At 42.7% G+C, this 72,089-nt stretch overlaps 3 protein-coding genes across 4 annotated transcripts in view; all 3 read right to left on the reverse strand.

Moving 5' to 3' along the window:
* Positions 1-6,601: 6,601 nt before the first annotated feature.
* Positions 6,602-44,261, reverse strand: LOC308287278 (BOS complex subunit ncln; the record flags this gene model as incomplete). Its single annotated transcript, XM_080728394.1, has 15 exons — positions 6,602-6,714; positions 7,973-8,051; positions 9,044-9,097; positions 10,987-11,159; positions 11,900-11,938; positions 19,307-19,394; positions 22,609-22,787; positions 25,604-25,743; positions 26,370-26,458; positions 27,960-28,063; positions 28,535-28,612; positions 30,330-30,427; positions 33,220-33,364; positions 34,499-34,689; positions 44,105-44,261. 15 exons carry the CDS (start codon positions 44,259-44,261, stop codon positions 6,658-6,660), a joined length of 1,671 nt encoding a protein of 556 aa, XP_080584520.1. The 3' UTR covers positions 6,602-6,657.
* Positions 36,348-36,689, reverse strand: LOC308286764 (dolichyl-diphosphooligosaccharide--protein glycosyltransferase subunit DAD1-like; the record flags this gene model as incomplete). Its single annotated transcript, XM_080727889.1, has 1 exon — positions 36,348-36,689. The coding sequence occupies one exon, from the start codon at positions 36,687-36,689 to the stop codon at positions 36,348-36,350; it is 342 nt and encodes a 113-aa protein (XP_080584015.1).
* A 13,115-nt stretch (positions 44,262-57,376) lies between the features above and the next one.
* Positions 57,377-72,089, reverse strand: part of fam219aa (family with sequence similarity 219 member Aa) — a 143,428-nt gene continuing 128,715 nt past the window's right edge. For both annotated transcript variants that reach the window (XM_080727782.1, XM_080727783.1), the window contains 3 exons: positions 70,084-70,164; positions 63,968-64,022; positions 57,377-58,052 (listed from right to left, as the gene is read on the reverse strand). In XM_080727782.1, coding sequence (XP_080583908.1) covers positions 57,894-58,052; positions 63,968-64,022; positions 70,084-70,164 — 295 coding nt within the window. In that variant the 3' untranslated portion in view covers positions 57,377-57,893. The remainder of the gene's footprint in view (positions 58,053-63,967; positions 64,023-70,083; positions 70,165-72,089) is intronic.

The following is a 72,089-nucleotide window of genomic DNA, read 5'->3' on the forward strand; positions in this document are numbered from 1 at the left end:
TATATTGTATAGATATTCATTCACTATGTGCAGCACATCCTCTATATTGTATAGATATTCATTCACTATGTGCAGCACCCTCTATATTGTATAGATATTCATTCACTATGTGCAGCACATCCTCTATATTGTATAGATATACATTCACTGTGTGCAGCACCCTCTATATTGTATAGATATTCATTCACTATGTGCAGCACATCCTCTATATTGTATAGATATTCATTCACTATGTGCAGCACACCCTCTATATTGTATAGATATTCATTCACTATGTGCAGCACACATCCTCTATATTGTATAGATATTCATTCACTATGTGCAGCACATCCTCTATATTGTATAGATATTCATTCACTATGTGCAGCACATCCTCTATATTGTATAGATATACATTCACTGTGTGCAGCACCCTCTATATTGTATAGATATTCATTCACTATGTGCAGCACATCCTCTATATTGTATAGATATTCATTCACTATGTGCAGCACACCCTCTATATTGTATAGATATTCATTCACTATGTGCAGCACACACCCTCTATATTGTATAGATATTCATTCACTATGTGCAGCACCCTCTATATTGTATAGATATTCATTCACTATGTGCAGCACACCCTCTATATTGTATAGATATTCATTCACTATGTGCAGCACCCTCTATATTGTATAGATATTAATTCACTATGTGCAGCACCCTCTATATTGTATAGATATTCATTCACTATGTACAGCACACCCTCTATATTGTATAGATATTCATTCACTATGTGCAGCACATCCTCTATATTGTATAGATATTCATTCACTATGTGCAGCACACAGGGCTCCAGGGTGCGACCTATTAACTCGCATATGCGACTTAATTTCATAAAGTGCGAGTTAAAATGTAACCAGGTCGCGCTGGTGCGAGTTGGAAAAAAAGAGGGGACAAAAAGAAAATCCTCAATCGAAGATCACCTGACGCCTCTCTCTCTCTCTCTCGCTCCGTCTCTCTCTCTCCCTGGCTGCCTGCCTGCAGAGGCTATGCTCGGCCCCTCCCCTTCTCTTTCTCTTTCACTCAATACAGTACACACTTTATCGTTGGTGGTGGCTGGTGGGTCACACACGCAGACAGACAGACAGACAGACAGACAGACAGACAGACAGACAGACAGACAGACAGACAGACTCTCTCTCTCTCTCTCTCTCGCTCACATTGGATAGATATCACATATATACTAACCTTTCTTTGTATAACCGTGCTTTTTTCTGTTGTCATCTCGAACTGGATAATCTATAATCCACAGGTTGTTTGTTTGCTATTAGATTAGCTATTGATTAGCCATCGCTCGTGGATGTTTCCACCGTTGGTTACATTAACCTACTGTTACGTTAAAACAGCTGTGTGACTCGTTAAGTTCCTCAGTGCCCAAAATGCGCTTCTCACTTCATAGCCAATTAGCTCAAATGAACGGCAGCTGTAAACTTTTCTGCCTTTGGTGTCTCGTGTGTGTGTGTGTGTGTGTGTGTGTGTGTGTGTGTGTGTGTGTCTTTGGTGTGTGTGTGTGTGTGTGTGTGTGTGTGTGTGTGTGTGTGTGTGTGTTTGTGTGTGTGTGTGTGTGTGTGTGCGCGTGCGTGTGTGTGTGTGTGTGTGTGTGTCCAAGTGAACGTTTTCTGTTGATATCAAGCAGCTTACTTCCCAGTATCTCACTCTAAAACCATAAGGACAATTTTATTTTTCCATCCTGCATGAAAGCAGGCCTATTGCATTTAGTCTACGTTGTGCAAGTTTAAAGTCATAGTTCTATATTGCGTTTGTTAGCCGAGATATTCGTAAATCTTTCTTGAATTAATGTCTTTAGTTTGCAAATATTAACTTGAAGCAAAAATCCATAAAAACTAGGCTACAGCTTTTTTTTTATTTTTACTTAGCATGAGACATATTGTTATCGGTGTATTCAACAACATTATATCAAATATCAAAGGCTTTCCTAATATCACACAGCCTTAGTGCTGACCTATTTTTACTGCTGCTCATGCAGAGAAACCTAAAGTTCAGATTAAAATATTTAGCAAATATCAAGTTAGGGTCATTGTCAATCTTTACATCAAGGCAAATTGAAATGGCTTATGGTATGGAAATGAACACAACTGTCATCAGTATAATAAGGCTATGTATTAATACCACGCTAATACGCTATACAAAGAAAAATTTGGTGCTACCTAATTTCTGATTGTGCTACTTAATTAAAACGTAGGTGGCACCAGTGCTACCTGTGAAAAAGTTAGTCTGGAGCCCTGGCAGCACACCCTCTATATTGTATAGATATTCATTCACTATGTGCAGCACACATCCTCTATATTGTATAGATATTCATTCACTATGTGCAGCACACCCTCTATATTGTATAGATATTCATTCACTATGTGCAGCGCAGCACACACCCTCTATATTGTATAGATATTCATTCACTATGTGCAGCACATCCTCTATATTGTATAGATATTCATTCACTATGTGCAGCAAACACCCTCTATATTGTATAGATATTCATTCACTATGTGCAGCACACACCCTCTATATTGTATAGATATTCATTCACTATGTGCAGCACACATCCTCTATATTGTATAGATATTCATTCACTATGTGCAGCACACACCCTCTATATTGTATAGATATTCATTCACTATGTGCAGCACATCCTCTATATTGTATAGATATTCATTCACTATGTGCAGCACCCTCTATATTGTATAGATATTCATTCACTATGTGCAGCACACCCTCTATATTGTATAGATCTTCATTCACTATGTGCAGCACACACCCTCTATATTGTATAGATATTCATTCACTATGTGCAGCACACCCTCTATATTGTATAGATATTCATTCACTATGTGCAGCACCCTCTATATTGTGTTGAGATATTCTACCATACAGATTGGATAAAATTACATTGTAATCATTAAGAAAAGTTACATTGTGCCGCTTTAAAAGTATTAAAGGAGTAGTTCACCCCGAAAATGACTTTCTATTGATTACTCATGCCATGGAGACTTGAGTTCAATAATACTTTATGGTTTTTGTCGCATTCAAGACAAGACATTATAGTAAACTTACCATGACCCTTTCCCCATCCAGTGCCATACCATACATTTGGGTCCCCATCCGGAATGAATGGGGGTAAATTTACTATAATCCCATTTTTCTCTTGAGGAATGGGACAAATACAAAATTTTATTTTATTTTATTGAACTCAAGTCTCTATGGTGTGAGTAATCAATAGAGAAAAGGTCATTTTGGGGGTGAACTACTCCTTTAAGAAGAGCTTGCGATTAACTTATTGAAACCATTGGAACTACTCCTTTAAGAAGAGCTTGTGATTAACTTATTGAAACCATTGGAACGCAGCTTCTTTCATTCTTTCCTTTTTTGGAAAAAGTAACAGTTTTGGAAATACAAGGTTTCCACCAGACAGCGATGGAACGCCCTGCACACAGATGTTCAGATCAACATCCAATCCCAGGCCCCCGTGCTGAGACGTGCGTTCAGATTGATTGCGAGGCGTATCCTGTTTCCTATCCCTCATTCCGTTAGTTAAGTGTGCCTGCTATGCAATAGCAAAACACTTATTGTAATCCGCCACACTTAAGTCAGTAAGTAAGTAAGTAAGTAATGTTCTTGCAAATTTCGGCACGTAATAACTGCCGCACGATTTACACCACCGCCGCAATATATACATCAAAACGTGCGGCTCGGCCGGGAATGGGGTGCTATTACTTTTCTTTCCGATCCGCGTTACCATTGCGACGTAATTCGCAAAAAACGACGCCAAAAAACCCCATTCACTTAGAATGGGGGAAATTTCGGCACGTAATAACTGCCGCACGATTTACGCCACCCCCGCAATATATACATCAAAATGTGCGGCTCGGCCGGGAATGGTGTGCTATTACTTTTCTTTCCGATCCGCAATACGATTGCGATGTAATTCGCAAAAAACGACGCCCAAAAACCCCATTGACTTAGAATGGGGGAAAAAACCAGAAACTTTGGCGCCACAAAACTCAGCCATACTTTTGCCTAGCAACGTGATTTAAACTTTAAAATGCACACACAACTTTGGTCTTTTTCCGGTACAGACTCGCGGCTGGTGTCATATTTTTTTTTTCTCAAAACATTTTTTTTTCTCAATTTTTTTTCCCAAATTTTTTTTCCCCAAATTTTTTTTTCCCAAAAAATTTTTTTTTCTCAAAAATTTTTTTTCTCACATTTTTTTTCTCAAAAATTTTTTTTTCTCAAAAATGTTTTTTTCCTAAAATTTTTTTTTTCCCAAAAAATTTTTTTTCTCAAAAATTTTTTTTTTCCTAATTTTTTTTTCTCAAAAATCTTTTTTTTTCTTAAAAATCTTTTTTTTTCTCAAAAATCTTTTTTTCTCATTAAAAAATGTAACGCTAACACCAACCGCTACACAAGGTTGCACAGACTTAGTGAGCTGCAGGCACACTTAAAATTTCTTGGAAATTTTCTTTTCTAGTTTACTTTTCATTTCACCCCTGATGAGACATTTGCTACAGTCTGTTTGTGTGTGTGTGTGTGTGTGTGTGTGTGTGTGTGTGTGTGTGTGTGTGTGTGTGTGTGCACACGCACGTGCGGAAGCAATATGCAATTCATTCGATTTCTGTTTAATGAAAAGTAGGAAGGAAGTTCACATTATGCAACACGGACCTTACAAAACAGGATTCCATTACAGACTACAAAAGTGACACCTTACAAAACACCTTACAAAGTTCAGATTGAATCATTATAAACACCTTACAAAACACCTTACAAAGTTCAGATTGAATCATTATATTTGTCGGCTCAACGGTAACTGCAACAGTAGGCACCCGAGAAGTCTTTCCAAAATGGAAAGAATTTAAATAAATACAAATGAATACATTTATTGATACATGGTCTGAAATAAGGTCAAGTATACATGATTTTGAACATGCTTGAACATTTGACATTTATGGCCAAATATTAGATAAATTGCTACAAGTTGCTACAAAACATGTGGATGTCCACAGTCATTATGGGCTAGAACAAGGTGATGATGTGTGCATTTAGTTCTGATAAGATGTTTGAATGATTGAATCTCATTTAGTTCTGATAAGATGTTTGAATGATTGAATCTCATTTAGTTCTGATAAGATGTTTGAATGATTGAATCTCATTTAGTTCTGATAAGATGTTTGAATGATTGAATCTCATTTAGTTCTGATAAGATGTTTGAATGATTGAATCTCATTTAGTTCTGATAAGATGTTTGAATGATTGAATCTCATTTAGTTCTGATAAGATGTTTGAATGATTGAATCTCTTTTAGTTCTGATAAGATGTTTGAATGATTGAATCTCATTTAGTTCTGATAAGATGTTTGAATGATTGAATCTCTTTTAGTTCTGATAAGATGTTTGAATGATTGAATCTCTTTTAGTTCTGATAAGATGTTTGAATGATTGAATCTCATGTCAGAACTCTGGTCTTAACTCAGTGTTCAGTGAAATCCTCCGTGTTCAACAATGGTGGAAAAAGTACTCACAGTTTTTTACTTGAATAAAAGTATCAATACCGCAATGTAGAAATACTCTGTTACAAGTCTGGAATTCACTTTACTTGCGCAGAAGTACAAAAGTAGTGGTATCAAAATGTACTTGAACCAAAAGAACCAAAAGTACTCATTGTGCAGAATTTTCAAAACGTATAGAGGGCTGAAGTGGGTAATGTGTAATTGCAAGAATAATCAAAATCTACAAGTAACTAGTAACTAAAGTTTTCAAATACGTGTAGTGGTGTAAAAGTACAATATTTGCCCTTGAGATGTATTGGAGTAGAAGTAAAGTACTGAAAATTTGAAAAGATCCAGTAAAGTAAAAATAAAAAAGAATACCTCAAAAGTACCCAAGTACAGTACTTTCACCACTGGTGTTCATTTATCCATTTGTAATCCTTTACAGTCTACTGGTAAATCCATTCACTGGTTTTACAGTGTACTGGTACATCCATTCACTGGTTTTACAGTGTACTGGTAAATCAATTCACTGGTTTTACAGTGTACTGGTAAATCCATTCACTGGTTTTACAGTAAATCCATTCACTGTTTTACAGTCTACTGGTAAATCCATTCACTGGTTTTTACAGTGTACTGGTAAATCCATTGACTGGTTTTACAGTGTACTGGTAAATCCATTAACTGGTTTTAACAGTGTACTGGTACACCCATTGACTGTTTTTTACAGTGTACTGGTAAATCCATTGACTGGTTTTACAGTGTACTGGTAAATCCATTAACTGTTTTTTACAGTGTAATGGTACATCCATTCCCTGTTTTTACAGTGTACTGGTAAATTCATTGACTGGTTTTACAGTGTACTGGTAAATCCATTAACTGGTTTTAACAGTGTACTGGTACATCCATTGACTGTTTTTTACAGTGTACTGGTAAATCCATTGACTGGTTTTACAGTGTACTGGTAAATCCATTAACTGTTTTTTACAGTGTACTGGTAAATCCATTAACTGGTTTTAACAGTGTACTGGTACATCCATTCACTGTTTTTACAGTGTACTGGTAGTCTGGTAAATCCATTCACTGGTTTTACAGTGTACTGGTAAATCCATTCACTGGTGCTTGGCCTTCACTGCTGCTTTGAGTTTAGTGTACAGAAAGCCAAAATTCTGTGAAAGAAAAAGGAAAACACAAGCAAAATGAATATCGACAGGATGGTTCATGCATTGTGATGTAATCTTGTGGTATTTGTGCTTCATACACAAATGAATCCTTCTGTACAACAAGACGTGCATCGTGTTTGGAACCAACCTGGATGGCATAATAAATGATGTGTTTGGAACCAACCTGGATGTTATAATAAATGATGTGTTTGGAACCAACCTGGATGTTATAATAAATGATGTGTTTGGAACCAACCTGGATGGCATAATAAATGATGTGTTTCGAACCAACCTGGATGGTATAATAAATGATGTGTTTGGAACCAACCTGGATGTTATAATAAATGATGTGTTTGGAACCAACCTGGATGGTATAATAAATGATGTGTTTGGAACCAACCTGGATGGTATAATAAATGATGTGTTTGGAACCAACTTGGATGTTATAATAAATGATGTGTTTGGAACCAACCTGGATGTTATAATAAATGATGTGTTTGGAACCAACCTGGATGGTATAATAAATGATGTGTTTGGAACCAACCTGGATGTTATAATAAATGATGTGTTTGGAACCAACCTGGATGGTATAATAAATGATGTGTTTGGAACCAACCTGGATGTTATAATAAATGATGTGTTTGGAACCAACCTGGATGGCATAATAAATGATGTGTTTGGAACCAACCTGGATGTTATAATAAATGATGTGTTTGGAACCAACCTGGATGGCATAATAAATGATGTGTTTGGAACCAACCTGGATGGTATAATAAATGATGTGTTTGGAACCAACCTGGATGTTATAATAAATGATGTGTTTGGAACCAACCTGGATGTTATAATAAATGATGTGTTTGGAACCAACCTGGATGGTATAATAAATGATGTGTTTGGAACCAACCTGGATGGCATAATAAATGATGTGTTTGGAACCAACCTGGATGTTATAATAAATGATGTGTTTGGAACCAACCTGGATGTTATAATAAATGATGTGTTTGGAACCAACCTGGATGTTATAATAAATGATGTGTTTGGAACCAACCTGGATGTTATAATAAATGATGTGTTTGGAACCAACCTGGATGTTATAATAAATGATGTGTTTGGAACCAACCTGGATGTTATAATAAATGATGTGTTTGGAACCAACCTGGATGGTATAATAAATGATGTGTTTGGAACCAACCTGGATGGCATAATAAATGATGTGTTTGGAACCAACCTGGATGGTATAATAAATGATGTGTTTGGAACCAACCTGGATGGCATAATAAATGATGCCCAAGTAAGCTGCGATGCAACCTCCCAGGAACAAATCAAAGGCTGCAGGCTTCACTCTGATGAGAAAGAGAAAAACTACTTTCAACAAATAATCCTATTTACATAAAAGCCTTTATCTAAGTATCAAAATCCCTCCATGCCGTTAAGTAACTAAAATAAGGCGTGCTGAGATAACTATAGAACAGTGAAGTCATGACTCGCTCATCCCCTGGTTCCACGGAAGTAATTTCTCTATGGAGAATAACTTTGAGTCATCTTAAATCGTCTCATATAAGCATTGCGGTACAAAAATAAACAAACTGTCTCTGTGGTATTGTCGGGGAGGTGGCTCTGTATGGTTCATGATAGTCAGTCACTCATATTTGATAGTCTGTTTCTGGTGAAAATGTAACTAATTCAACAACAGTAACATTAGCGTTTTCTCACCATCAGTTGATTCTTCACATCCATATGAGTCAAACCGCTGAGATCATTTGATTATAATTGGAACACAGTTCTTATATGACGCCATATGAAAAATGTCTATGGGAATTCAGAATGGGGGAAGAAAACCACGAACCAGTTAGGATGTGTAAATTACGTCACACTTCACTACTCTATTACTACCAGTAAGACTCCCTAATCGGGAGATAAGCGACCGTCAGGTCACATGTATACAAAAATAGGTCCATTGATGTTGTTGTCTTGTGACTGTGAACAATTGCACAATTTTGAAATTTACTATTTAGCGTTCTGGTCTGTTGAAATGGCATTGGCATTAACCCATTTAGGCCTAAATTAGAAATTAGCCTACAAAAACAAATATGTTGCTACATACTGTACATGTACTGTAAGCCCCTCCCATACACTAAAATGTGTTCCCGGCCTGATAATCTCCTGGACTTGAACTCCAAGCCATCCTTATATTATTACCTGTACATCATCATTACCTGTACATCATCATTACCTGTACATCATCATTACCTGTACATCATCATTACCTGTACATCATCCTTACCTGTACATCATCATTACCTGTACATCATCATTACCTGTACATCATCATTACCTGTACATCATCATTGGTTGGTTCATTTGATCAAAGAAGGTCATATCAGGATCCCTGTGAGGGAAAACACTCAGGATCAGTAAGCAGCTTGGAGCCATGTGACCTCTGGCCCATACAGGGGTCATCAATGACCGTACATGGACATACAGTATGTGTCCTCTGGCCAGGCAGGGGTCATCAATGACCATACATGGACATACAGTATGTGACCACTGGTCCATACAGGGGTCATCAATGACCATACATGGACATACAGTATGTGACCTCTGGCCCATACAGGGGTCATCAATGACCATACATGGACATACAGTATGTGACCTCTGGCCAGGCAGGGGTCATCAATGACCATACATGGACATACAGTATGTGACCACTGGCCCATACAGGGGTCATCAATGACCATACATGGACATACAGTATGTGACCTCTGGCCAGGCAGGGGTCATCAATGACCATACATGGACATACAGTATGTGACCACTGGTCCATACAGGGGTCATCAATGACCATACATGGACATACAGTATGTGACCTCTGGCCAGGCAGGGGTCATCAATGACCATACATGGACATACAGTATGTTACCTCTGGCCCATACAGGGGTCATCAATGACCGTACATGGACATACAGTATGTGACCTCTGGCCAGGCAGGGGTCATCAATGACCATACATGGACATACAGTATGTCACCTCTGGCCAGGCAGGGGTCATCAATGACCGTACAAGGACATACAGTATGTGACCACTGGTCCATACAGGGGTCATCAATGACCATACATGGACATACAGTATGTGACCTCTGGTCCATACAGGGGTCATCAATGACCATACATGGACATACAGTATGTGACCACTGGTCCATACAGGGGTCATCAATGACCATACATGGACATACAGTATGTGACCACTGGCCCATACAGGGGTCATCAATGACCATACATGGACATACAGTATGTGACCTCTGGCCAGGCAGGGGTCATCAATGACCATACATGGACATACAGTATGTGACCACTGGTCCATACAGGGGTCATCAATGACCGTACATGGACATACAGTATGTGACCTCTGGCCAGGCAGGGGTCATCAATGACCATACATGGACATACAGTATGTGACCTCTGGCCAGGCAGGGGTCATCAATGACCGTACAAGGACATACAGTATGTGACCACTGGTCCATACAGGGGTCATCAATGACCATACATGGACATACAGTATGTGACCTCTGGTCCATACAGGGGTCATCAATGACCGTACATGGACATACAGTATGTGTCCCTGGATAAGGCTTGGCTGGTCAGTGGCATGTTTTAGATGTTCTGTTTTACACACCATTACAATGTTCTTATTATTTTTATATCATAAGACCCAATTACTGAAAGTCAAGTCTCCAGGATGTCTTTAGAATATGTATGACACTGATTTACTGTGACACTATGGCACATTATGAGTCCAAATTGTTTCATTTTACACTCTTGCGAGTTAAATTAAACACTTGCATTACTTAAGTTACAAGAAGTGTACACCAGGCCAAGGACCCCTTAGTTGAGAGAGAGATGAAGCAGGGACCCCCACAACCTGTTCATAGATTCCATATAGCTTTGTTGTTTGACGGCACAATCATCAGTGTATGTTGGATTCATGTCAATTTTTGTTTTCAGATATTTAACCACTTGAACCATCAATACTTAATAAACTTGACCTTTCACTCTGTACTTAGTCTGCTCTTTTTCCCCTCTACACCAAACCTCTTGCCAAAAATAGCCGATCTAAAAATAGTAGATCTGCTATTTTTGGCTAATGTTCTCACAAAGATTTGAAGGACCCCCTGCAGTAACTCTGAGGACCCCCTAGGGGTCCCGGACCCCCTGCAGTAACCCTGAGGACCCCCTAGGGGTCCCGGACCCCCTGTTAAAGACCCTTGGTTTAGACCAGTACCTCCTGTCCTGTTTGAAGGTGTGTCTGTGGACCTGTCTGAGGTAGCGTCTGAACTCCTGCTCCAGAGAGTTGACCAGCAGGACCTGCTGAGGCTCCTTGTCCAGCAGCTGAGCGGCGCGGGGGAGCGAGGTCAGGACGGACATCAGGCTGGACACACGACTGTCCTGGAAGTCCTGAAACATACAGTAACCCAACGTTAACCCTAACCCTGAAACATACAGTAACCCAACGTTAACCCTAACCCAACGTTAACCCTAACCCTAACCCTAACCCTAACCCAACGTTAGGTCAGGACGGACATCAGGCTGGACACACGGCTGTCCTGGAAGTCCTGAAACATACAGTCAACAACAGTCCTCCAATGTTAACACAAAACAACAGTCCTCCAACGTTAACACAAAACAACAGTCCCCCAACGTTAACACAAAACAACAGTCCTACAACAACAGTCCTACAACAACAGTCCCCCAACGTTAACACAAAACAACAGTCCTACAACAACAGTCCCCCAACGTTAACACAAAACAACAGTCCTACAACAACAGTCCTCCAACGTTAACACAAAACAAGGCCTAAAGACACTGGACACTGAGGCGTTGCGAGGCATTGTGAGCATGTAGGTCGGCTTCACAATTTCTGCCTCTAATATTTGAACAATTTGGCCAAACACATCTAAAATATATAATTAAGAAGTAGTGAAAATAACCGATCTACAAACTCACAACATGGTGTGTTGAGGGCTTTGTAGCTCTCCTTTTTTCAAACTAGTTTGGGTCCCTATTCACAGCAAATGAGGGACCTTTACTGCATTATAAGGTTGAAATGGTTATGGAACACACATGAACTGCAATGCCTTCAAAGTAACACCAGAGGTCAGCACACCCCCTCCCAAACGGACTAGTGAGAATCTTACCATGTGGCCTTTGAAAATCTGAAGGTCTTTGGGTGAACCCTGGAAAACAAGCAAGGTTAGTCAGTGTTCTGATGATATGATTAATTTATTGATATGATTAATTAACTTATAGCAAGCTTAGTCAGTGTTCTGATGATATGATTAATTTATTGATATGATTAATTAACTTATAGCAAGCTTAGTCAGTGTTCTGTTGGTATGATTAATTTATTGATACGATTAATTAACTTATAGCAAGCGTTAGTCAGTGTTCTGTTGGTATGATTCATTTATTGATATGATTAATTAACTTATAGCAAGCTTAGTCAGTGTTCTGATGGTATGATTAATTTATTGATATGATTAATTAACTTATAGCAAGCTTAGTCAGTGTTCTGATGGTATGATTAATTTATTGATATGATTAATTAACTTATAGCAAGCTTAGTCAGTGTTCTGTTGGTATGATTAATTTATTGATATGATTAATAGTGCGACGATTCGTAAGGATCAAAGCGAGTTCAGGGGGCGGTCCCAAGGGAGCGCGCGCGCGGAGGGGGGTGGGTCACTAGGTCCTGCCCCCCCCCCTTACCCATAGTTCTTAGGGAAGTCAGATGGTGGGACTCAGTCTTGTTGCATAGCACTGCTGCTTGCTACCATGCTGCAGTACACACACAAGTGCCACACTTGTTGCTTGCAGGTAGCTGTGCTGCTGCCCACCGCTTGGAGAGGGTGCCTAACTTGGCTGAGTATTTCTGTCTGTTTCTGCTATTTTTCTATCGCTCAATTCATGTATGTTCAATGACCATACATGAAGCTAGTTAACATTTGTTTGTTAGGTTTCTTTAGAACTTGATTATATTGTGTTTTTCTCTAGATAGATATCCATTTACATTGTTATATTGCTGTTAATGTACTGACCTATTATCTTGTTTATTATTGCGATGTTGTATCTGCTTATTGTAAGTCGCTTTGGATTAAAAGCGTCTGCTAAATGCCTAAACTGTAAACTGTAAACTGTAAACTTAGCTGCCAAACTAAGAAGCTGTGTTCTTGGCCAGGTTGTATGGGAAGTTTGAGATTGTTATTCTGGTAATCGCTGAATTCTAAACTGCTGTTTCAAGGTTCAGATTCTTGCTATCGTTGCTGGTGCCTAGCTGATTTCTGTACTTTCAGTTTGTTGCTAAAGCTATGTTAAAGGTGTTACAGGCTTGCTAAAGTTGCTAAAGGTAAACTCAGTATCATAGAAGTTGGCTGTGGCTACGGGCTAAATGCTAACTTATTTCGTGCCCTGGTGGGCCTTTACTGGGCTACCATGAGTTAAAGTAATCTCAGTCGTTGGGTTTGTCGATAACCATGTCAGTACTTTGCAACGGCGCGGGCCGTATCGGCTAGCGCGGAACAACAGGTTTAATGTATAGTCAGCTAGGAGCTAGCTGGTGGCTATTGCTAGCCGGCTATTTCGGTAAGGATGCTGTTAGCTGGTAAATCAATGTGCTAGCCATTAGAGCGGCGGCCCGCGTGAAAACACAGCCCCGTAGCAGATAATGAATCACGCTAGGAGGATTCAGTTTGTAGGTTGCAGGTGTCTGTAAACGGCAGAGTTCACCTAGCTCCTGAGCTAGCCGAGTTACGTCAAGCGGTGATTTACGGCATGACGTTCGGCAGCAAATACTAAGCGCTGCGTGTGGGAAATGTAGTTCTTTATCATGCCAAGCCTCGGCGTCGTGCTAGTAGCAAGCTTCGCCCGCAGCGTGCTTAATCTAGTTAGTAGTATGGGGCCTATATTGCTTCTGCCTCGCCTCGGGTTATGTGTATGTTTTCCTCTTTTTGCACTGGCCGTCTTAACAGCTGCTGCTTATGAGGTGCTAGTTGCTATACCTTAGCAGCTACTAAATGGTTCCTGTCGCTTCTTGGACCATAGTAGGGCTGCTGCCATTTACCGTGGCGTAGAAGCCCTCGCGGGAGGAACTATTAAAAACAGTATTCGCCTCTCTTTGAGAAGCCTATTAAGGATGTTTTCCGTGTGAGCTCCTGGGAGGAGGAAAACCCGCAGGCTATACAGTTTACGTGCGAACTTGTTTTGCTTCCGCTAACACAGTCGTGCCTGTCTGTCCTGACGTCACCAGTTGAACTCGCTAGTGCATGCAGGGAATCGTAGTCTACTCTAAATGCTCGATAGACCACCCTCCCTCCCTCCCATCCAGCTAAACATTCTCTTTCAGTTTCAGCATCCATCAGCTGTAGCTTTTCCTCGCATCGTAGGCTTTTAGTTGATAAGTTCTAAGTTGTCAGCGGTACTGCTATACTAAATGCTATAAAAACCAGCAAGTTATTGTTTCTACTGCATGTCAAGCTGTTAACAGGGTGTTGAGTGTTTTCTGCTAACATGTTGTCATTACTGCTCCAGTATGGCAGCTCCAGGCTAAAGCGGCACAGGTCCAGCTAAATCACTTTCTTAACAGCGTCTCGCTGCGGCGACTATAAGGGCGCGGCTAACACCAGGTCTACGTTTTAACTTCAGGTTCCTAACCTAACATTATGTTTATTTTTCAGGTTTCCTAACCCTAACATCAGGTCTATCTTTCAGCTTCGGGCTAAAGCCGACACATAGCGACAGCTACAGCAGGTCGTCTTTGCAGCGTCGCACGGCAGCTGCGGGGTGTTTCTACTGCATGTTAAGCTGCTACCAGTGTTTCAGAAGTTAAAGGGGTTTAACTCAAATATTTGTTGCAAACTAAGGTTATAGTACTGGGTCACATAGCACACCGTATGTTCTAGTGGTGTTTCCGTAGCCGCTGCACTTGGCTTCAGTACTGTTTTCCTTCAGCTCATGCTAAAGCTAATACTTGCTGGTTGCTATTCATCCTGTCTATTATTCCAGCTTCAGGCCGGCGTGGCTGCAGGCCCACGGCTAGGACAGCAGGTTATCATGGCAGCTTTAGCTGCAGGTTCCACTAATCATGTCATGAAGGTTATGTTTCTAGCTTCGTCTAATGTTGTGTGCGGCTGGGAGTCCAGTCGGGAGTCGGTCGGCACCACGGAGGGTATCGCTGCGACGGCCACAGCTGCTTCCGCTGCTGCCTTGGGACAGCCGGCCCGCCAGCCTCCTGACTTCCCGGCGGCCCGCGAGCCCACGACGGAGGCACGTAGGGCACAGGCTCATCTTCCGGGGGGAGCGGCACACCGACACCGCCGTCACGCCGCAAAGGAACGCCAGTTCTAGCGCCAACGGCGGGAGCCAGTTTTCTCGCCAGCGACGGCTGCCCTGGAAGCACGGCGGAGCCAGACTCTAGCAGGTAAATAGCAGCGCATTTGCTTGTTAAGTTCTGTCAGGGTGCAGTCGCTCTAAGCTGGGGAATTTACGCATATCGGTTGGGCCACGTTTTGGTATGGTTTGACTTTAAAAGTCAAGAGATGGGTTGTAGAGTTTCTTATGTGTGCATCAGCAAACTCTGCAGCAGAATTAACTCACTTTTCCGTCCTGTATTTCCATGCTGAAACACCTGGCTGTCCGCCCGATGTCTGCCCCAACGACCCTCTGTTCCATGACGCATGCTGGTTCGCCGCGAGACTGAGGGAGCAGGGCCAGAGTGAAGGCGTCGCGCCATCTCTCTACACGCCGCATTCCCTGCGGAGCGGAGCAGTTTCGGCAGCGGTGCCCCGGGCGTGGAGCAGCTTCAGCGGCGGCGCTCCGGGCGCCCTCGGGCTCAGCCAGATGCCCTGAGGAGCCACACTCTAGCAGGTAAATAGCAACGCATTCGCTTGTTCGATTCTGTGAGCGTTCAGCCGCTCTCTAAGCTTGCTAATAATAGGCAACCATAGTTACATGGCAGCGTCTTACTTGTACTGAATGGGGCTTTAGCCGCTCTCTAGGCTTGCATAGCTTGCCTTTAAAGGTCAAGACGGGTATCTCGTGGAGATTCTCATATGTGCAGCAGCAGACTCTGCAGCAGAGCGCTCCGTGGGCTGCGAAAATTTCTCTGTGATCCTAAAAGTCAGCGTCCTTAGGCGTGGTTTCATTGTTATGGTCAGCTAAAGCTAAGATTGTAATTTCTGCGGCAAGCACATGCGGTCACCAAGGCCAGGCTTAAGATGCGACTAGCACATGGCCTCTGAAGATTGCAGCTCGCAGTTTAAGCAGGGAAGGTACACCAGTGTCAGTCGCAGAACTAATTCTCCCTTCTGTCCTTTCATGTCCATGCTGAACACCGGGCCGTCTGCCCGACGTCCTCGTCACACGACCCCCGGAGAGAGCTGCCAGATTTGCGGCCCGCCCCTCTTCACTCTGCATTCTCTCCGGATCGGAGCAGCCACACCACCAGCACTTCTGGTGCCCTCAGCTAACTCAAGATCCTGCACGCCAAGCTATCAAGCACACACAACACAGGACTGACCGAAGCGTAATGGTTCCAAGCTGGAGTTGGACGCGTTTCAGTTAACGCTTCTGCTGCTGATGTTAATAGTGCTGCAGGCACTATTAGCAGGGTTGTTCCATAGGGTTTTATTTGCTGCTTCTGTTGCGTTACTCGGGGCTCGCGCCCCTGATAGGTTGCGGGCCACGATAAATATTACGCTTTAATATTTCAATCATCGCTGCAAGTTATAAATTCTATCATGCAAAAGCTAGGTGGTTGCTGGGGTGTTAGTTAGGTAGGATGTGAAGCTGTATGGCGCTGTAGTTATTTGAATTAAAGGTTTCATCGCTGCTTCTGGTTCTGCTGTCTATATATATATACGTCCATGTTGCTGCTCCCGCTTTCTCTAGGGTGTTTTAGTATGGCTTCAGTTAGATTGCAGTATATCGTTATAGTCAGCAGTACCACCTTCCTCACCGTTGGTTCGGTCTGCCAGCTGCTAACATTCTTAATTATTAAATTGCTTTAGCAGTACTTATAGCGTTTTGGCAAGCTGCCAATATCATTGCTTAGTATTTTGCTTAGTAATATTCGCTCTGCCAGATGCTAATATGCTTAATTATTATTTTTGCGTTAGCAGGAAAGGCAGTTCATAGTTGCCCCGCAGTAATGATAATTTAATCGCTAGAGTCACAGCAGAGCTGCCTTCCTCGCAGTTGGCTAGCACTGGCATGGGATTCTGAGATTTTGGCGTGCTTTGGGGGTTTGTAGTTTTGGGGGGTATCGGGCCAGGGCTCGCTGTAATTAGATTATGCCCTCGATGCTCATGGTAACATGAGGATCGTGGGTTCAGCGAGCCATGGCCCGAGGCAGAACCCCATGCCAAACCATGCTAACTTAGGCTATAGATTCTAGGCTGTCTTATAGTAGAGCTAAGGTAGGCTGCCAATACTATGCGCTTAGATATAGGCTTAGATTCTATGCTGTCTCTATAGTAGGGTGCTCAATATGCCATGTTGTGTGATGCTTGCTTTCTGCTTCATTCTGGTCAATAAAGTATATCTTAACCCAAGTGATCGTCTCCTGAAATAGTGCGACGATTCGTAAGGATCAAAGCGAGTTCAGGGGGCGGTCCCAAGGGAGCGCGCGCGCGGAGGGGGGTGGGTCACTAGGTCCTGCCCCCCCCCCTTACCCATAGTTCTTAGGGAAGTCAGATGGTGGGACTCAGTCTTGTTGCATAGCACTGCCCCGCCACCACCCCAGCGCCACCTTCAGGTTCTGCCTTAGATCCCCCTCGGGGGGTATCGGGCCAGGGCTCGCTGTAATTAGATTATGCCCTCGATGCTCATGGTAACATGAGGATCGTGGGTTCAGCGAGCCATGGCCCGAGGCAGAACCCCATGCCAAACCATGCTAACTTAGGCTATAGATTCTAGGCTGTCTTATAGTAGAGCTAAGGTAGGCTGCCAATACTATGCGCTTAGATATAGGCTTAGATTCTATGCTGTCTCTATAGTAGGGTGCTCAATATGCCATGTTGTGTGATGCTTGCTTTCTGCTTCATTCTGGTCAATAAAGTATATCTTAACCCAAGTGATCGTCTCCTGAAATTAACTTATAGCAAGCTTAGTCAGTGTTCTGTTGATATGATTAATTTATTGATATGATGAATTAACTTATAGCAAGCTTAGTCAGTGTTCTGATGGTATGATTAATTTATTGATATGATGAATTAACTTATAGCAAGCGTTAGTCAGTGTTCTGATGGTATGATTAATTTATTGATATGATTAATTAACTTATAGCAAGCTTAGTCAGTGTTCTGTTGGTATGATTAATTTATTGATATGATTAATTAACTTATAGCAAGCTTAGTCAGTGTTCTGTTGGTATGATTAATTTATTGATACGATTAATTAACTTATAGCAAGCGTTAGTCAGTGTTCTGTTGGTATGATTAATTTATTGATATGATTAATTAACTTATAGCAAGCGTTAGTCAGTGTTCTGATGATATGATTAATTAACTTATAGCAAGCGTTAGTCAGTGTTCTGATGATACGATTAATTAACTTATAGCTTTTACATTCAGTGATTATGTGTTCTTTTTCATCCCAGTGGTGGAAAGTAACTAAGTAAATGTACTCAAGTACTGTACAATTTGAGGTGATTTTACTTTACTGGAGTATTGCCAATATTTCCAATACTTTTACTTCTGCTCCACAACATTTCAGATGCAACTATTATACTTTGACTCCACCAAATGCAGTGTGACTTCGTCCTTACAGACTATTTCCACATTGCAGTATTGATGCTTTTACTTGAATAAAACATTATAGAACTTTGTTCCACCAGTGGATTGTGTTTGTGTGTGTATGGTGTATGTTATTACCTTGTCATGTTACTGTATGTTACTGTATGTTACTACCTTGTCAGAGAGGTTGAACATGAAGCGTGCCAGGGTTTCTGCTATGATGATGTTATGTATGTACAGTATGTTACTGTATGTATGTTATGTATGTATGTTACTGTATGTTATGTATGTACAGTATGTTACTGTATGTTACTGTATGTATGTTATGTATGTATGTTACAGTATGTTACTGTATGTACAGTATGTTACAGAACGTACAGTATGTTACTGTATGTACAGTATGTTACTGTATGTTACTGTATGTTACTGTATGTTACTGTATGTTAATACCTTGTCAGAGAGGTTGTACATGAAGCGTGCCAGGGTTTCTGCTATAATGATGTTATGTATGTACTGTATGTTACTGTATGTTACTGTATGTTACTGTATGTATGTTATGTATGTATGTTACTGTATGTTATGTATGTACAGTATGTTACTGTATATTACTGTATGTTACTGTATGTTACTGTATGTTATGTATGTACAGTATGTTACAGTATATTACAGTATGTTACTGTATGTTATGTATGTACAGTATGTTACTGTATATTACTGTATGTTACTGTATGTTACTGTATGTTATGTATGTACAGTATGTTACTGTATGTTACTGTATGTTACTCTATGTTACTGTATGTTACTGTATATTAATACCTTGTCAGAGAGGTTGTACATGAAGCGTGCCAGGGTTTCTGCTATAACGATGCCGTTACGCTTCAGTTTCCTGAAGTCCACCTGAGACCTGTGAGAGGACCATCCACATGTGAACAATATGTAGGGCAGGGGTCTTCAACATTTTCAGGCCAAGGACCCTCTTAGTTGAGAGAGAGATGAAGCAGGGACCCCCCACGACCTTTTCATAGATTATAATTTAATCGTTTGACAGCACAATCATCAGTGTATTTTGGATTCATGTAAATTTGTGTTCAGATATTTAACCACTTGAACCGTCAATACTTAATAAACTTGACCTTTCAGACTCTTACTTAGTGTGCTCCTTTTCCCCCTCTACAGCAAACCTATTCACCAAAAATAGCCGATCTACAAGCTCATTACATCGTTGTGAGCTTGTAGATCTGCTATCTTTGGCTAATGTTCTCAGGATATGGACGCTAGGGTTCAAGTGGTTAATATAAAAAAGGAGAAAAAGGTTTCTATCACACAAAGATTTGGAGGACCCCCTGTAGTAACTCTGAGGACCCCCTAGGGGTCTCTGACCCCCTGTTGAAGACCCTTGATGATCGTGGCCTTTTACCTGATGATTAATCGTCATACCAGGCCTGGCATTTCGTTAGAGGCCTGGTATGACTTGGACAAATGTGTCCGTGGCAAGAGTTGGTTTTGTCTGTGGTAAATGTTGTACTTTTTCCACAGGGTTAGTGCATGTCAGTGTCCTGGTTCTCTTCAGAATGTGTATGACACTGATTTACTGTGACACTATAGCATGTTATGAGTCCACTAGTAGTAGTGGTTCTCTAATGTTTTGTTTGCAAGCCAAAGACCCCCACCTGTTATGTTCAATCAGGGCTATCTCTTTATGTGTTTCTGGTAATGTTATTGTCCACTCAGCTTGTATGTCCGTGGCAAAGAAATCATTTTGACAAAAATGCTCAGGTCTTAATGGGTTCATAATTGTTTTTTTTCTGACGATTATGCCAAAAGATTATTGGAATTATCTCACATAATGGTAATTGCGACAGGTCCTATGAATATGAAGTGACACAGTTGTTTGGCACTGTATTGATAGTTGTGCTTGTGATAGTATAGCTATTGTTTTTTTAAGTATGGCTGTTTCACTTATGAGCATTGAATGTTTTTGACACTTTATCTTTGTTCCCTTTCTTTGGTGTACCACCGTACACTGTTTTTTACTTTTCATACTTTGTAAATATCCTTAAAGGGACTACACCATGCTTTTAAAACTCTATTTTTTGAATAAATATATGCTCAAAATTGAGTCTTAGACAGGTTTTAACCCTCAACAAACACTCTGACCATTCCTTTTGTTTCTACTAGCTGTGCTATAATTAGGCTCTGCAGCTGCAATACCAAAACAGCCTTTGTTTGCTCAGGGGCGCATCTAGTGGGGTTTTTCCACCCCTCCCCCCTCCCCTCCTCTCCACTCCTCCAACGTTGACAACACATAATGTTAATATTGGGCCAATACAAAAATAGGATAATGTTGCAGCTCTGATTATAGCCTACTGTAGGCCTATGTTGTATGATATAAGCCTACTGTCAAATGACACAGGGCGACCGTTGCTAGACCAGACATTAGAGAACGTTAATCTACATTAGACAATCAACCCCACCCGCATTGTATTTATGTATAATGTATAAAAATGTATGAAATATAACAGCCCATAAACCATAAAACTGTCTTGGCGACTCACAAATGGGTCCCGACCCAGTGTTTGGGAAACAGAGGGAAGCATCCATTTCATATAATAGTAAAGTACGTTCAGAAGTTTGGGGACAGTGAGGGGAGAGGCGGTATGTGCCCTCTGTTGCCGGCCAGCTCCCTCTATAGCCTGGCCACCCGGACACCGCGGCTCGCTCGGCGGCGAGCTCCCACCCGGCCACCGCGGCCGGCCACCGCGGCGAGCTCCCACCCGGCCAACGCGGCGAGCTCCCACCCGGCCACCGCGGCAAGCTCCACGGCGAGCTCCCACCCGGCCAACGCGGCGAGCTCCGTGGCGAGCTCCCACCCGGCCACCGCGGCTCGCTCCGTCACTGGATTGAAAATTTAGGCCCAGGCTTCAGAAGGCCTCGGATCATTAAAAATTGTCTTTTGTTTCCTTGTTAGAAGAGACGAAGCTTGGGTCCTCGCAGTCTATAACGTCACATATATAGTGCAATCCAGGAACGTTAAGACTTCTCCTTGGACATGTTGATAGCAAAAATGTTGATAGAATAAAAGAAGGAAATGACTCTGTCTACTATACATGGAGGCAGAGTGAGAGCACTGAGTGAGCAGTAATGGCGGCCCCAGAACAGTAAGCCAGCTGCAGATGGAGGTGGAGGCTAAGCAAATTAGAAACAAATGAGGGGCTGGGAAAGACACCATGGTCAGAAATAGGACTTTGTGAGGATAGAAGGTGCCAGTGGGACCCCAAAAAAAGGTTTTAAAATAGAAAAAGTGAAAATTCATGGTGTAGGTCCTTTAAACTGCTGTGCTGTCTCCAGGTGACAGATTTTCCCCCTTGGGATAATAAAGGTATCTATCTACCTACCTACCTACCTACCTGCCTGCCTGCCTGCCTGCCTGCCTGCCTACCTACCTACACATCCACCCACCTACCCACCTACCTACCTACCTACCTACCTACCTACCTACCTACCTACCTACCTACCTACCTACCTATCTATCTATCCATCCATCCACCCAATCTATCTATCTATCTATCTATCTACCTACCTACCTACCTACCTACCTATCTATCTATCTATCTATCTACCTAACTACCTACCTACCTACCTACCTGCCTGCCTGCCTACCTACCTACCTACCTACCTATCTACCTACCTACCTACCCATACATCCACCCACCCACCCACCTACCTACCTACCTACCTACCTACCTACCTACCCATCCATCCATCCATCCATCCATCCATCCATCCACCTACCTACCTACCTACCTACCTACCTACCTACCTCCCATCCATCCATCCATCCATCCATCCATCCATCCATCCATCTATCTATCTATCTACAGTGGTAACCCACAGTGTGTCCAGTACAGATCCTCTCTGCAGGGTCCTAAGGTCCTCCAGGTGTGACAGGGTGAGGGTATCTATCTATCTATCTATCTACCTACTCACAGTGTGTCCAGTATGGATCCTCTCTGCAGGGTCCTAAGGTCCTCCAGGTGTGACAGGGTGAGGGTATCTATCTATCTATCTATCTATCTATCTATCTATCTATCTATCTATCTATCTATCTACCTACTCACAGTGTGTCCAGTATGGATCCTCTCTGCAGGGTCCTAGGGTCCTCCATGTGGCTCAGGGTGAAGGCAGGGATGTGTCTCAGGCTGTAGCGCTGGTGTTCCCAGGCTACGGTGGAATCCACCAGGTTGATCTTCTTGTGGACCAATCCTAGCTTCACCCAGGGGAACCTGGACCACACCACCTGCACCACACACACACACACACACACACACACACACACACACACACACACACACACACACACACACACACACACACACGGCGTGACTTTAAGGGAGAGTGTTTTTTGCAGGTCTTTCAGTCCGAGTGTATCAAAAAGGCAACTGAGTTAAGGCAGTGGAAGCTTGTGATTGGCTGCACAGAGGTGCTGAAAGTCAGGGGGAGGAAGATACAACCTAACCTTAACCTTAACCCTAAACCTAACCTTAACCCTAAACCTAAACCTAACCTTAACCCTAACCTCAGTAAAACTAACGCTGGTGAATGTTAACCTGGTCGGACCAACCGGAGGTCGTCTCCAGTCCACCTTAATCGTTAACAAGGTGCTGTTTTGATAAACTCAGACTGAAACACCTGCTAAACATACTGTCCTGTGAGCTTAAAGGATACCAGAACGCCGGCTTAAAGGAGTAGTTCACCCCCAACATGACTTGTTTTCTATTGATTACTCATGCCATGGAGACTTGAGTTCAATAATATGTTTTTGTATTTGTTGCATTATTACTACAAAATAAATATTATAGTAAATTTACTCCCATTGATTCCAGATGGGGACCAAATCTTTGTCTTAATAATGTGACAAATACAGAAATATATTATTGAAATCAGATTATTGAAACAGAAATATATTATTGAACTCAAGTCTCCATGGCAGGAGTAATCAATAGGAAAAAAAAATCATTTTGGGGTGAACTACTCCTTTAAAGCACTGGTTCTCAAACCTCTTCAGACCCCAGGTAGGTAACTATCAGGTCCAGGAATGAGACAAAAATAAAAACATCTCAATGAACACAAGGCATCGTGGGATCAGTAATTCATAGTCAGTTTTTGCATTTGGGTTTTTCATGCCAACTCCAATATTGTGCTATTAATTTATAATATTGTTTTGACCTGACATGACGCAGTCTTACCTTGATGAAGTTACAGTATGGATGAAAGCTACTGTATGTCCATCACAGAAAGAAGCTTCTGTAAAGTTACTGAATGTCCATCACATAAAGAAGCTTCTGTAAAGTTACTGAATGTCCATCACATAAAGAAGCTTCTGTAAAGTTACTGTATGTCCATCACATAAAGAAGCTTCTGTAATCCATTACAAGTTTTATTAGCCTTTGGTCACGAAGTTAAACTTTGTACGTTTGTATCATGAGAGTCGGCTATTACTTTATACACCTTTAAACACGTGATTCACTTGCACTGATCTACAAGTTGTCATGCCTTGACAATGACTCTTACATTCCTCAAAAATCTAACTAACTATACTTTGGAATATTATCCACTGCAGCAATGTCAAGTATAGTGTAGTTAAGGACCAGTGGTGTGGTCTTTTAGATCTAGTTTACCTCTTCCAGCTGTTGAAGGAAGGTGTGGTCTTTTAGATCTAGTTTACCTCTTCCAGCTGTTGGAGGAAGGAGTGGTCTTTTAGATCTAGTTTACCTCTTCCAGCTGTTGAAGGAAGGAGTGGTCTTTTAGATCTAGTTTACCTCTTCCAGCTGTTGAAGGAAGGAGTGGTCTTTTAGATCTAGTTTACCTCTTCCAGCTGTTGAAGGAAGGAGTGGTCTTTTAGATCTACTGTAGTTTACCTCTTCCAGCTGTTGAAGGAAGGAGTGGTCTTTTAGATCTAGTTTACCTCTTCCAGCTGTTGAAGGAAGGAGTGGTCTTTTAGATCTAGTTTACCTCTTCCAGCTGTTGAAGAAAGGAGTGGTCTTTTAGATCTAGTTTACCTCTTCCAGCTGTTGGAGGAAGGTGTGGTCTTTTAGATCTAGTTTACCTCTTCCAGCTGTTGAAGGAAGGAGTGGTCTTTTAGATCTAGTTTACCTCTTCCAGCTGTTGAAGGAAGGAGTGGTCTTTTAGATCTAGTTTACCTCTTCCAGCTGTTGAAGGAAGGTGTGGTCTTTTAGATCTAGTTTACCTCTTCCAGCTGTTGAATGAAGGTGTGGTCTTTTAGATCTAGTTTACATCTTCCAGCTGTTGAAGGAAGGAGTGGTCTTTTAGATCTAGTTTACCTCTTCCAGCTGTTGAAGGAAGGAGTGGTCTTTTAGATCTAGTTTACCTCTTCCAGCTGTTGAAGGAAGGTGTGGTCTTTTAGATCTAGTTTACCTCTTCCAGCTGTTGAATGAAGGTGTGGTCTTTTAGATCTAGTTTACATCTTCCAGCTGTTGAAGGAAGGAGTGGTCTTTTAGATCTAGTTTACCTCTTCCAGCTGTTGAAGGAAGGAGTGGTCTTTTAGATCTACTGTAGTTTACCTCTTCCAGCTGTTGAAGGAAGGTGTGGTCTTTTAGATCTAGTTTACCTCTTCCAGCTGTTGAAGGAAGGAGTGGTCTTTTAGATCTAGTTTACCTCTTCCAGCTGTTGAAGGAAGGTGTGGTCTTTTAGATCTAGTTTACCTCTTCCAGCTGTTGAAGGAAGGTGTGGTCTTTTAGATCTAGTTTACCTCTTCCAGCTGTTGAAGGAAGGTGTGGTCTTTTAGATCTAGTTTACCTTTTCCAGCTGTTGAAGGAAGGAGTGGTCTTTTAGATCTAGTTTACCTCTTCCAGCTGTTGAAGGAAGGTGTGGTCTTTTAGATCTAGTTTACCTCTTCCAGCTGTTGAATGAAGGAGTGGTATTTTAGATCTACTGTAGTTTACCTCTTCCAGCTGTTGAAGGAAGGAGTGGTCTTTTAGATCTACTGTAGTTTACCTCTTCCAGCTGTTGAAGGAAGGTGTGGTCTTTTAGATCTAGTTTACCTCTTCCAGCTGTTGAATGAAGGAGTGGTATTTTAGATCTACTGTAGTTTACCTCTTCCAGCTGTTGAATGAAGGAGTGCATGGGGGTCTCGGGTCTGGGTGGGCGGGACACATGCATGTAAAGCTCATCCCCATTGGCCAGAGTGTCCAAACACAAGACCAATGCCACGTTGTCATGGAGCAGACTGGACTCTGATTGGGGGGTAAAAAGGACGGCGACAATGCAATGGTTAACTTAAAATGCTACATCTGCATTTGCAAATCTGCACTAAAACACAGACATTCCAGCTCTCACAACAACACTAAAGGCCTGGTATTTCTTGGAAAGCAAAGGATATTTAAAGTGTCTTCTCTCATTTGAGGTCAATTCTACAAATGTCTTCTAAATCCTAACAGTTTTCTGAAAAACTCATGTTGCTGTTAGTGGTGCTGAAATGTTTTCATGCCAAGGACCCCAACATTATACTGTATGTATTTGGTCATGTCAAGGACCCCCAACATTATACTGTATGTATTTGGTCATGTCAAGGACCCCCAACATTATACTGTATGTATTTGGTCATGTCAAGGACCCCCAACATTATTCTGTATGTATTTGGTCGTGCAACCCTAAATATATTTTGTTCCAGGGGGCCCTAGAAGCAAAGATTTGAGTAAAAAAAACATACGTTAATATAAAATAAAAGAACATTTATTTTCACAATTTTTCAAAAATAGCTGATCTACAATAAAAATCTGCTATTTTCTAAGTATAAAATAATGGCTAAAGTGGTTCAAATCTAAAATGACCCTATAATACGTTAGTGTATTAAACTCACCTGCATGGTCCAGGTTCTCTTCGATCCATCTCTTGGTCCCCAGGAAGTTGTACTTTCCTCCTCCGGTGAGGGAGAACATCAGGTGAAAACTAAACACCAGGTGAGGAGAACATCAGGTGAAAACTAAAGGTGAGGGAGAACATCAGGTGAAAACTAAACCACCAGGTGAGGGAGAACATCAGGTGAAAACTAAACCATCAGGTGAGGGAGAACATCAGGTGAAAACTAAACACCAGGTGAGGGAGAACATCAGGTGAAAACTAAACCACCAGGTGAGGGAGAACATCAGGTGAAAACTAAACACTACCAGGTGAGGGAGAACATCAGGTGAAAACTAAACCACCAGGTGAGGGAGAACATCAGGTGAAAACTAAACCACCAGGTGAGGGAGAACATCAGGTGAAAACTAAACACCAGGTGAGGGAGAACATCAGGTGAAAACTAAACACCAGGTGAGGGAGAACATCAGGTGAAAACTAAACCACCAGGTGAGGGAGAACATCAGGTGAAAACTAAACACCAGGTGAGGAGAACATCAGGTGAAAACTAAACACCAGGTGAGGAGAACATCAGGTGAAAACTAAACACCAGGTGAGGGAGAACATCAGGTGAAAACTAAACACCAGGTGAGGGAGAACATCAGGTGAAAACTAAACACCAGGTGAGGGAGAACATCAGGTGAAAACTAAACACCAGGTGAGGGAGAACATCAGGTGAAAACTAAACACCAGGTGAGGAGAACATCAGGTGAAAACTAAACACCAGGTGAGGAGAACATCAGGTGAAAACTAAACACCGGTGAGGAGAACATCAGGTGAAAACTAAACATCGGTGAGGAGAACATCAGGTGAAAACTAAACACATCGGTGAGGGAGAACATCAGGTGAAAACTAAACATCAGGTGAGGAGAACATCAGGTGAAAACTAAACATCAGGTGAGGGAGAACATCAGGTGAAAACTAAACATCGGTGAGGAGAACATCAGGTGAAAACTAAACATCGGTGAGGAGAACATCAGGTGAAAACTAAACACATCGGTGAGGGAGAACATCAGGTGAAAACTAAAAACACCAGGTGAGGGAGAACATCAGGTGAAAACTAAACATCAGGTGAGGAGAACATCAGGTGAAAACTAAACATCGGTGAGGAGAACATCAGGTGAAAACTAAACACATCGGTGAGGGAGAACATCAGGTGAAAACTAAAAACACCAGGTGAGGGAGAACATCAGGTGAAAACTAAACATCAGGTGAGGGAGAACATCAGGTGAAAACTAAACATCGGTGAGGAGAACATCAGGTGAAAACTAAACACCAGGTGAGGGAGAACATCAGGTGAAAACTAAACATCAGGTGAGGGAGAACATCAGGTGAAAACTAAACATCAGGTGAGGGAGAACATCAGGTGAAAACTAAACCACCAGGTGAGGGAGAACATCAGGTGAAAACTAAAAACACCGGTGAGGGAGAACATCAGGTGAAAACTAAAAACACAAATGACAAATCTGGATGATGGAGATACGCTCATATAGTGATTCACCGCTCTGCTTCACACATAAAGCCACACGTTGCTTCATGACTGTTAACTCACGGTGGTCTGGTGCTGGGGCTGCTGTAGAGCTTGTTGAAGAGGCGAGCCAGCTCTAGGAGGATGGAGACCCCACTGGCGTTAGAGTCTGCACCATGAGACAACCACTGTGGACCACACACACACACACACACACACACACACACACACACACACACACACACACACACACACACACACACACACACACACACACACACACAAACAAGCAGTTTTCTGAAATGTCCACACAAATGTCCAAGCACTTGGAATGTAGGAGTTGAGGCGTTACATTTCATTTGAATTTGTTCCACAGGGAAATATTGTGAAAATAGCAGATCGGCTATTTTCTTAATGTTTTCCTCTAATATTTAACATTTTGGCCAATGTTTAATGTGTCATTTTAGAGGTATTAAAAAGTCCTTAAATTTTGTCACTTTAGAAATGTGCATATACTCTCTATACACGTAATCTTTATATTGGTTTGTTTACTGTTGAGTGAGAAAATAATGTTGCACATTAATTCATCTGGGGACCCCCTAAATAAATTGGGGACCCCCCTCAGAACCATGTTACTGTAGATGTGAAAAAGGTCTCACCGGGGCCAGTCCATAGGAGTCATAGTGGGCAGTGATGACGATGGTAGGCGGGTCCTCCCCTGAGCCAATCAGCACTCCCTGAAACACCCACCAATCAGGTTACAATGAGTCTGAAAACAGCCCACACACATCACCCATGCTGCTGGGACCAAGACATTCAACCGTTATTTCACCCATGAAGACCTGACTCAACAAATAACTTCTAAATCCTAAGAGTCTTCTGAAAAACATTCTGTATGTTGCTATGAAGGTATCTTGACCTTCTGTTGCTATGAAGGTACCTTGACCTGGTATGTCCTGCCCTCTGTCCATCTCTGTGTGAGACCTTGACCTGGTATGTTGTGTCCATCTCTATGTGAGACACCTTGACCTGGTATGTTGTGTCCATCTCTATGTGAGACACCTTGACCTGGTATGTTGTGTCCATCTCTATGTGAGACACCTTGACCTGGTATGTCCTGCCCTCTGTCCATCTCTGTGTGAGACCTTGACCTGGTATGTTGTTTCCATCTCTGTGTGAGAGACCTTGACCTGGTGTCTTGTGGACAACTGTTACATTTCCTCACTCCTCTCCACCGTAGATATTAATGGAGGCTCAAAGGTTCCTTTCCGGATTTAATTAGTTAGGAGTGTTTTGATGGCTCCCTGTTTAAAATAGTGACGCACGATATTATCGGTAGAACATCGATATTGGCAGATATTTCATAAAAAATGCAATATCGGTATTGAACCGATGTCAAAATTATTCTGATATTCTTTTAACGCAATAATAAGTGTGGCTTAAAAAAAAAGAAAAAAAGAAAATCAGCAATGACCTCAATATAAATATAATATATAATAATATATCTATATTGATATCGGACGTTTTGTCTCTACCTACATATTATCAGATATAATATCGGTCTGTTCATCCCTTTTCACGGCTGCTTCCAAGAACCATGCAATGAAAAATAAGTAATAAACAACTACAGACTGAGATGAAACACGTCTTTTGTTCCTACAGCGATAAGGTTATTAAATGAACAAGCCTTGCGCTTGAACAATGAAGAAAACAAATGCTTATGGGCCATTCTTCCATCTGGTATAATGTGGTATATTAGCCTTTTACAATAAGTGCTGTTTGGATTTGGTTCTGTGTGTGTGCGTGTGCGTGTGCGCACGCGCGCGTGTGTGTTGGGGGGTGCTATTTTAGCTTCATCTACTGTACATTTTATTACTTTGTTTATTCTCTCCACTGAATTTCTCTCTTTGGGATAATCAAAACCTTCTTAAAATAGCTGGGTTTAGACACAACGTGTCACATCGCGACACGTTGTGAGCTTGGAGGTTGGTTATTTTCAGTGCTTGATACCACACTGAACTAAGCATAATCAAGTCAATCCTGGAGATGTGGCGTAACGGCATGGATTTCTACACAGAGAGGGCAATTCTTTCAACATAAGATGTTCAAGTTCAGGAGAGTTTGGACAAGGCAATTCTCTTGAACGCTGCCTTCAGGTATGGCATGGAAAGAGGACATTTGCATTTCTTTCACCATAGTAAAAACTGCATTCATGGTCTGGAGAGGACACTTTTTACATACGGATAAAAGGGCAGGGGCTCAAGCCCCCTTTGATGTCTATGTGTGCACATGTCTGGTGTGAGTTTTCACTCCACTCACCTCCAGAGTGACCAGTGTGTTGTCACTCCACTCACCTCCAGAGTGACCAGTGTGTTGTCACTCCACTCACCTCCAGAGTGACCAGTGTGTTGTCACTCACCTCCAGAGTGACCAGTGTGTTGTCACTCCACTCACCTCCAGAGTGACCAGTGTGTTGTCAGTGATGGCTTTAATAGGACTGTTGTTGTTCACTAGGATCTGGAAGGAGGTGGACGTCACCATGCTGCGAAGAACTGCACACACACACACACACACACACACACACACACACACACACACACACACACACACACACACACACACACACACACACACACACACACACACACACACACACACACACACACACACACACACACACACACGCACGCACGCACACACACGCACGCACGCACATACACACGCACGCACGCACGCACATACACACATACGCACGCACGCACGCACATACACACATACGCACGCACGCACGCACATACACACATACGCACGCACGCACGCACAGGAACACAGTAAGAGACCACCAAGAAGAGAGAAAAGGGAACATAAAAGTTATTACCATCACCATCTTGTTGTCTTTATCCCAACACTCTTTAGATGCATTCTTCTGCCAGTTCAGTTCATACTATGGCTTTAGAGCTGCACTTCTTCAGATCCAGGTTCCCAAGCCTTTCTGGGTCATGGCTCACTGGAAACTTGTTGTGCAAAGTCTTTACGATGCTCTTCTGAACATCAACTTAAATCATTATTATTATACAACACGTTGTAGATGTGCTATTTTCAGAGTTAGAGAACCTATCTTCCTGTCGTGAAGAGAGTGCTTCCATTCATCAGGGAAGTTCAGTGTTGGTCGGGGGAGGTGGACGAGAGACTCAGATTTGATTTTGAGATGACAGACTGGGAATCATTTTTCAGTGAACATGGTGATGATGTAGATAGCCTTTGTCAGGTCATCACTGACTATATCTGCTTCTGCGAGAAGGTGTGTGTTCCTACTAAGAAGGTTCGTTGCTTCTCTAACAACAAGCAGTGGATGGCAAAAGACATCATTCACCTCCTTAAGAGGAAAAGGGATCTGTTCCATGCAGGTGACTGGGAGGGCGTGAGGGAGGTGGTGGAGGAGCTTAAAACAGTCAAGGCTCAGGCAAAAGGGAGCTATAGAGCTAAGCTGGAGAACTGTCTGCAGGAGAACAATACGAGACAAGTGTGGGGTGGTTTCAGGAAGATCACAGGGTATGGCTCTGCCAACTCTACTGTGCCAGGCACGGAAGAGCTGGCAAACGAGATGAACCGTTTTTTCAATCGGTTTGACGGAGCTCCTGTTAGTGTTCAACAAGCAGCTGCTGGGTCAAACGGTGACCTCGGTTGCCGCCCTGTTTCTTCCCCTGCACGGTGAGGTGGTTAAGCTAGTGGATAACTACAAATTCCTCGGAGTACACCTGAATAGTTCACTGGACTGGTCGGACAACGTGCAGGCAATTCACAGCAAGGGGAAAAGCAGGCTGTTCCTCCTGAGAAGACTGAGATCGTTTGGGGTGTGCAACAGGATGTTACAGATGTTCTACCAGTCTGTCATGGCAAGTGTCCTCTTTTTTGGTATAACATGCTGGGGTGGCAACAACAGAGCAGGTGACACGTTTAACCTAAACAGACTGGTGAGGAAAGCAGGCTCTGTCGTTGGGTCCTCTCTGCAGGGGGTGGAGGAAGTAACCAGGGTGAGAACAGCGAGGAAGCTAGATTCCATCTTGGAGAACTTCTCCCACCCCCTCCATCCCCTGATCACCACTAAGGTCCAGGGACTACAGATGAAAATGTGCCTGTGGCTAACTCTGGCTCATTTACATTGAAGTGAAAACTGACATGTCCATTAATGAGTACTGTCCCTGTCAAATAAACAAACTTTCAACTTTCTTTATCTAGAGATCACCAGTTACTGGAGTAAGAGAGGAAACGACCGCTTTACCTACCCAGGACGGAGATGTAAGAGATTAGGAAAATCTTTTGTACCGGCTGCCCTTAAGCTGTACAACGAGACACATAACGGACACTTGAAAAGGTCTCCCTTCCTAACCTAGACTGATGGAACTATTGCTGTATTGACTTTGACCCCTAAGGACCTTCCAGGGAGTGTTCATGTGCGTCTTGCGGTGACACACTTCCTAGTTTCTTCTTCTCTGAGCTGTCTTTTTGTTTTTTTTTCCGCACTGATTTTTGACATTGCACTATTAGGTTGTGTTGGTAGTTTCTGAGTATTTTGCTGTCATTTTAACAATGTCAGTGAGATACTTGTTGCGCTAACTACCATTGACTGCTATGGTCTCTTTTGTAAGACACTTTATGTATATATACTTATATATTATTCACCCCTCTATTGATGCACCTTCTCTTTATTGGTACTGTACTGCTCTTGTTTTTTACTCTTATCTATCTTTTTTCTTACTTCTCTGTAACTTTGTAAATAACTGTATACTGCTGTGCTACAACTGGACAACTGAATTTCCCCCTTGGGATAATAAAGGTATCTATCTATCTATCTATCTACCTCTGACCAGTATAGAGGAGGTTCTCTAACCAGTATGTTGGAGGTGTGGGGTTATCTTACCTCTAACCAGTACGTTGGAGCTCCGTGCGGCTGCAGCCAGGCTGACCTCCTCATACATGCAGAGGGTTAGGGTTAGGGTTAGTGTTAGGGTTATCTTACCTCTAACCAGTACGTTGGAGCTCCGTGGGGTTCTTACCTCTAACCAGAACGTTGGAGCTCCGTGCGGCTGCAGCCTGGGTTAGGGTTATTGTTAGGGTTATCTTACCTCTAACCAGTACGTTGGAGCTCCGTGCGGCTGCAGCCAGGCTGACCTCCTCATACATGCAGAGGGTTAGGGTTAGGGTTAGTGTTAGGGTTATCTTACCTCTAACCAGTACGTTGGAGCTCCGTGGGGTTCTTACCTCTAACCAGAACGTTGGAGCTCCGTGCGGCTGCAGCCTGGGTTAGGGTTAGTGTTAGGGTTAGTGTTAGGGTTAAGGTTACCTCTAACCAGTACGTTGGAGCTCCGTGCGGCTGCAGCCTGGCTGACCTCCTCATACATGCAGAGCAGCTGCTCGTCCTCTGGGGCCACGTAGACGGGCATCCTGGTCTCCTCCTGCAGGGCAGCGCTCTCGCTCTCCATGAAGGACTGCAGGGACGTGCAGAGAATGTTAGAGAGGCAGGGGCTGACATTTCTAAAAGGGCCTTTTGGTGAAAACATCCAAAATGTCCGACCTCCAGCTTGGAGGTCGGCTATTTTCGATGATTGATTTCTACACATTTCTTGATTTCAACATAAGAGGCTGCGTTCAAACTTTTTGGACACGGTAATTCTCTTGAAAGCTGCCTTCAGATATGGCACAGAAAGGGGGGCATTTGCATTTCTTTCACCATAGTGAAAACGGCATGCATGGTCCAGTTGTACTTGTTTACCTGTACAACGTGGTGACAGAGGAGGTGTTGCATAGCATCATGTTTACCTGTACAACGTGGTGACAGAGGAGGTGTTGTATAGCATCATGTTTACCTGTACAACATGGTGACAGAGGAGGTGTTGTATAGCATCATGTTTACCTGTACAACATGGTGACAGAGGAGGTGTTGTATAGCATCATGTTTACCTGTACAACATGGTGACAGAGGAGGTGTTGCATAGCATCATGTTTACCTGTACAACGTGGTGTGGGACAGAGGAGGTGTTGTATAGCATCATGTTTACCTGTACAACGTGGTGACAGAGGAGGTGTTGTATAGCATCATGTTTACCTGTACAACGTGGTGACAGAGGAGGTGTTGTATAGCATCATGTTTACCTGTACAACGTGGTGACAGAGGAGGTGTTGCATAGCATCATGTTTACCTGTACAACGTGGTGACAGAGGAGGTGTTGCATAGCATCATGTTTACCTGTACAACGTGGTGACAGAGGAGGTGTTGTATAGCATCATGTTTACCTGTACAACGTGGTGACAGAGGAGGTGTTGTATAGCATCATGTTTACCTGTACAACGTGGTGACAGAGGAGGTGTTGTATAGCATCATGTTTACCTGTACAACATGGTGACAGAGGAGGTGTTGTATAGCATCATGTTTACCTGTACAACGTGGTGACAGAGGAGGTGTTGTATAGCATCATGTTTACCTGTACAACGTGGTGACAGAGGAGGTGTTGTATAGCATCATGTTTACCTGTACAACGTGGTGACAGAGGAGGTGTTGTATAGCATCATGTTTACCTGTACAACATGGTGACAGAGGAGGTGTTGTATAGCATCATGTTTACCTGTACAACGTGGTGTGGGACAGAGGAGGTGTTGTGAGGCATCAGCAGCAGGATGGCAGCAGCGTTCTGTCTCTGTGACTCCAGGAACTTCTCTGTGGTGAAGTCTGCCACCTTCATGATGACACAGCGTCTCGTCAGGACAGGCTCGTCTGAGGAGCGCGCCTCTGCCACCACGATGGCCCCCCGACATCCTGCAGGGACGAAACAACAAGGTGAGATTCAACACTCTGAGGAGCGCCCCTCTGCCACCACGATGGCCCCCCGACAGTTACTCTGTCACCACGATGGCCCCCCGACAGTTACTCTGCCACCACGATGGCCCCCGACAGTTACTCTGCCACCACGATGGCCCCCCGACAGTTACTCTGCCACCACGATGGCCCCCCGACAGTTACTCTGCCACCACGACTGCCAACTTATAGGCAGGCCCAGCTTTGTGTGATGTCATGCCATGACTCTGTCTCTGCCTGCCTGTCTGTCTGTCTGTCTGTCTGTCTGTCTGTCTGCCTGCCTGCCTGCCTGCCTGCCTGCCTGTCTGTCTGTCTGTCTGTCTGTCTGTCTGTCTGTCTGTCTGTCTGTCTGTCTGTCTGTCTGTCTGTCTGCCTGCCTGCCTGCCTGCCTGCCTGCCTGCCTGTCTGTCTGTCTGTCTGTCTGTCTGTCTCTCTGCCTGCCTGACTCTGTCTGTCTGTCTCTGTCTGCCTGTCTGTCTGCCTGTCTGTCTGTCTCTCTGTCTGTCTGCCTGCCTGGCCTGTCTCTTTGTCTGCTGGCCTTCCCGCCTGCCTTCCTGCCCATTCGTCCATCCGTCCGTCCGTCCGTCCGTCCGTCCGTCCGCTCATGTGAGGCATGCCGTCAGTTGTTCATTTCATGTCAGTTTCGTCTGGTCTGTGTTTGTGTTTGTCTGGAACTAATCTTGCAAACCACTGGACCGACCAGCTTGAATTTCTTGTGCCCACATTCTTTCCTATTTTTGAAAACTCGAATAATTTCAGAATGGAAGTCAAAAGGGGGCTCAAGTCGGACCAAAAGTTCCAAAACCATGAACAAATATTGCATCATACGTCAAAGACCATGCCCGTATATGGAGACAACCAACATCACATCACAAGGCTGGCCACATCCGGTTCTCAGGATTCCAATTTGGGGATTTATTTGCCCAAAATGTAAAGTTCTCATGCACACCTGACATATAAAATTGTAAATGTTCATATTTCACAACACACACCGACAGGAGAGGTAAGCATGCAAGGCACCAACCTGCTCATCGGTTGGGGCTCAAGTGTGCTGCTCAGGGACACTTGGACACTACAGCAGGGGTTTTCAAAGTGGGTGACGGGGCACCCTGGGGTGACGGGCACCCTGGGGTGCCGCGACGGCAGTCCAGGGGTGCCGCGAGATAAGTAATTTTCAGTCAGTTCTAACCAAAATGGCTATTATCTCAACGTTTTCCTCGCAACATAATCACTAAAATATCGTCACTGTCGGGCAGAAACCTTGTATCTCCAAGTATACGTTTTTTGGTAAAGCAAGGCCCTGCTTCATCATACAGGACCGTCGCACAAAACTATTGGTGTGCTTGTAGATCGGCTGTTTTCACTAGTTTAGTACATTTTATAGATGATAAATACAAAATGAACGGTTTTGGACATACAAGGGAAAAAATTATAATGTAGGGGTGCCTCGGATTAAAAAAAATATTCATGGGGTGCTCTGAGACAAAAAAGTTTGGGAACCCCTGCACTACAGTATGTCAGGGGAAGCTGGGGAATCGACCCGAGAACCGTCTCTTCTCCCCAAGCGGCCGCTCTTCCTCCTGAGCCACTGCTGCCCAAATGTGGGTTTATGTCGTTCTTCAACCGATGAAGTTCACCACAGCGAGATGGAGGACCGCGTGAGCCACCAGGAAGTGAGTAAAAGCTCTGTGAGGGGAGATGGAGCAGAACTCTGCTTTGTTCTGTGGGTTGATCTGAACGCGGAGGCAGGTGGCCAGGATGAAGCTTCCCACGCAGGAGATGAAGCCGGACAGGAAGCTGTTGAAGGGGAAGGTTCCTACGAGCAGGCAGTACAGGAACTGCAGCGCCCCGGTCAGCAGGATGTACAGCAGGTACGCGTCCAACACCTTCAGCTTCTGAGGCGTGGTGGCGGCGTACTGCTCTGAGACACGGTAAACTAACGATGTCACCGAACTGGACATGGCTTCTGTTTCAGAGTACTATGCTCTCCAATGTGAATGTTGGACCGATGGCTCTTTCACCCGCCACGCTTCTTCCTTTGGTTGGTTGGGAAGTCTGTTAGGACAAATTCCCCGGTTTCTTTTATACGACGATTTAGTGATGTAGGCATGATGTTGCTGTAAATCATATTTACAGTAGATATCCATATTTGGGCATGGTAAGTGGAGGACGTCTGACTGTATTTGGAAAGCAAAAGTTATGTACAGTGTTCATTTTGACATAAAAGATTGATTTAGTTTAGTCATAGTTTTGACTTTTAATCATATTTTAGTCATCTGAAAGCTCTTAGTTTTAGTCTAGATCTAAGATTATAGTTGTCAAAATCTGCACTTGATTTTGTCGACAAATATGTATTTTTGAGCGGTGCTAACCACTCCTATTCGTGGCTTTGCGTTTTTTTGCACCGTGTTTTTCCAAGGGTTTCCCCATTGGATGACGTAAGTTTGACGTAAGCTTCCAATTGGGGTTTTCCCATGGAGTTTATTATAACCACACACCACATGACGTCACAGACAACACAGCAACAGGGAAAGCCAACGTTCCCCGTTGCTAAGGTCATGTAGGAGGTACAGTACGGCCGTGTTTTTCCAAGGGTTTCCCCATTGGATGACGTAAGTTTGACGTAAGCTTCCAATTGGGGTTTTCCCATGGAGTTTATTATAACCACACACCACATGACGTCACAGACAACACAGCAACAGGGAAAGCCAACGTTCCCCGTTGCTAAGGTCATGTAGGAGGTACAGTACGGCCTTAGAAACATGAATTAGAAACATGAAACTATTGCGGTCAGTGATGACAGTGTGACAACGGCTTCATCGTTGTTGTTATTGTTGTCACAGTGAAAGAGTCTATGGAGACACAAAGGTGAATGTTGTCACTCTAAGCGTCTACAGAGACACAAGGTGAATGAGATCTGGTTACCTTTCATGTTGGGTGACAGTTAGTGACAGTATAAGTGGGAGGAGTTGAGATGTTATAATATGAATATAAATGAGGATCTGATCAGACTGATAGAAGGATCCTTCCATCGTCTCACAGGTAAGAAGACATCATGTTCTCTGCTTTCACTTTGACACAGACTGATATTTTCCTTACTTTTTTGTAATTGTTCCTTATTTTGCTCAAAATTAAGGTTCAAATCTTTCAACTTTTTGTAATTGGTTGTAATTCATAAATGTGTTGAAATTTCTGTAATTTTTTGTCATTTCTTCGACGGTAACTGGAAGGAGTTTAGCTGTATCAATATAAGTGAAGAGATGTCAGGTCACTATGTTTGGCAAAGAATATGAATAGTAGAATTCAAGTGGTTCATGTAAAAATAAAATAAAAACGTTTCTATCACACATTGCTTGTGGGCTGTGAAATAACACTGAGGACCATATAGGGGCATATCCGCTATTGGATTTGGCATTTCTTTAACCCTCTAAGGCCTGCATTAAGAAATACTTGAAATAAAAAAATTTAAAAAATCAGATGGTGTTGTAGGAGTCCTATTAAGAGGAAAATGTAATGTTTTTTTCAAAAAAATGTTTTTGTAAGATTTTATAGCCATAAATCAAAAATCATAAATCTAGCTCTAATTTACATATGGGGGATATTTTTCACAATAATAACATATGTACATGTTCTAGACATTCTAATGATCACCAAAAAAAATAGTACAGGCATTTTACTTATGTTTTTGTGAGGTATAGCTTCCATCAAAAAGTGAGATGTTGTTCGTCAAAACTCTGGAATTTCAGCGGGTGTGGCGGGTGTGAATGTCAGCCCCTGTGGGGGGGTATTTATATGCAAATATTGTGGCCAATGGCATTGTAATACTAAACAATAGAATCCAATGGTGGTGTTTAGGTGGTAGGGGGAGCTAAAATAAAATGATTTAAACCTTTTTTTGGATAAAATACAAACGTTGTAATATTACAACCGTGGGCCTTAGAGGGTTAAAGGACCAGGTCACCTCTGGGACAACCAGATCTTATTTTATTGTTGTGTGGGACACGATCAACACAATCCTGAATTACTTTTTGTGTTCAATCTGTGTTTTTAGATATGTTAGTATTCCAGCATGCTACAACTGGTCATATGATGCATTTTGCATCATATGACCAGTTGTAGCATGCTGAAATCGGCTGAAATACTAAAATATCTAAAAACACAGATTGAACACTCAGGATTGTGTTGATCGTGTCCCACACAACAATAAAATAAGATCTGGTTGTCCCAGAGGTGACCTGGTCCTTTAACCACTATATTATTCAATAAAATCTTATTGTGACACAGGGACGTGCTGGGCCCCTGATTCAGCCCGGGAAAAAGAGTTGGAGAGGCCCTCATTGCGCGCTAAAGAGAGAGATCTCTCTATAGCGCTGCTGCTACTCAAAGATTTGTGACAAAGTGACAAGCCAGTGGGCCAATTACATGAGTTATATTTCGTCGTTGGCGGGTGGAAACCTTGTATGTCCAAAACCGTTTGTTTTGTATTTATCATTTAAAGAAATATTTAAATTAGTGAAAACAGCCGATCTACAAGCACACAACGCCGAATTACGACAGTGCCGAATTACTTTGTTGGCCGCCCAGCCCCCAAAATGGAACAAAGGCTGACATTTGATTTAAATTATTTTCCTAATGGCCGGCCTGGACCGGCCGGGAATGAACCGGCCGCTCAGGAGTTGTCCCGCTTTTCCCAATGGTCAGCACGTCCCTGTTGTGATATCAGACAATGACAACACTAACATTTTCCTTTCTTCTCAAGAGGTGGAGACATAGAGGTGGAGACATAGAGGCGAAGATGAAGCTGACCCTGTGGGTTGTTCTGTTCCATGCATGCATCTCTGCTGCTGCACCACTGGAGCTCAAAGAGAAGAACGTCAGTTATGAGTCGAACTCAGAGGAAGACAACAGCCTGTTTCAGGCTCCTCAGTCAGAACACAACACTGAGTTGTTCCCTGAAGAAGAACCCAATTACACTGAGTCTTACTCAGAAGAAGAACCCAATCACACTGAGTCTTACTCAGAAGAAGAACCCAATCATACGGAGTCTTACTCAGATGAAGAAACCAATGATACTGAGTTGTACCCAGATGAAGAAGAACCCATTGATACTGAGGTGTTCCCAGATGAAGAATCCAATTACACTGAGTCTTACTCAGAGGAAGAATCCAATGCAACTGGGTTGTACCCAGATGATGAAAAACCCAATGACACTGAGCTTTCCCCAGAAGAAGAACCCAGTGACACCGAGTCATACCCAGATGAAGAACCCATTGACACTGAGTTGTTCCCAGAAGAAGAACCCAGTGACACAGAGTTGTCCCCAGCAGTAGAACCCAGTGATACTGAGTTGTTCCCAGCAGTAGAACCCAGTGACACTGAGGTGTACCCAGAAGAAGAACCCAATGACGCTGATATTGTAGAATGGTCTTCAGGGTTCATAACGTCAAAGGAAAGGCTTGTTTCAGAAGGACACGGAAACTTCATAAATACTATTATTTCACACGTAGTGCATTCAGTGTAGTGCATGTCAGCATCATGTTGCTTAGAAGTCCTTAAAAGTGCAAATCAGTTTAAAGCACAGGCGACAGTCTTAGGTTTTTATACAGCAGCCTGACAGCTTTATGATATAAACTCTGCTGCAGTCTCTCGTTATGGTTCATGATACTCTGGTATCGCATGCTGTCTTAATAAACAAATAAACCAATGAGCTGAGCTCTCTCCTCAGCAAGACAAAGAGTCAGAACTCAGTGACATTGACCTGATCTCCAGCGGTACCACAGCATGGTATAATATAGCAAAATAGTCCTATTATAAACACACAGGTGTGATTTCTTTATTTGTTTTGTCAGAGCGCAACCAAACATAAAATGACTTGTCTTGTAGTCCTACTGAACCTCTCCTACGATCCCTAACATTTTATTCTAGTGTTTATTAGTGTGGTTGCCCCTGCAGTCTAGTGTTTATTAGTGTGGTTGCCCCTGCAGTCTAGTGTTTATTAGTGTGGTTGCCCCTGCAGTCTAGTGTTTATTAGTGTGGTTGTCCCTGCAGTACATGTCAGACTATTCCATCCATCTGCCTTCCCCTCCAAGCCCCTCCCAGCGTGTTGATGAAGTTGTCTTAGTTTTAGTCATCATTGCTTCTTTTCTTTAAATATATTTCTGTCAGTGAAACAAGGAAGTCGACGAATAGTTTTAGTCGAAGAAATGAACACTGCTACTGTAAAATTATTTCAAATACAGTATTAGACATTAACCACGTTTCTCTCTTTTCTTTCATTTCTCCTTGCTCTCCCTGCCCCCCCCCCCCCCTCTTTTTCTTTTCAATTACTGTGACAAACAACAAAAACAAGCAGATCTACAAGCTCACAATGTGTTGCAGCATTCTGCATTGTGACGTTGTAGATCTAGTTGTCATTACAAACACACCCATGCCTTGTATGCCCATACAAGCCGCCACACTCTGCTAAACAGATGTTATGCTGTTATGTGTTTTGCAAAGTCCCGGAAAAGATGCACTGTGATTGGCCGGTACAGTCACTTTGATTGGAAGTTGATGAGATTGTGGTGGCTTGTATGGGACAACCAAGGCATGGATGTGTTTGTAATGACAACAAGTAACACATCATTTTGACAACAACAAATAGTGTAAAAGCGATAGGCTTACGGGCTCCACTCTATGCTATGAGAGCTGCTGGGATGTATATCGTTGTTGTCGGGTGGAAACCTCGTATCTCCAAGTTTCAAATTTGTACGTTCTATCGCAAAGTAAAGCCTTGCTTCATCATACAAGGCCGTCGCACAAAAGTAGTGAAAACAGCAGATCTACAATGTGCTTGTAGATCGGCTGTTTTCACTAGTTAAATCACTTTATAATGATAAATGCAAAACAAACGGTTATGGACATACAAGGTTTTCACCCGACAACGACGACATACAGTATGCTGTCCTGTTTATTTTAGTGTACATCACTTTGGTTTCAACACTGTTGTTTTAAATGTGCTTTATAAATAAAGTGGATTGGATTGAGTATGGTGTGTTTTCCTACCATGTCTTTGTGGTCCCAGGTCGTACTAGTGAGTATGGTGTGTTTTCCTACCATGTCTCTGTGCTCCCAGGTCGTATGGTGTGTTTTCCTACCATGTCTCTGTGGTCCCAGGTCATAGTGAGTATGGTGTGTTTAATACCATGTCTCTGTGGTCCCAGGTCGTAGTGAGTATGGTGTGTTTTCCTACCATGTCTCTGTGGTCCCAGGTCATAGTGAGTATGGTGTGTTTTCCTACCATGTCTTTGTGGTCCCAGGTCATAGTAGTGAGTATGGTGTGTTTTCCTACCATGTCTCTGTGGTCCCAGGTCGTATGGTGTGTTTTCCTACCATGTCTTTGTGGTCCCAGGTCGTAGTAGTGAGTATGGTGTGTTTTCCTACCATGTCTCTTATGGTGTGTTTTCCTACCATGTCTTTGTGGTCCCAGGTCGTATGGTGTGTTTTCCTACCATGTCTCTGTGCTCCCAGGTCGTATGGTGTGTTTTCCTACCATGTCTCTGTGGTCCCAGGTCGTATGGTGTGTTTTCCTACCATGTCTTTGTGGTCCCGGGTCGTATGGTGTGTTTTCCTACCATGTCTTTGCGGTCCCAGGTCGTATTGCTATAGCAGATCTACAAGCTTGCAGCGTGGCACTCGGTGCCGCGCTGTGAGCTTGTATATGGTATGGTGTGTTTTCCTACCATGTCTCTGTGGTCCCAGGTCGTATGGTGTGTTTTCCTACCATGTCTTTGTGGTCCCAGGTCGTAGTAGTGAGTATGGTGTGTTTTCCTACCATGTCTTTGTGGTCCCAGGTCGTAGTAGTGAGTATGGTGTGTTTTCCTACCATGTCTATGTGGTCCCAGGTCGTATGGTGTGTTTTCCTACCATGTCTCTGTGGTCCCAGGTCGTATGGTGTGTTTTCCTACCATGTCTCTGTGGTCCCAGGTCGTATGGTGTGTTTTCCTACCATGTCTCTTATGGTGTGTTTTCCTACCATGTCTCTGTGGTCCCAGGTCGTAGTAGTGAGTATGGTGTGTTTTCCTACCATGTCTCTGTGCTCCCAGGTCGTATGGTGTGTTTTCCTACCATGTTTCTGTGGTCCCAGGTCGTATGGTGTGTTTTCCTACCATGTCTCTGTGGTCCCAGGTCGTATGGTGTGTTTTCCTACCATGTCTCTGTGGTCCCAGGTCGTATGGTGTGTTTTCCTACCATGTCTCTTATGGTGTGTTTTCCTACCATGTCTCTGTGGTCCCAGGTCGTAGTAGTGAGTATGGTGTGTTTTCCTACCATGTCTCTGTGGTCCCAGGTCGTATGGTGTGTTTTCCTACCATGTCTCTGTGGTCCCAGGTCGTATGGTGTGTTTTCCTACCATGTCTCTGTGGTCCCAGGTCGTATGGTGTGTTTTCCTACCATGTCTCTTATGGTGTGTTTTCCTACCATGTCTCTGTGGTCCCAGGTCGTAGTAGTGAGTATGGTGTGTTTTCCTACCATGTCTCTGTGGTCCCAGGTCGTATGGTGTGTTTTCCTACCATGTCTCTGTGGTCCCAGGTCGTATGGTGTGTTTTCCTACCATGTCTCTGTGGTCCCAGGTCGTAGTGAGTATGGTGTGTTTTCCTACCATGTCTCTGTGGTCCCAGGTCGTAGTAGTGAGTATGGTGTGTTTTCCTACCATGTCTTTGTGGTCCCAGGTCGTAGTAGTGAGTATGGTGTGTTTTCCTACCATGTCTCTGTGGTCCCAGGTCGTAGTGAGTATGGTGTGTTTTCCTACCATGTCTCTGTGGTCCCAGGTCGTAGTGAGTATGGTGTGTTTTCCTACCATGTCTCTGTGGTCCCAGGTCGTAGTGAGTATGGTGTGTTTTCCTACCATGTCTCTGTGGTCCCAGGTCGTAGTGAGTATGGTGTGTTTTCCTACCATGTCTCTGTGGTCCCAGGTCGTAGTGAGTATGGTGTGTTTTCCTACCATGTCTTTGTGGTCCCAGGTCGTAGTGAGTATGGTGTGTTTTCCTACCATGTCTCTGTGGTCCCAGGTCGTAGTGAGTATGGTGTGTTTTCCTACCATGTCTCTGTGGTCCCAGGTCGTAGTGAGTATGGTGTGTTTTCCTACCATGTCTCTGTGGTCCCAGGTCGTATGGTGTGTTTTCCTACCATGTCTCTGTGGTCCCAGGTCGTATGGTGTGTTTTCCTACCATGTCTCTTATGGTGTGTTTTCCTACCATGTCTCTGTGGTCCCAGGTCGTATGGTGTGTTTTCCTACCATGTCTTTGTGGTCCCAGGTCGTAGTAGTGAGTATGGTGTGTTTTCCTACCATGTCTTTGTGGTCCCAGGTCGTAGTAGTGAGTATGGTGTGTTTTCCTACCATGTTTCTGTGGTCCCAGGTCGTAGTGCTGCATCCTGTAGGCGGTGAACTCATAGGAGGAGACGGCTGGCAGGGCGGAGCCTTGCAGGGAGCCAGCAGCACACAGCAGCAGCACAGCCGTCCTCATGGACATCACCACGCCTTGTCCCAACGCCATTCTGTCACACAGGGACGTGCAGAGAATGTTAGAGTTTTGGTGAAAATATCAAAAATAGCAGACCTCCAAGCTCACAACGCGTCGCAGAGCGAGGCGTTGTGAGCTTGGAGGTCGGCTATTTTCAATGCTTGATACCACACTGAACTAAGCATAATCAAGTCAATACTGGAGAATGTGGCGTAACGGCATGGATTTCTACACAGAGAGGGAAATTCTTTCAACATAATTCATTCAAGTTCAGGAGAGTTTGGACAAGGCAATTCTCTTGAATGCTGTCTTCAGGTATGGCATGGAAAGAGGGGGCATTTGCATATCTTTCACCATAGGGAAAACCGCATTCATGGTCTGGAGAGGACACTTTTTATAGACGGATAAAAGGACAGGAGCTCAAGCCCCCTTTGATGTCTATGTGTGCACATGTCTGTGTCACAGCCTCAGTCTGGAGGAGGAGCTTTAAGTTCAATTAATAATTATCTCCATTTATTACGTTTTTGTGTATTTTATTTTCCCTTTCTTGTAAATTAACGCCCTGCTTGATCATACAGCATCACGCAAAAGTATCAAAAGTAGCAGCTCCGTTTCAACATCAATATATTAACAGTTTTCAACTTTGGCTTTTGGACATACAGTACATGTATGAGGTGTCCACACGACAGAGACAAGATGCTACTGTAGGACATACAGTAGATGTATGAGGTACCCATACATACAGTACATGTATGAGGTGTCCACACGACAGAGACAAGATGCTACTGTAGGAGGCCTATGTGTTCTGGTGCTTTAGTTTTTAAAACAGACAGTATGTGTTGTTCACTCAGATTGTAGCAGGGCTACATGGGGTTTCAGAGGCAGATTATATGCCACAATGCCATCAATACGGTGCATCATTTGTGTTTTAAGTTAAATTCATTATACAATTATGTGCTATAATAACGTTGGGATGCTCTGAATAGTGAGTCGCGAGGAATCCAGTCCACTGAAAGCCCAACGGACTTGGAGCTACAGAAAAGGTTACAGAAAAGAATGGACAAGAACAATAGTCTGGTTGGCAACTAATACAATAAAATGACTTGTGACAGACAGGGCCACAGCCTTGACCATGAAGAGTTGGGAACAACAGTCTGTTTGACTGGGCTGTTATTATAACTCAAAACCATAAATTCACAATCACTTGCCTTGCCAACCTGTGTGCTGCATTGAGGCCTTCCCAACCCGTGTGCTGCATTGAGGCCTTCCCAACCTGTGTGCTGCATTGAGGCCTTCCCAACCTGTGTGCTGCATTGAGGCCTTCCCAACCTGTGTGCTGCATTGAGGCCTTCCCAACCTGTGTGCTGCATTGAGGCACATGGTCGGTCGGCCAGCCATTCATTTGGCTGCCATGTTAAATTAAGTGGTCAGATATACAGTAGGTGAGCAGCGTAAGTAGGCTGTGAACTATAAGAGGTTGGGAGGCACTTCTTTATTATCATTATTAGAACATGAATAAAGTGCTTACCTCGTCTCTCTGCTGTCCAGTGGGTCTCCTCACCTCCTGTGACAACAGCGTGCAACAAACCAACCAACCTGCAGCTCCTGGGATCCTCTGTCTCTCTGTAGGTAAGAAACCCAACCGTCACCATCTGCTGCACGGGATCAACTCTACTAAACCTACTAAACCTATTCCCCCAATCCCTACACACACACACGCACACACACACACACACACACACACACACACACACACGCACACATTAATTCACAACAGTGGGTAATCTTCACACAGGAAAAAAAACAGTCTGAAGAACTGATTAACTGATTGATAGGGATGCGACAGTTAATCAAACTAATCAATTTAAATATACAACATCAATGAATAATCAATTAGTATCTTGGGCCTGTCAATTTAGACAAAAAGTCAAAAATATAGAATGATCTATTATTCGATAAGATAAATCAGTAATAAGTAAATGATAGCTTAATTGCTATGTAATCGATAGCAGCCCAAGGAGTGCTCAAGACAGACTGAGTAACTACCAGTAACTACCAGTTTACTACCAGTAACTACCAGTAACTACCAGAGTACTACATCATACAAGATACGATTTCAAACATGAAACAACACATTAAAGTACTTGGTTGGTGCAAACACACATTGAAAACATTAAGACGATTGACAACTTCAGATATCAGATTTATTCTTTTATATTACATCACACAGAACATTAATATTGTTAAATACTAAATGGAGCTTGTTTACATCCGTTCCACAATCATAATACGTCTGACAAATAATAAAAAAAGCATCTCTATGTTAAAATGTATCATTTCCCAGATTTCAAAATAAATTAAAACGTACAACAGCCGATAAATATATATTTTTGTTACGAGGCGTTACTTAAGGCAGAATCTACTTTAGTAAACTCGTCATGAGGTGAGAAGTGAACCAACTGAGTTCTGACTGTGACTGAGTGAGTTCTGACTGTGACTGAGTGAGTTCTGACTGTGACTGAGTGAGTTCTGACTGTGACTGAGTGAGTTCTGACTGTGAGCCAACTGAGTGAGTTCTGACTGTGTTTTGGCCAAAAGCAGAGCACGATATGAACAACATGTGAATCCATTAGAATAACATTTAGACAAAGTAGGAACAGATCACAAATAATCAACAAAAACAAGACAAAAAACCTGCAGGAACATTGTATGTTTTGTCGAGTGACGCGGGCATGCGATAAATTATAAATTAACTGTAAGTCATGGTCGATAAAGAGGAGAATGTTAGAGTTTAATGTTTACAGTGACTGCTTTGACACTAACCTTAGATGGTGGCTGTATTTGCCACGTTGTCTTACATGAGCCACTGAGCTACAGTAGCCTTTAGTCAGTGTGCTTTCCATATCATTATTCACACAAGCACACATGGCACCCGATATGTAATATTCACCTAAAGCAGGAGTCTTCAACGTTTTCAGGCCAAGGACCCCTTCATTGAGGGAGAGATGAAGCAGGGACCCCCACAACCTTTTCAGAGATTTCATATAGTGTCATTGTTTCGCAGCAGAATCATCAGTATATTTTGGATTCATGAGAATTTGTGTTTTCAGATATTTAACCACTTGAACCGTCAATACTTAATAAACTTGACCTTTCACTCTGTTCTCAGTGTGTTGAGTGTTCCCCCTCTACAACAAACCTCTTTGCCGAAAATAGCCGATCTACAAGCTCACAATGCCTCGCGCTGAGCTTGTAGATCTGCTATTTTTTATCTTTCTCAGAATATGGACGCTAGGGTTCAAATCGTTAATATAAAAAAGGAGAAAGAAACGTTTCTATCACACAAAGATTTGGAGGACCCCCTGTAGTAACTCTGAGGACCCCCTAGGGGTCCCGGACCCCCTGTTGAAGACCCCTGACCTAAAGAATGGAGACAAAGTCATAGTTTAATAAAAGCTCATGTACTTTTGAGGCTACAAGGTCAGGGTGATGAGACAAAAATACATCCATTCATAAATGTATGAATATTCCTGGATGTCATTGAACGTAATACTGATAAGGTTCCACCCTGTAACATCATTTTAACTCTACAGTACAAAGTAATACTGATAAGGTTCCACCCTAACCCTAACCCTGTAACATCATTTTAACTCCACAGTACAAAGTAATACTGATAAGGTTCCACCCTAACCCTAACCCTGTAACATCATTTTAACTCTACAGTACAGAAGGTTCCACCCTGTAACATCATTTTAACTCTACAGTACAAAGTAATACTGATAAGGTTCCACCCTGTAACATATCATTTTAACTCTACAGTACAGTAATACTGATAAGGTTCCACCCTAACCCTAACCCTAACCCTGTAACATCATTTTAACTCTACAGTACAAAGTAATACTGAGAAGGTTCCACCCTAACCCTAACCCTAACCCTGTAACATCATTTTAACTCTACAGTACAGTAATACTGATAAGGTTCCACCCTGTAACATATCATTTTAACTCTACAGTACAGTAATACTGAGAAGGTTCCACCCTAACCCTAACCCTAACCCTGTAACATCATTTTAACTCTACAGTACAGTAATACTGATAAGGTTCCACCCTAACCCTGTAACATCATTTTAACTCCACTGTAGGGTTAGGGTTAGGGTTAGGGTAACCTAACCCTAACCCTAACCCTGTAACATCATTTTAACTCCACAGTACAGTAATACTGATAAGGTTCCACCCTAACCCTGTAACATCATTTTAACTCCACTGTAGGGTTAGGGTTAGGGTTAGGGTAACCTAACCCTAACCCTAACCCTGTAACATCATTTTAACTCTACAGTACAAATAAAACAGGAAAGGTTTGCGCTGATAAATCCATGTGAAGAGTAATATTTTAATCTCCAGGTGGAATTAAATCAATCCATCTTCTTAAATTGGACTCCTGTCCAAAAACTACAAAACAACTTGTAATAACAAGAGTTATAATAAAGTATAATAAAGGGGATTCCTCAAAAAGGTGGAAGTCAGATTCTCCCCAAACTAAAACATGTTAATGGTGACACCGTCAGAAAGCCCAAACTAAAACATGTTAATGGTGACACCGTCAGAAAGCCCAAACTAAAACATGTTAATGGTGACACCGTCAGAAAGCCCATAAGACTAGAGTTTAGTCTCCCAAAAATCCACCAAGTGAGTTTACATGCATATGGTCACTGTCGGGCAGAAACCTTGTATCTCCAAGTTTCAAATGTGTACGCTTTTTCAAGCAAAGCCCTGCTTCATCATACAAGGCTGTCACACAAAAGTAGTGAAAACAGCCGATCTACAAGCACACAACGCCTCGCACTGCGAGGCGTTGTGTGCTTGTAGATCTGCTGTTTTCACTGGTTTAGTTCATTTTTAAAATGATAAACAGAAAACGAACGGTCTTGGACATACAAGGTTTCCACCCGACGACGACGTACTCTGATATCCCAGTTACAGTATGATGCTTATCCAGTACACATATCTTTACTGACAGTAGTCAGTGGTGTAAAGAAACTAAGTACATTTACTCAAGTGCTGTACTTGAGTACAATTTTGAGGTACTTTTACTTATACTCCACTAAGTCCCAGGCAGTGAGCGATATTAATTGAACCCACAACCTTTCAGAGGGTAAACGTCCTGCTAACTGAGCTACAAACCCACAACCTTTCAGAGGGTAAACGTCCTGCTGACTGAGCTATGAACCCACAACCTTTCAGAGGGTAAACGTCCTGCTGACTGAGCTATGAACCCACAACCTTTCAGAGGGTAAACGTCCTGCTGACTGAGCTATGAACCCACAACCTTTCAGAGGGTAAACGTCCTGCTGACTGAGCTATGAACCCACAACCTTTCAGAGGGTAAACGTCCTGCTGACTGAGCTACAAACCCACAACCTTTCAGAGAGTAAACGTCCTGCTGACTGAGCTACGAACCCACAACCTTTCAGAGGGTAAACGTCCTGCTGACTGAGCTACGAACCCACAACCTTTCAGAGGGTAAACGTCCTGCTGACTGAGCTATGAACCCACAACCTTTCAGAGGGTAAACGTCCTGCTGACTGAGCTACGAACCCACAACCTTTCAGAGGGTAAACGTCCTGCTGACTGAGCTATGAACCCACAACCTTTCAGAGGGTAAACGTCCTGCTGACTGAGCTACGAACCCACAACCTTTCAGAGGGTAAACGTCCTGCTGACTGAGCTACGAACCCACAACCTTTCAGAGGGTAAACGTCCTGCTGACTGAGCTACGAACCCACAACCTTTCAGAGGGTAAACGTCCTGCTGACTGAGCTATGAACCCACAACCTTTCAGAGGGTAAACGTCCTGCTAACTGAGCTATGAACCCACAACCTTTAGGAGGGTAAACGTCCTGCTGACTGAGCTATGAACCCACAACCTTTAGGAGGGTAAACGTCCTGCTGACTGAGCTATGAACCCACAACCTTTCAGAGGGTAAACGTCCTGCTGACTGAGCTACCCGGGACGTCCTATTCTTCATATCCCCACCTAACATATCCTTGTGTTGTAATGTGAGAATAGCAGAATATTCTCACGTACAACAGAGCATAACCACATTAACCACCGTCCTTGTTTTTGGGCAGATTTTACAAAAATGTTTTGAAAGAAATGTGGCTCTAGATGTGACCAATTGTGAGCTTGTAGATCGGCTAGTTGATTCACACACTAAACTAAGCCATTGTTATCTAGTGAAAACGGCTGACGGTAAAGTCTTAACAGTGATGAAAACCTTGCAAATTAAGAAAGTGTGCATCCATCCCATGCTTCTAAACGGCAAAGACTTTTGTTTTTCCCTTTCAACATCACTGAAAATAAATACCAATTATAATAAACCATTGACAGTAGAAGAGTCTGTGTCAGCTGCTACACTCACTGTGCATACTGTATTAGTACAGTACGTACATCACCCCATTTCACAAATAATTGCGTCTCGATCATCACTGGGTTAAACATGAACAGGTTGAGGAGGACATGTGCAAATGTACAAAGAGAAACAACACAAATACACAGAAATAAAATAAGGTAACGATTCTAGAAACCTTCACTGATATGCGACAACCTCCGCTTGTCTCAAAGGAAATCCTCCGTTATGTTTTAATTTAATCCTCTGTTATGTTTTAATTTAATCCTCTGTTATGTTTTAATTTAATCCTCTGTTATGTTTTAATTTAATCCTCTGTTATGTTTTGCTCCAGGCAACGAACAGCAGAATCATCATGTTTGGTGCCGATATTCATCAGAACTCTGCATAATCGTCTCTGTGGAAACCTCTTATGTCCAAAACTGTATAAATATCTTATACATAGAGATATGAGGTTTCTTCCCGACACATATATATATCGATATCGTCGCACCTTGTATCTCCATATTTCAACGTTTTATATATTTTTCTGTCACTTAATGCCCCCACTTCGTCGTACCATCTCCTGAAAAATAACGTTTTTGGACATAAAAGGTTTCCACGCGACAGTGACAACATGTCTGTCAAGCTTGCAAATCTTTTCTTTTGTGGTAAAGGACATTGGAGATGGCAGAAGTGTTTTGTGGTAAAGGACATTGGAGATGGCAGAAGTGTATTTTTTTCCAAGTTTTTATTTATTTTTTATGTTAATGAATTCCTTCCTGCAAGTGGCATGTTTTGGTCTCATTTAGTGATGATGTTGGCCCTCGATGGCTGAACTGCCAAGATATCCATTGCATACCAGGGTTAACTGAACTAACTTAAAGGAGTAGTTCACCCCCCAAAAATAAAATAAAGAAATGGGTCAATAGGACTGCCTAGTCTCCTACTGTAGACTCCACGTCATCAAATTATTGGCTTATGGCTCGAACACACTGCCCGAATTTTTGAGCCGATTGTGCTGTCGCAGACCATTTTTGGCGCTCGCCGACAAAAACGGCGTTCTGATTCGAGATCAGACGTTGCTCGCAGATCGTTTTGCTCGCTGTGTATGAAAGACTCTGCGAGCAGGTCCGTGCGCGATTCCAGCGCTCGCCGACAGCTTCCCGAGCGTTTCTAGATGGACCTAATAGGCTAATAGGAGCTTTGATTGTCACTGTCACAGCGCAGTGCGCACCCGAGTCTCTCTCTCTCTCTCTGTGTCAAATGGAGACGCACGGAGCGATGCACGTTGAGAGAAAGAAAGGGAGAGAGGTGGGGGGAGAGACAGCAGACACAGAGATATACGTTCTCCTCTGCATAAATAAATATATAAGCCCGGCCGTATGTTTATTGCCGATGTTTTAATTAGTTTGGCCGCCCGTACTGCAGCCATGTATTTAAATAGCCTACCGGCGGGTTGAAGATCAAGAATTTAACATGAGGAGAGCTGGAGACTGCATGGAGAGCGCATTATTACGCAGCGGACCGTCCAGCGTATAGATCACTATATTGCTGTTTCATGACTTTCATCATAATAATATAGATGCTGTTTCATAGCATTATAAAACCAATGCATCTCACAATATGTTGATAAAACCGCAGCAGCAGCATGGCTGGTGTTATTATGAAAACATCGAACAGGTGCGGAGTGGGCTGTGTGTGTGTGTGTGTGTGTGCGACACGCAGGCACGCACACACAGCGAGAGAGGAAAATCATTTACGCCCGCAATTAGAATAAAAACAAATGTAATATTGGCTATATCATCGGGGATGCATCCTGCCTGGTGAAATATCTGGCAGTATGTGACCCCTTGTCGGTGATCAATCTTGTCGGCGAAAACCACAACGAGCCGATTTCAAGAAAGCCACTCGTGCAGTGTGAAATACTCTAATGATCTGATGCCTCGCCGACCACGCAGAATCGTACAGTGTGTTCGAGCCATTAGGAATGCGATGGAAAAAAAAGAAAAAGAAAGAAAAGCTCCATGAATTGAAGGCTTCGATGCGTAGCGGATAGAAAATAAGATTTTTTGGGTGTGAACTACTCCTTTAAGTAGCGTACCCTTTTAGGAAGCTTCTAAAGGGTCTATCATAGTCCGAGGTGAAGAGCAATCACCTCAACGTGTAGGTGATAAGCTATCACCTAACAATGTGATAACAAGTGGAGGCCATCATAGTCAGACTCACGGTGAAGTCCTATCACTGCGCCTCTGTGCCACTGAAACCAGGGGGCACACTGATTGGTCCAGATCGACCAATCAGTGAACGGGGTGATGGGGACATATGTCTGTCAGGTAAAAACAAAGGAGAGATGTGGGGGTTCGTGGTGATAGCCCTTCACCGCGGCGAATGACGTAATGTTGTAGTTTTCTGACTTTAAAAGACTACACCGCTGTGATAGCTTATCACCGCAAACTGTACTATGATAGGGCCTTAAGTCTCTACAGTACAACATGTACTGTTATTGCAGCAGTTTGATGTTAGATTCAGGAACCTTGTTTTGCTGTGGTTTGGCCAGATGTAAACCAGATGTAAACCAGATGTAAACCAGATGTAAACCAGATGTAAAGCTCACATACAGTAACAGATGTAAAGCTCACATACAGTAACAGATGTAAAGCTCACATACAGTAACAGATGTAAAGCTCACATACAGTAACATAATGTAAATCTCACATACAGTAACAGATGTAAAGCTCACATACAGTAACAGATGTAAATCTCACATACAGTAACAGATGTAAATCTCACATACAGTAACATAATGTAAACCTCACATACAGTAACAGATGTAAAGCTCACATACAGTAACAGATGTAAATCTCACATACAGTAACATAATGTAAAGCTCACATACAGTAACAGATGTAAAGCTCACATACAGTAACAGATGTAAAGCTCACATACAGTAACAGATGTAAAGCTCACATACAGTAAATGACTCTTGTTGGCACTAAGATGTGGTTTAAGTGGTCAATAAAGGCTGCTAAATAATCTGCATGAGCTGCTCAGTTAAGACACAATGCAACAAGCAACATGCAAAACTGTTTTTTTTTCTTTTTTTGTTCGATATAGAAAATATCCTCTTGCAGTTGGATGTGAAATAAGTACTACAGTACAGTACAGTACCAGTGACGTCATTACGTGCGCGTCCCGCGTCTCTGACGCATTCAAGTTGCCTAGAGACGCATTCACGTCATTGCCCTGGGGTCCCACGGACGCATCCACGTTAAAATAATTTACCACGTCGCGAAAAAATATATATTTTAAAAAGTCCACAGACGCCACCATTATTCATGGGTGAAGGCATGTTACTTTACCCTACGTTAACACAAATGAAATCCGCGTAGAAAGTCTTAAAACAGACGATAGAACTAACAACAGTGCGTTCTATCGTCCACCGACGCCATTCTGTGCGCCCATAGATGGTCACAGAATTCAATGGGTGCCTGAGTTCTAGCGTAGCACCGGGCCGCTCTCTGATCATAGTGGCACAGCATGTTAGGTGATACACCAAAAGGGGTTCCCCCACAGAACGTGTGCAACTGACGGCGCAGAAACGTGACGTCTCTACACTGGCAAAACAACAGCGTCGCGGTCAGGGTCCCTGCGGAATGAACGTGTCGCAAACAGCATTTCGTTTCATTAATATCCTCGCCAGAAACTGCCTGCCGTCTGTCTGTCTCTTTCTGCATGCAGCGGAGCCACCGCACTCTGCACTGCAGCAGCATGAATGAACGTGCTCTCTCTGTCACTCTGATGTGATGCTGCTACGTTTAGCTACATGCTAAAGCTACTGCCGTGGCTGCTCTCTGGCACAGTCAGTGAGGCTGGCAGAGGGTCATAAACTCATTAAGTCATAAAAAGACGTCTGATTTTCAAAGCGGAGAAACTAATTATCTGTGATTTACAACAGCAGTTCTCCGGAGCGCTCCACTTTCTCATAGTATTACGTCGAGTGGTCTCTCCATACACAGAAGAATACTCAAATGTTTTACTTAAGTAAAAGTATCTTCTACTGCAAGTTAAAAGTCCGGAATTCAAAATGTACTTGAGTAAAAGTATAGGCTACACTTTAGGACTAAAAGTAAAAGTACTCATTATGCACAATTATTCTGTATCACATGTTACCAAATAATATCCTTTGAAAATAGCCATGGCTGAAGTGGTTATGTAGGCTATACTTTTCAAAGTAACTAGTAAAGTTTTCAAGTAATTGTAGTGGAATAAGTACAATATTTGCCTCTGAGATGTAGTGGAGTAGAAGTAAAAGTAATGAAAATTGGAAATACTCCAGTAAAGTAAAAGTACCTTAAATTGTACTTATAAGTTACCTTTTTATTACCTCAAGAAAAGAAAAAAAAAGAACATTATTGCACCAAAGTAATCAACAAGCTAAAACTATACTATCAAAAATGTCCAAACATTAGCCTAATTGTAAAATAATATAAGATAGAGGCAAATATAAATAGCCGATCTAAAAGCTCACAATGCAAAAAATAAATAAAATGGGGACCCAAATTGGGGACCCATAATTTTTTTCTGGGACTCATTCGAATGACCACCTGTGGGTCCCGGGACCCATTACTTTGAAAACCTATTAACATCACTGCAGTACAGTACAGTACAGTACAGTACAGTACAGTACAGTAAACCTCTGGGGTAAACAGCCGGTCAAAAATAACTTTGCTACATTTTATTTTCTCACTCAAACTGTAACCACTACATACAGTAAGTGTTGTAAGCATTAGTGTTCTATTGATAGCTTCATGTTTTAGCATTGCTTACTGACATGGATCTAAAATATCACACTGTTCTTCTCCATGTTCGATGCGTACCAGGACAGGAAGACAGACTGAGAACACAGAAGCAGTGGTTCTCAAACGGTTTCATTTCAAGGACCCCCCAGCCACCAATAACTCTGAGTGTACAAAATGGAAGCAAGTGTATTAAGGCCCCCCTAGGGGTCCCAGAACCCCTGTTGGAAGACCAAGGGGCCCAGTTGTCCAGATTTAAAATGAAGCAAACACGGAACTGAAAGTTCCTATGATTGGACGCTAGTTGTGCTGTTCTGGTACCAGAAGCAACATGTTCTCCATAGGATTCCATTCATTTACCCCAACTTTTACATTTGATTTTCTTACCTTGAAAAACATTGTCATAAATACTTTATGGCTCCTGTCGCTAGTTTAAAGCATTGTTTCAATCACCATGAAATGTGTTTTGTGAGATTTGATGAAAGCAGGGTATGCTGTAGGAGGGGCTTGTGATGATTCTTCTTTGTGTGCTTTATTTTCGGCGAGCTCAACACCACATTCTCCCAAGTATCCCTGCCTGACCGTTGGCAGCCAATAGCATTCGAGACGGTACCATTTCTACCAATGAACGTTGATTTCTACAATGATGGTGGCACCCGTACAAGGGTTAGGGTTAGGGTTAGGGTACCCTAACCCTAACCCTAAGTCACCCGTACAAGGGCCAAAAAAAGCATAATTTTCGCAGCGTTATGCACTGATACACTAACCCTGCACTGTAGAGTTAAAATGTTCCATTCCATTGTGTACACCCTCAAGAGTTACAGACCTGTACGGGTCCATTTGCAAACCCCCCCGCCCACCCCTCAGGTGACCCAGAGGGTGCCCAGGAGGACCCCCACTTTGAGAACTACCGATATGAAGCCATCGCTTTGTTTTAGTGTTTGTTTTTCTCCATTCTGTTTGAGCATCAATAAAGCACCTGCTTCCACGGTGCGACTGCCAGCTTGTTGAAAGGCTCTCACAGGGTTGTTTTAGCCTGGAAGTCTTTCATCATCAACCCCAGTTCCTCCCCAACAGGGGTTAACATGGGCTAAGAATCCGCCGACGCCAGAATATCCACAACAAAAAGAGATAGTCAATCAAATAAGATGTGGAGATAAAAGTCTTTTATCTTTTAACGTCTCTCTTCTTTTTTGTTCTTCCTTCAAGGGAAACGTTTCTTTCATCAAGACAAGCCGCCTTCGTCTCTCCACTTCCCCGATGCCCGATGCCAAAAGAAAAAGGAAAAAAGAAAAAGATGTACAGATCCTACCATAGGAGGAGCGTACATTTATAGTTGACCTACAGTAGTTTAATCTTTTCTTTCATTATTTCTTTTTATGCCACTGCCATCCACAAGTTTTTGTTGTCGTCGCCGTCGTTTGTTGTTGTTGTTGACTAGAGTTGGAATCCCGGAAAACCCGGGAGGAACCGGATCCAACTTTAATTGTGGAACCGGAATCCATTCACTCACATTTGTAAACCCGTTTCTGGAACCCGGGTTTTGATGATCACCCTGTCCAAGCCGCTATAAGTGGACTTCAGGTCTGCTATACGATTACGATACCGGTGGTTCTCAAACTGTTACACTTCAAGGAACACCTTTAACTCTGAGAGTGTACAAACGAAACCAAATGGACCCGTAAGGGTTACAGGTCCATTTGGTTCCGTTTGTACACTCTCAGAGTTACAGACCTGTTAGGGTCCATTGGGAACCCCTCTATAGGAATCGTTAAAGGGAACCGTTAAGGAAGGATGGTTAAAGAGGGATTCCTTAAGGAACCCAAATCGTTAAAATTCCCCAAAAAGGATCCCAACTCTAGCTGTGACGACTCCACTCTGCTGCCGCCCTGGTGGTTGAAGCTCCCTGGGTTGCAGGAGGGTGGTGTTGGTGGGTGGAGGGTGGGTGGATGGAGGGTGGTGCTACTGGATCTGACAGGCTGTAGAAGGTGCAGCCTGGTAGGTGGGTGGTGTTAAGGTGGTGCTACTGGATCTGGCAGGCTGTGGACGGAGCAGCCTGGCAGGTGGGTGGTGTTAAGGTGGTGCTACTGGATCTGACAGGCTGTAGAAGGAGCAGCCTGGTAGGTGGGTGGTGTTAAGGTGGTGCTACTGGATCTGGCAGGCTGTGGACGGAGCAGCCTGGCAGGTGGGTGGTGTTAGGGTGGTGCTACTGGATCTGACAGGCTGTAGAAGGAGCAGCCTGGCAGCCGGAGGGCGTAGGGTGGTGTTAAGGTGGTGCTACTGGATCTGGCAGGCTGTAGACGGAGCAGCCTGACAGCAGGTCGGTGGAGGGTGGTGTTAGGGCGGTGCTACTGGATCTGGCAGGCTGTAGACGGAGCAGCCTGGCAGCAGATGCAGGTGGGGTTGACGGCCTTAGGGGGGATCAGGTCCAGGTCCTGTAGAAGGGGCAGCAGGAGGGTAGAGGGTGGTGTTAAGGTGGTGCTACTGGATCTGGCAAGCTGTAGACGGAGCAGCCTGGCAGCAGATGCAGGTGGGGTTGACGGCCTTGGGGGGGATCAGGTCCAGGTCTTCGTCATCAGGGATCTCGTCCAGACGGTAGCCGTCCTTCAGCAGCTGGATGTTCAAGTCCTGGTTGATCTGCTGCACAGCGCAGGGAGAGAGACGGTAGGGTAAAAGGTTAGGCTCAAACAAAACAGACAGAGGGCAGAACGGAGAGGGGGTCAGACAGACAGAAAGATGGAAGGAAGGCCCTTTCCTGAACTTTAAACCGGCACAAATCGAACACCACCCAGGATTTGAAACAGCAACCATAGTCTGCAAGGGTAATGTAGCGTGGTCGCTGTCTTGAATCCTGGATGGTGTTTGATCTGCGCCAGAAAGGTCCAGGATATGGGGTTGGTCAGACTTTGCCCTCTAACTTTGACTGACGGCCAACGCCAAGAAGTGATGGGTTGCCTCTTGGAAACAGATTATGTCGGTTACACCATCAGGAGTATATTATGCGCAACATACCAGCCAGGTTTGTTAGTATCCAAACAGCCCAAAATAAACTAATTAGGGTCCTGCTTAACCTTCCCTATCAGACTCACCTCACCGCTACTCACCAGTTAAGAGTGGGGTGGCTCAGAGTAGATGTCAGAATGGGCCTGGGCGGGGTTGCACCAGCTGTTACTAAGTTATAACGTAGCCTAGTTGTAACGTAAATGGCTTCTAAGTCAAGACTTACGCATTACTAAAATGTCAGGTGTTGCACCACACAAATTTGTTCTTACGTATCTCTAAGTAACAACTAAATATTTACACCTCCCCTTGGGTAGCACTAAGTCTTTACTAAGTAACCTATCTCTATTGGAGACTGGGAGTAGAGCAACTACACTACTAACGTGGCAGACGGCATTATATCGGCTATTTAATTAATTCAACAATGAAACGACCCATCTGTTTTAAACATACATTAAGCCCAATATACATTTCGGCCATTTGAAAATAGCCGATCTACAAGCTCACGATGTGTGTGCTATTAATAGAGTATTTTTACATTGCAGGATTGATACTTTTTTAATTCATTTGAGTACTTTTCAACCACTGCACATACAGCACAACAGCGAATTGAACGGTGCGCTCTCTTTCCCTGTGTCTCCAAATATGCTTATATTACTTCACAACGGGGAAAGATGTATGAGGCCAATATAATTTGTGATACAATCCGTTTGCAGGGCAGTGCGCTGCGCAGGGATGCGCTCGCACTGTGCACGCATAACAGTGACTTTGTGTACTTGCCAGTGGAGAGACAGAGCTCTCTGTTGACAAAAGACGATACAAGCTTTACTAGAAACAGTTCGTTTTCATTGGATTCGGGAGCTATGACGTCATTTTATGCGACTATACATTACTTTAGGAACAGTCTACGCATTACTAGTTACGTTATGCCTTAAGCAGTCGTGGTGCAACACCTGTTAGTAACTCACTTAGTTACAAACTAACTAGTAGTTACTAAGCCTCTAGTAAGGACTTTACTCCCTAACTTAGGGCAGAACTTACGTTCTGGTGGTGCAACTGGCCCCTGGTGTACAAGATACACTACACCACTATGATACCCAAGTACCTGTCAAAATACTTTATAAACATTAAAGGACCTACACCATGAATTTTCACTTTTTCTATTTTAAAACCTTTTTTTGGGGTCCCACTGGCACCTTCTATCCTCACAAAGTCCTATTTCTGACCATTGTGTCTTTCTCTGGTTTTGGGAAGAAAGAGATGAAAAGCTTTCCACGGGTTCTCAGAACAGTGCTGTTCTGAGAGTTGATCCGTGTGACATCACACGGATTCCCGTTTTTTTTTTTTTCAGTCAAAAAAAAAAAAAAAAATCTTTTATCTTTTAACGTCTCATTTTTTTATTTTTTTTTCATTCTTTTTTTTTCAAAAACTAAAAACTTTTTTTCAAAAAACTTTTTTTTCAAAAAAAAACTATGTTTTTTATACATAAATACTATGCAGGTGGGGTTGATTGTCTAATGTAGATTAACTTTCTGTAATGTCTGGTCTAGCAACGGTCGCCGTGTCATTTGACAAAAAACATTTTTTCAAAAAAAAAATGTTTTCAAAAATGTTTTTTTTTCAAAAATGTTTTTTTTTTCAAAAACTAAAAACTTTTTTTTTTCAAAACATTTTTTTTTTTTTAACTTTTTTCAAAAAACTTTTCTTTTTTTTCTCAAACATTTTTTTTCAAAACATTTTTTTTTTTTTTTACTTTTACTTTTTTTTTTCAAAAACTTTTTTTTTTAGGCCAGACCATTGTGTCTTTCTCTGGTTTTGGGAAGAAAGAGATGAAAAGCTTTCCACGGGTTCTCAGAACAGTGCTGTTCTGAGAGTTGATCCGTGTGACATCACACGGATTCCCATTTTTTTTTTCAGTCAAAAAAAAAAAAAAAAAAAAAAAGAAAAATCTTTTTTTTTTCCAATTTTTTTTTTAAAAACTAAAAACTTTTTTTTTTCAAAAACTTTTTTTTTTCAAAAAACTTTTTTTCAAAAAACTTTTTTTTTTCAAAAAACTTTTTTTTTTTCAAAAAACTTTTTTTTTTCAAAAAACTTTTTTTTTTTCAAAAAACTTTTTTTTCTCAAACATTTTTTTTCAAAACTTTTTTTTTTTTTTTACTTTTTTTTATACATAAATACAATGCAGGTGGGGTTGATTGTCTAATGTAGATTAACTTCCTGTAATGTCTGGTCTAGCAACGGTCGCCCTGTGTCATTTGACAGTAGGCCTATAACATACAACATAGGCCTACAGTAGGCTATAATCAGAGCTGCAACATTATCCTATTTTTGTATTGGCCCAGTATTAACATTATTTGTTGTCAACGTGGGGTCCGGGGAGGAGTTCAGAGGAGGGGAGGGGGGAGGGGTGGAAAAACCCCACCTGAGCAAACAGAGGCCGTTTTGGTATTGCAGCTGGAGAGCCTCATTATTGCGACCGTAAGGTCGCAGTTTAGTTGCGACCGTCAGGGAGCAGTTTACTATGAAAACCTCCACCGGCCGTCCGTCGGTCACACGTGCGGTCGACCGCACGTCACACGTGCGGTCGACGTGTGAGTCTGACATCACTCCGCATCAGTCTGACATCACTCTGACATCACAGAGTCCACAGCTGATGATGTGGCGTGATGTCATACAATACACAAACAAGCCCTATATAAAGGGGCAATTCTCACCAGGGAAGAGAGCATTCCTCGACTCAGACCTTATCGCCAGGATCAACTAAGCTTATAGCTTATCACCAGTAAGACTCCCTAATCGGGAGATAAGCGACCGTTGGTCGCTTATCTCCACAAATAGGCCAAAAGTTTGTTTTACCAATTATTACACTCTATGTGAACATTTACATCAACAAATCCCAAGTACTATGCAGAACGACCCATTTCAAGTTTTTAATGTACAACAATATTTAGAAAATAGGTCTACAAGCTGACAGTCCTCGTCCCTTATATTCCCATAGGTTATATGGAGATCTCAGTGTTTGTCAGTCCTTGTTCATTTATGCCCATATATGGACATCTCTATATCTACTGTAACAGTCCTTGTCCCTTTATGCCCATATATGGAGATCTCTTAACTGTAAGTCCTTGTCCCTTTTATGCCCATATATGGATATTCCTGATGTCATCAGTATATGAACATATATGGGCTTTCTGATATGCCCATATATGGAGATCTCTTAACTGTAAGCCCTTGTCCCTTTTATGCCCATATATGGATATCCCTGATGTCATCCGTATATGCCCATATATGGGCTTTCTAATATGCCCATATATGGAGATCTCTGTATCTCCATATATGGGTATAAAAGGATACTTCAGGTCTGACATCAGGTTTGTTTATATTGGGTTGCTAGGTTTGACATCACAAACTCTATGGGCCATCTGACCTAGAAATCTATATTTGGGCATAGATGACTCATCGTGACCTCATCACACGTCGACCGCACGTGTGACGTGCGGTCGACGTGGGTTATAAAGCAAGAGGTATGGAGAAAGTCCCTCCCTCTTACAGTCACAGTCACAGACCGGCAATGACAAAAAGACGGTCTTTCTATATGCCTGTCACTTCAGGACCTAAGAAAGAGAGACCCACCTTTTGTATTCATGAAATATGACATTCCATTTAGAATTGACAAGACTCGTAAATGCCCCAGAATGCTTTTTGTTTGTATAGAGCCAAATAGAGCTTCTTGTGGGTTATAAAGCAAGGGGGAGACAGATGGAAAACAGACAGGAGGTCAGACAAACAGCCTGGCCATTAACAGCCAATGAGTGAATAGAAGAGAAAAATAATATGCAGTCCAGACCAGAAGCTCAAACAAAACAGACAGAGGGCAGAACGGAGAGGAAGTCAGAAAGACAGAAAGATGGAAGGACCTTTCCTGAACTTTAAACCGCCGCAAATCGAACACCACCCAGGATTCTAAACAGCAACCATAGTCTGCAAGGGTAATGTAGCGTGATCACTGTCCCAGAATGCTTTTGGCCTGATGTTGACTGGGTGTAGCTTGGGATCTGAAACAGCGATCATAATCTGCACGTGTAAGGTAGTGTGGTCACTGTCTAGGATCACAGACTATACCCAGTCAACACTAGCTTGAAGTTCGGTTTGAAGTTCAGGAAAAGTCCTGGATATGGGGTTGGTCAGACTGATGCCAAAAAAGTGCTGAATTTCCTGATCTAAATTGACATGAACAACAGCATTTGATTGGTCTGTTCTGTTTGGCTAACACATGTCGTCATGGGTAGAACCGTTTCTGATTGGTCAATTCTAAGTGTGTAGATACATGGTCTATCAGACCATAGTGTGTAGATACCTGGTCCATCAGACCATAGTGTGTAGATACCTGGTCCATCAGACCATAGTGTGTAGATACCTGGTCCATCAGACCATAGTGTGTAGATACCTGGTCCATCAGACCATAGTGTGTAGATACCTGGTCTCTCAGACCATAGTGTGAAGATACCTGGTCTCCATCAGACCATAGTGTGTAGATACCTGGTCTCTATCAGACCATAGTGTGTAGATACCTGGTCTATCAGACCATAGTGTGTAGATACCTGGTCTCTCAGACCATAGTGTGTAGATACCTGGTCTCTATCAGACCATAGTGTGTAGATACCTGGTCTATCAGACCATAGTGTGTAGATACCTGGTCTCTCAGACCATAGTGTGTAGATACCTGGTCTATCAGACCATAGTGTGTAGATACCTGGTCCATCAGACCATAGTGTGTAGATACCTGGTCCATCAGACCATAGTGTGTAGATACCTGGTCTCTAGTGTGTAGATACCTGGTCCATCAGACCATAGTGTGAAGATACCTGGTCCATCAGACCATAGTGTGTAGATACCTGGTCCATCAGACCATAGTGTGTAGATACCTGGTCCATCAGACCATAGTGTGTAGATACCTGGTCCATCAGACCATAGTGTGTAGATACCTGGTCTCTCAGACCATAGTGTGAAGATACCTGGTCTCCATCAGACCATAGTGTGTAGATACCTGGTCTCTATCAGACCATAGTGTGTAGATACCTGGTCTATCAGACCATAGTGTGTAGATACCTGGTCTCTCAGACCATAGTGTGTAGATACCTGGTCTCTATCAGACCATAGTGTGTAGATACCTGGTCTATCAGACCATAGTGTGTAGATACCTGGTCTATCAGACCATAGTGTGTAGATACCTGGTCTCTCAGACCATAGTGTGTAGATACCTGGTCTATCAGACCATAGTGTGTAGATACCTGGTCCATCAGACCATAGTGTGTAGATACCTGGTCCATCAGACCATAGTGTGTAGATACCTGGTCTCTCAGACCATAGTGTGTAGAAGATACCTGGTCCATCAGACCATAGTGTGAAGATACCTGGTCCATCAGACCATAGTGTGTAGATACCTGGTCCATCAGACCATAGTGTGTAGATACCTGGTCCATCAGACCATAGTGTGTAGATACCTGGTCCATCAGACCATAGTGTGTAGATACCTGGTCTCTCAGACATCTCACCTCGGCTGAGGAGTATCCTGATGACGAGTATCTGGACATGTCAAAGTCATCGTCACTGCAAAGTGGAGACGAAAGCAAAACGTCAGCAACAAGTGGTGGAAAAAAAAGTACTCAAATGTTTTACTTTAGGAGTAGTTCACCCCCAAAATAACCTTTTTCCTATTGATTGGGGGGGATGCACTGGTTTCAAGTGTCCTCAAAATATCAGATCCATTTCAACATTGCCAATGTTTGATTGTGCTTACTTTGAGGTTAACTGTTCTAGCCGTCGGTAAACCCATCATACTATATTATAAGTAGCAATAATAGCCATATGTAGATCTGCTTTTCTTGGAGAAAAAAAGGTGTGTGTGTGTGTGTGTGTGTGTGTGTGTGTGTGTGTTTGTGTGTGTGTGTGTGTGTTTTATAAATACAGACCCAATTTGTACATAAATAAGTGGAATCCGCTAAAACACAGGTTGCGTTCCCCCCCCAGCATTTTCCAGAAAAGTGACAGTTTTTCTTTCTGCCATACGAGGTTTCCACGTGACAGTGACGACACACTGTGGACGACACACTGTGGACGACACACTGTGGACAACACACTGTGGACAACACCAGGCTTGTTGTGCGCTGCCTGTGAGGCCAGCAGAGTGTGAGTCAGCCAGCGATGTCACATGGAGTGATTTGACACAGAATCTGTGATGTCATCTTGGCTGGCAGCCAGAGAGCAGAGGTCTGAGCTCACAGTGAGGTCCCCTTGTGTGGCAACAAGCAGGGGCGTCACAAGGGGGGGGGGGGGGTCTGAGTTACAAGGGCCAAGGTGGAGGGGCCTTCGTTATTTTATACTTTAGCTATTGAAAAATATTTTTGAAAAGTCGCGAAAATGTGTGCAAATCTTTGAATATAATGTATTTTTTAAGCAAACATTAATTTTGTAACTCAAATTTTGCTTTTGGGGGGTCCCTGGAACTAAATATTTTGACCATGGCCAAATACATATAATTTTGGGGGTCCTTCACATGAAAAGGTTTGAGTACCACTGACATAGAAACATAGGTTTTGAAATATTCAAAGACTTTCACGTTTTTTTTTCTTCAAAAATAGCAGATCTACAAGCTTGCAGCGTGCTGTGAGCTTGTAGATCTGCTATTCTTCAACAGCTAAAGCACAAAATAATGTGTTCCCAGTCTAACTGGGTTAAACCCCCTCCTCCCCCTATGAAGAACATTCATGGGGGGCCGCAGTGAATCCCAGGGCCCAGAGTTTGGTGGGACACGCCTGGTAACAAGCGACGGTCTGGGGACACAAGGACACATGGGGACATGGGAACATGGGGACATGGGAACATGGGGATGTGGGGAAATGGGGATTTATTTTTGTTTGTGTCAAGTTGTCTTTGTTTGTGTATGCATGGATGGATGGATGGATGGATGGATGGATGGATGCATGGATGCATGGATGGATGGATGGATGGATGCATGGATGGATGGATGGATGGATGGATGGATGGATGCATGGATGCATGGATGCATGGATGGATGGATGGATGGATGGATGGATGGATGGATGGATGGATGGATGGATGGATGGATGGATGGATGGATGCATGGATGGATGGATGGATGGATGGATGGATGGATGGATGGATGTGTTGTATTGTTCTATTGTACTCCAGAGGGCCCTGTTGAAAATGAGATGATACTGTAAATCTCAAGAATGGGTTCCTTTCAACAATGGCAACATAAACATGGGCTATGAGCATATGGGGACATGGGAACATGGGCTGGGACTGTACACAACTACTGTACACAACTACTGTACACAACTTGTAGGTTTTCTGCTATTTTTGAAAACGTAATATTATTACCATTGGTATATCAGTCATTGTCAGTCATCTATTTGTATATTTAAGTTATTAATCAGATCTCTTCCTATTTGTAAATAAAGCCAAAGAGAAATGTCCTTCTTATTAAACATTCAACCCCCCAAACAAAAATGTTTCTGTGACGATTGATCGTCAGCTAAAATGCCACGATCGTGACAAGTTAACCCTCACTCCCTGGAGGTCAAACGAGCAAAGAGCTTGCAGTGTTTCCAGTGTGCGGTTGCTGCTTTCTTTAGAAAACCTTCCTACGCACGTTTTCAGGATTGTCTTCTGCCGAGAGGAAGCTCAGAATCGGGTTGCAATACGGTTAACTCATTCTGTGCCAATCACGAGTATACACGTGATATATTAGCGCATCCCACAGTGCCAATCACGAGTATACTCGTGATTCAAAAAAAAAATAAAAAAAAAAAAATTTTTTTTTTTGAAAATTTTTTTTTGAAAATTTTTTTTTTGGACCCCATCAAAACTAGTGAACATGATTTCAATCGCGATTTTGCATGTTTAACCCCCATACAACCCCCATACAACTCAGGTAGCAGACCTCCAAGCTCACAACAGTGTAAAACATAATGGCTATTATCTCAAGAATGCCTGAACGGATTTCCAATCGGATTTTTTTGTTTGAAAGCTGTGAACAAACTGCACAAACCCACAACAATGCAATCCAGGATTGCATTGGATTTTTTAGAGCTCATTCTTCTCTGTTTTTTTCCCATGCATGAGGTGTGCAAGGTTTAATCATGGCTAAGTTGACGAAAATAAGGCTTTTAAAATGCTTGGTAGCCAATAGCTAACTTCAAGCTAACTTCATCCTCTTCCTGTACATGCACAAAGGAAAGTGTTTAGGCAAGTCATGGCTGCAGGGCTTCTGCATATACCAGCATATCTCTATGGGATTGTCTGTGGCACACTGGGCCCCCTCTAGTGGTGAAAGGGTGGCATTAAATGAGTTAACATGAGTCCTGCTGTATCCACTAAGGTTATGTTAACATGAGTCCTGCTGTATCCACTAAGGTTATGTTAACATGAGTCCTGCTGTATCCACTAAGGTTATGTTAACATGAGTCCTGCTGTATCCACTAAGGTTATGTTAACATGAGTCCTGCTGTATCCACTGGCATGTTGTCTAATTCATGGTCAGCAGCATGTCTTGTTCCTTCTAATTGTATTGGTTTCTCTTATAGAGCCTTTTCCACTGCATAGTGGTCAGGGTCAGGGTCAGGGTCAGGGTTAGGGTCAGGGTTAGGGTCAGGGTCAGGGTCAGGGTCAGGGTTAGGGTCAGGGTCAGGGTTAGGGTTAGGGTCAGGGTTAGGGTCAGGGTCAGGGTCAGTCCCTGCTCGTCTCTCTAGTCTAGTTCTTTACCTTTATGTCAGTACGTTGGTACCAGGTGTCAGTACGGTGGTACCAGGTGTCAGTACGTTGGTACCAGGTGTCAGTACGTTGGTACCAGGTGTCAGTACGCTGGTACCAGGTGTCAGTACGTTGGTACCAGGTGTCAGTACGTTGGTACCAGGTGTCAGTACGTTGGCACCAGGTGTCAGTACGCTGGTACCAGGTGTCAGTACGCTGGTACCAGGTGTCAGTACGCTGGTACCAGGTGTCAGTACGCTGGTACCAGGTGTCAGTACGCTGGTACCAGGTGTCAGTACGCTGGTACCAGGTGTCAGTACGCTGGTACCAGGTGTCAGTACGCTGGTACCAGGTGTCAGTACGTTGGTACCAGGTGTCAGTACGTTGGTACCAGGTGTCAGTACGTTGGTACCAGGTGTCAGTATGTTGGTACCAGGTGTCAGTACGTTGGTACCAGGTGTCAGTATGTTGGTACCAGCTGTCAGGTACATATACTGTACATATACTGTACATATACTGTATATGTGTACATTCTCTTGATGCTGCAAGCACGGCTGAGGCGATACCAAATGGTGACATCATAACTACTGATGAACATACTATATATATATAACTACTGATGAATACTGATTGGACATACAATTCTCACTAGCAACAGACAGACAGACAGACAGACAGACAGACGCATGATTGTCTGTTTGACCCTGTCCATGGGGGGTCATGCTCAAGTTCCCTCAGCATGTTCCCTCACTGAGGTTATGGTTAGGGTTTGGGTTAGGGTTAGGTACAGTGGTTTAACATTGAGGGAACATAGGGCTGAGGGAACTTGAGCATGGACCCGTCCATGGAAGCTTGCGAGTTGCGTTGTCGTTATGGCCATCCGTTTTATTTGTAGTGAGTCTCCCGTGTGTAGCCCAACTGCTGGTGTTACAAACCTGTGAGATTTAGACTGCATTGCGTCTGTGTTTACTCAGAGGACAACAACATCTACCCTCTCTTATTGTTAGCTTCCTGCGGTCTTTCCTTTTTGTACAGAACATCGTTGCTGTCGGGTAGAAACCTCTTACTTCTATATTCTAACTTTTTTGTGTCACGTCCTAATATTGATCATACTGCAGTCTCACACAAAAGCATCAAAATGAGCAGATCCACAAGCTCCAAATATGACGCAGAGCAACACATCTTGAGCTTGTAGATCTGCACCTTTTGCTATTTTTCTAATTAAATCCTGAAAAGTAACAGTTTTGGACATATGAGGTTTCCTCCAGACAGAGACGAGATAACGCTCGCTTGTTTTGATATTTTGGGACATTGCTAGAGGAGAAGACAGGAAGACAGGAGAGGGAGATGGTGAGAGACGCAGTACAGATGGTCAGGAACGGGACTCAAACCCACGATGCACTGTCAGGCTGCATAAGAGCCTACTGTAGGTACCTGGACCACTGGACCAAGGGAAGCCCAGGCCAATGCTTGCACTCTTACATATAGCAGTAGGAATGGATCCTTTTGATATTCTTGTCAATATAAATGACATTGTGTGAAGCAATAAATCTAACCTTTGTCTTGCATTTAATTGCAAGTCTCTTAACCCTGCAAGGCCCAGCGTTGCTTTTTGGCAACATTTTTTAAATCCTTTTTTAAAAAAAATGTATAGTTAGTTTTCCTGTTCTTTTTTCACATTAAAGGGCCTACACCATGCTTTTAAAACTATATTTTTTGTATAAATATATGCTCAAAATTGAGTCTTAGACAGGTTTTAACCCTCAACAAACACTCTGACCATTCTTTTTGTTTGTTCTAGCTCTACTATAATGAGGCTCTCCAGCTGCAATACCAAAACGGCCTCTGTTTGCTCAGGGGCGCATCTAGTGGGGTTTTTCCAGAAAAAAAAGAAGTTTTTTGAAAAAAAAAAGAAGTTTTTTGAAAAAAAAAAGTGTTTTGAAAAAAAAAAAGTTTTTTGAAAAAAGTTTTTGAAAAAAAAATTGAAAAAAAAAGTTTTGAAAAAAAAAATGTTTTGACTTTTTGACAGTTTTAAAAAAAAATGTTTGAAAAAAAAATTTTTTTGAAAAAAGTTTTGGAAAAAAAATGTTTTGAAAAAAAAAAATTTAATTTTTTTTTTTTTGACTCTGAAAAAAAAAAACGGGAAACGCGTGTGACGTCACATGCGTCAACTCTCAGAACAGCACTGTTCTGAGAACCCGTGGAAAGCTTTTCATCTCTGTCTTCCCAAAACCAGAGAAAGACACAATGTACAGAAATAGGACTTTGTGAGGATAGAAGGTGCCAGTGGGACCCCAAAAAAAGGTTTTAAAATAGAAAAAGTGAAAATTCATGGTGTAGGTCCTTTAACATCACCATTAAATCCTATTGTTTAGTATTACAATGCCATTGGCCACGATATTTGCATATAAATACCCCCCACAGAGAATGACATTCACATTCACACCTCCCAGAGAAGTTGAAATTCCAGCGTCTGGACGAACAACATCTCACTTTTTAACTGAAGCTATTCCTCACAAAAACATGAGTAAAATGCCTGTAATATATTTTTTCGTGATCATTAGAATGTCTAGAACATATGTTATTATTGTGAAAAATATCCCCAAAATGCAAATTAGAGCATGATTTATGATTTATGGCTATAAAATCTTACAAAAGCATTATTAATTTTTTAACATTACATTTTCCTGTGATTAGGACTCCTACAACACCATCTGATTTTTTTTGGGCAGAAATTAATTCGGGTCTTGCAGGGTTAAGTTGCTAAAGTGGGTAAAGAAGCAAAAAGTTGGTAGGAAAATAATTTGGTAGAGAAGAGTAAATGCATACTGCATGGAAAGACACCATTAGAGCTTAATGCAGGAACATGCAGAGTGTTGTTGTAGAAAAGCCTTACCTGTCAGTGTCCAGGGCGACCAGGGGCTTCTCATCTGGGCTCTGGTCTAAAGAGGAGTAGCCTTTGTTTGGCACCACCAGCCTAGGACAGGATTAAAGGACACAAGATGGACTTAAAGAGGAGTAGCCTTTGTTTGGCACCACCAGCCTAGGACAGGATTAAAGGACACAAGATGGACTTAAAGAGGAGTAGCCTTTGTTTGGCACCACCAGCCTAGGACAGGATTAAAGGACACAAGATGGACTTAAAGAGTAGCCTTTGTTTGGCACCACCAGCCTAGGACAGGATTAAAGGACACAAGATGGACTTAAAGAGGAGTAGCCTTTGTTTGGCACCACCAGCCTACAACAGGATTAAAGGACACAAGATGGACTTAAAGAGGAGTAGCCTTTGTTTGGTACCACCAGCCTAGGACAGGATTAAAGGACACAAGATGGACTGCAAAGTCAGAAATGTGGTCAGTCAGTACTTTTATCAGAACTCCCCAGAATTCTGCTCACACCTTTAAATAACCCAACCAATAACTGCAAATGTATATTTTCACAAAGTTGTTTATAACAGGGTGTGTGTGTGTGTGTGTGTGTGTGTGTGTGTGTGTGTGTGTGTGTGTGTGTGTGTGTGTGTGTGTGTGTGTGTGTGTGTGTGTGTGTGTCCAGAGTTGGACCCGATGAGGGCCTAACTTTGCCTTTGATATTCGATAACGTTGTTGAATACCTCCATATCGATATCACTCACGATATTAGTAAAAACAATTGCATTATAGTTTTTAATGTTTTTTCTGCTTTAGGTCCACTGCCTGTCTAACCCAGATAATGAATATCATATCCATGCATGCACACTGCACAGTACACATAGAATAAAGACATTAAATGAATATCATATCCACGCATGCTCACTGCACAGTACACATAGAATAAAGACATTAAATGAATATCATATCCACGCATGCTCACTGCACAGTACACATAGAATAAAGACATTAAATGAATAGCATATCCACGCATGCACACTGCACAGTACACATAGAATAAAGACATTAAATGCCTTATTTCCAATTTCCAACAATTTGATTGAAATAACCATGGACTGCCTTTTTGCATAGTGTGTCTGTTAATTCATTTGACACTGTGGTAAAGAGACTTTCCCACTTTAAGTTTTTACTAGTTTCTTATTGTTCTGCTTTCTCATTGTCATAACCGCATGGTCTGCAACAAACATTTTGAATGCTAGTATGTGCACTACCTGTATTTGGAGAGTTTGTTTCATATCTTATATTTCATTTGCCATACCTTTAAATATTTAGTCAGATTACAAATGACACACTGTACAATTGTTTGGTTTAAAACATTGTTTATTTAAAGCTCAGCATTGCTAACTATCACATACTTAACTTCCTGTTTGGTTGTCCAAAAGAATCACACCTGTGTCCGGTGCTCAATTTATAGTGAGGAGCAGGGTGATTGGGGCGTACCATTGGGCAGGGGAGTTTGAATGGGGACTAAAGCCTTTATTGTCCATTTAAGAGAGATTAAGTTAGTTAATATGAAGAATACTTACCTTTCTGGTTAATGCAATTGTATTATTGTTATTGTGAAATGTTTTCTTGATTTTTCAACTTGAATTGAAGTTGAGTAGTGTTCCTTGCATTAAGGACAGTTGGTTTATTCCAACGAGGGGAGGAGCTCCCACACTATTTAAGTTCCTGAAATTGTATTTCATTCAGTCAATCTTATCTCTGTCTTGAGAGAGGGAAGTTGGGGGCACAATGCTCTAGAGCTCTGTCCTCAACACTACTATTGAAGTCAGTAGCACTTATAGTTATGCTTGTTTAGGCATTCCCTTTTTCACTTTTGTTTATTTACTATTTTTACATGTTTTTGTCTATTACATTTTTGAGCTTTCTCTGTAAAACCTAACTTGCCTGAAGAAAATAAATTGGCATCTTGGAAATCTGGTTTGCTTTGTTCTGTTCACCTGCCCTCATCGAACGAACTCTTTTACAGACA

This window comes from Nannobrachium achirus, assembly GCF_963921795.1.
Source record: "Nannobrachium achirus genome assembly, chromosome: 6".
NCBI classification, from domain to species: domain Eukaryota; kingdom Metazoa; phylum Chordata; class Actinopteri; order Myctophiformes; family Myctophidae; genus Nannobrachium; species Nannobrachium achirus.